The sequence below is a fragment of the Hypanus sabinus genome, chromosome 5 (assembly GCF_030144855.1).
Source record: "Hypanus sabinus isolate sHypSab1 chromosome 5, sHypSab1.hap1, whole genome shotgun sequence".
NCBI classification, from domain to species: domain Eukaryota; kingdom Metazoa; phylum Chordata; class Chondrichthyes; order Myliobatiformes; family Dasyatidae; genus Hypanus; species Hypanus sabinus.
The window spans coordinates 180,200,988-180,273,076 of record NC_082710.1 but is presented as its reverse complement, the minus strand read 5'-3'; the positions used below and the strand labels follow the sequence as shown (position 1 = coordinate 180,273,076).

Sequence of the window (72,089 nt, the reverse complement as noted above, 5' to 3'; positions counted from 1 at the left end):
TTTTTTCTGACACTCAAAATACTTGCAGGTTAGGGTTAGTCAACTGCAGGCATGCTACGTTGGCACTGGAAGCATGGCAGCACCTGCAGGCTATCCACAAGTATGTTAATCCTTGATTCAACTGACAGGTTTTGACATACTTTTGACAAATAGAGCCAATAATTGTTATCAGAAAACAAGCGCCAATTCTAGACTAGCATTTCCAAACCAAACACTGGAACCTCTCAAACAGTACTAGAGAGAAGCAGAAAGGGAAGAGGGATGCATACCAGACCAGTTCATTGTCGTGTTGAGCAGTAAGCAGTGAAATTCCTTACTCAGAGCATTGAGTGTAAAGAGTCTACAACAAAATTGGCTCAAGAACTTCCTTTTAGAGGTGCAAGAACTGATGAACTTGCTGGGTCCTGGTGCGTGCTGCACTGATATCAAATCAAACTATAGTAACATTTGATCTCTTCACCCATTCCTGTCCCAAGTGGACAACCCATTTCCACATCCCACTCCAACACTCACTCACTCATTCTCTCTCTCAGGCACAGCGTCTACACCAAGGGGCTAATTTACCAGAGTGGAGAATAGAAGCAGAAGTAAGGGGAAGGAGAAAAAAATACCGGAAGGAGAAATTAATATTCACGCCATCAGGTTGGAGGCTAGCCAGCTGGAATATGTGTAGCTCCTCCACCCTGAGAGTGGCCTCATCATGGCAAAAAAAGGCAGTCGTGGACTGACATGCTGAAATGGGAATAGTGATAGGAATTTAAATAGTTGGCCGCTGGGAAGTCCAGATGAAGCAGAGGTCTCAACAAAGCAGTCTCCCAATTAATGCTGGATCTCATCAACGCAAAGGAGACCACATTGGGAGCACCAGGTATAATAGGCAACCCAGCAGAGCAGGTGAAGTGTTGCCCCGCCTGCTCGGAGCCTCGAATAGAGGCTGGGGAGGAGGTGCAAGGCAGGTGTAGCATTTGTTGCTTGCGGGGAGGTGCTACAGGAACAAGAGAAGCCCAGGAATATCAACACACAAATACCACAGGGAGAACATGCAAACACAGACAGTAACATAGGTCACAATCAAACAGTGATCAATGGAGCTAGGGCTGAAAGGCGGTAACATGCACTACTGTACCTTGAGCTCAATGAAGATCCTACACTGGTGTTGGATCTGGAGAATGCTGTCCAGAAGGTTAGAATCATGGAGCATTACAGCTCAGAAGCAGGTCTGTTGGCCCATCGAGACATGTTGAACTGTTACTCTGCCCAGTCTCATTGATGCACACCAAGGTACTAAAACCTCCATATCCCTTCTGTCCTTGCACTTAGCCAAACTACTCTCGTGTGTTGCAACCAAACCCACTCCCACTGGCAGCTCATCCCACACTCTCACTGCCCTCTGAGTAAAGAAGCTCCCCCTTCGGTTCCCCTCATATATTTCAACTTCCACCCTTAACCTATGCACTCGTCTCACCTTCCTCAGTGAAAAATGCCCACTTGCATCTACCCCCTCTGTACCATTCAATTTTATATACCGCTGTTAAATCTCCAGTTCCATAATATTGTTATAGCTGGGGGTGCATCAGTGGTGGGGATAAGCTCCCACTACCTATTAAATGTTCTCAGTGGTGTACATCGCAAATAGCCTCTGACAAACAAGTCCAGGTCTTGGCCTTCACGTGTAGCTTAGCTACTAAAGGGCACAGAAAGTATTTCTACTGCCAGAAGGGGCAAAGGAGAGTTACTGACACCATAAAACCAGTCTCTTCGGGCAGATGGCACTTACCAGCCAGGGTTGACAAGTCATCCGGAAGGAAAACTCTGATCCCAAGTCTTGCCAGTCTTGTGGCTATATCCGCTAGTGGGGAGGCTTCCGGAGTAAACTCAAGTAAAATCCAGAGCTGGAGCTCTTGAGTTTAACACTGCCTGGCAACTCCTGTGATGCCGCTAGTGCCATAATGTGATTCATCAGTTAGAGGGGAGAGGGCAACAACTTGCTCTCCATATCGCACTGCCCCGGCCTGCGGACCACAGACACCTAGGATGCAACATTCATGGATTGCCCTCAACATCAAATCTCCCCTCATTTTCCTACGCTCCAAGGAAGACGAGGAGGCCTCCGTCAGTCAGGGTTGACCATGGACGTTGCGTCCTAGCTGTCTGAATAGACAATTAAGGCACTACAATCCAGAAAGCAAGCTGTAGCTCCATGCATCTGATTAACCCAAAGGATCGGCAAAGACTGATACAGTTTGGCAGCCGCAATGTCATAGGTGTTCCCAGTCTGTGTTGAACTCAACATTGGACTGCCTTAGGGGCTTCAGCTTATCCCCATTTCCACCCCCAGCTACAACATCCAAAGGAACCAAGGAACTACCCTTGAATTAGTCAGGGTATCAAAGGCTATGGGGAAAAAGCCAGAAATTGGTACTAGATGGGAGAATAGTTTAGCTCAGGGTGGAGTGAAGGAGCAGACTTGAAGGGCCAAATGGCCTGCTTCTGCTCCTTTGTCTTGTCTTGTCTTTACCTATTCAACCTTTCCCTGTAACTTAGCTCCTCCAGCACCAACAACATCCTTGTAAACTTCCCCATTTTGCTTTCACTTCTCAAGACACATTTCCTGAAGCTAAGTGACCTGAACAGCACACAATAGGCTCTTTGGAAATCAAGGAGACATAAACCTTATGGCTACAGCCATTTTATTAGAATGGGATAACACAGACCTAATAGAAACCAATTGGCAAGAACCACGGAAATAAAAATAAAGACAAAGATGGATAACATAGCTGTCTATATAGTGACAACTAGCTCGTGGGAGGAAATGGTCAGATTGACCTCAGTAGGTTAAAGGATAGCCTCAACATCATGGGCCGCTGGCCTTGACTGTGCTGCAAAACTGTAAACCAGACAGATAAGGGTATCCATTTGATAAGAACAGCCTAGTAGACAATTCAATCTATGGCAGAAGCTACAAATAAAGAAACAACAAAAACAGAACCAAATGTACCATAAATTACAAAAATCCAATGAAGAGTCACAGACAAACATAAGCTTAGAAGCAAGTTAAACTGCAAGATAAACAACCATTCAGACCCTGAGCCAACTGGATTTGGAGGAAGCGGCTTCAGCCAACGTGAAATATCTAATGAGACCCCGAGGGGGATCCTCTTCACTCAGAGGGTGGTGTAAGTGCAGAATAAGCTTCCAGCAGAATCGGTGGTTGTGGGTTCAATGGCAGAATTTAAGGGAAGCAAGGGTAGGTATATGGAATGGAGAAGCATGGAGGGCTGTGGTCCAGGTGTAGGTCAATGAATCAGCACAGACTAGATGTGCCAAATGGCTAGTTTCTGAGTTGTAATACACTCTGAGTAGTTACTGTGAGCTTGCTGCGTCCATTACCACCTACATTCATAGTACAACAATAGGGACCACACTTCAGAAGAACCTTCGGTTTGGAGTATGCAGTTAAAGGCGGGAGGGACCTGCAGTTGACTCACCTTACCAACAGCCCTTAGGCCCAGGCTCTTGCAAAGCTTCTGCAGCTGGGGCCTCGTCATCCGGGTCAGGTCATCACAGTTACCAGCCACATTAGTCATAAGAGCAGCTGCCATCATCACACCCAACCACTGCCCACCTGCCTCTGGCTTGAATCAATCAATCTGACTCTCAAGCCACAGCAACACTGCAGAATCACCTACTTAAGTAGCTTCTTGTCAGTTTATTGACCCCTAATGATAAGTGAATGTGATTGGCCAAGTGCAATAGACCAACTACTATCAATAACACCTGCTGAATGGATTGGGTCATTTGCTGGGCATGGGTGAGAGCACAGGTTAAGGTATTTTTAGCTTTCTTAAGGGGTACAGGGTTTTTTTTATAGGATGTGATGGATAAACAGGAATAGGATACTAGGATGGCTAAAGATGGGAGGATAAAGTGTAGGTAGGGTATGTGTGTGATTGGGTGAAGGGATTTTGAATGTGAGTCTATCGCACACTCTGGAGCAGAAGGTGATGGTAGTGCACCGTTAAGCTGGGTGCCAACCACCCTAAAACTAGACGGAGAGAGAGAGAGAGAGAGAGAGGATTGGGTCAGTCCTAAATGGCTGACAGGCAGGGAGTTGCTGCTTGGAAAGTCTCCGCTTCACAGCTGGTGGTTCAAGTCCTGCTGCTGGAACTCTGAGTCATGAAGTTGTGTGGTACTGATTGAGTCAGTCCTGTGTATTCTCTCAGAGTGGGCATCGATTTAATCTTGTCACATGCACCAGGGTACAGTGAAAAATCCTAATCTCTGCAGGGTGCCTCTATAGCGTACAGGTTAGCATGGCGTTATTACAGTCCGGGGCATCCGAATTGGGAGTTCGATCCCTGCATCCTCTTTCAGGAGTCTCTGTATGCCCTCCTGTTGGAATGCATGAGTTAGCCCCTGGTCCTCCAAGTTTCCTCCCACAACTGAAAGATGTACTGGGTAGGTTAACTGGTCATTGTAAATTGTCCTTTGATGAGGTTAATGTTAAATGTGGGTTGCTGGGCAGTGCGTCTCAAAGAGCCGATTCCATATTTTATCACTAGATAAAATACAAGAAACATGAACATTACTGGTCACCGACCTCCAGGCAGAGTAATCTCCATTTATAATAGATCTATCACAGGTGAACCGAATCATGAATGGAGAATTGATAAATTGGTTTATTAGTGTCACATGTTCTAAGGTACAGTGGAAAAGTTTGTTCATTCATCTGTTTGTGCAGATAGTTTCATCACATCAGCACATCAAGGTAGTACAAGGGAAAAGCAATGACAGAGTGTAGAATGAAGCAATACAGTCACAGAGGAAGTGCAGGGCAGGGAGACAATATGCTGCAGATTACGTTGTGAGGTTGAGAGCCTTTCTTGTACTAGGAACCACTCTGATCATGCTCTCTTCTTGCTGCTGCCAACAGGAAGAAGGTTCAGGAGCCTCAGGACTCACACCACCAAGTTCTGGAACAGTTATTACCCTTCAACTGTCAGGCCCTTGAATCAAAGGGAATAACGTCACTCAACTTCACTTGTCCCATCTTTGAAATGTTCTCATGAGCAATTGACTCAGTTTTAAGAGCTCCTCATCTTATGTTCTGACATTTATTGTTTTTATTTATTATTATCATCATTTTTCTTCATGTATTTGCACAGTTTATATGGGACATGCTCTCTTCACTCTGCTTTCATGCAAAAGAATATACAAGAGCCTCACCACCAGGTTAAGGAGCAGTTACTAACCCTCAATCATCAGGCTCTTGAATCTACCTTCCAGCTCAAGAAATTCATCTTCACCTCTGTTCTAAATGGACATCTGTCTCTGTTCTGAGGTTCTGCCCTCTGGTCCTAGACTCCTCCACTATAGGAAACATCCTCTCCACATCCCCTCTTCATAGTCCTTTCGATCTTTGATAGGCTTCAATGAGGTCTCCTGACATTCTTCCGAACTCCAGTGAGTGCGGGCCCGGAGCTGTCAAGCGCTCCTCACACGTTGACACTTCCATTCCCAGATCACTCTCATGAGTCATTTACTTTTCCATGCAAGGCAGTAAGCAGCTGTGCAGGGTCATTTCCACATTGCTGTTTATGAGATCATATGGTGTTACAACAGTGATCAGGTTCTGAAAACCCCAGGGAAAGTTTAATGTGTAAACTTCCTCGCCACATTTAGGCCCCTCAACAAGTCCGACCTTCCATCTCTAATTCTCAGACATCACAGGATCAGAACATGTCTATTATCAATGACATACATCCTGAAATTTGTTCTGTGACAGGTGTACTTAAAAATTATTCTAAGTTCGAAGTGCATTTATTATCAAAGTGTCCATACTGTTCCCATACAACCTTGGGACTCGTCTCCTTACAGGCAGCGACAAAACAAATGGAATCCTTTTTTAAAGAACCCACACAACAAAGGCCTTCAAATATCCAATGTGGAAAAAAAATGAAATGGTGCAAACAACAAAAATAAACAAACAGTAGACAGAACATGAACCGCAGAGTCTCCAAAAGTGAGTCCTCGGACACAGAGCTGGCTCAGCACTGAGGGAGTGAAGCCAGTTCAGGAGCCCGATGGCTGCAGGCCACAGCCACGGAGCCCATTCAGAGCTGAGATCAAGGATCGAGATCAACTTAATTCACCTGTGAATTTACATATATCAGTAATTTGCTGTGTTGTGTTGGTCAGGGGGCGATCTGCAGCAAATACAACATACAACAATTGTAAAGAATAAAGAATAATGTAAAAAATAAAGTTAGTGGTTAAAGGATGGATATGGAATAAAATGTAACACAAATATATAAATAACAGTGTGTATTTACAATGTAAGCAGCATTATACAAAATGGTGGAAGTGTTTAGAGTACCGTGCAGCAATGAGGCCAATAGGTAGTGGTGGCTAACAAGAATGATTGATCAGATTAATTTCCTGGGGTTAAAACACCTTTAAATTGTGTGAAGGTTTTGTGTGAAGCCCTCTAGCACTTTGCAGAAGGGAGTTTTTGAAAAGGCAGTTGGCACCGTGGGTACTGTCTGCAGAGATTTTCCCTAAATTATTGTAAGGATGTGGCAGCGTTAGAGAGGGAGCAGTGGAGATCTGCCAGGATGCTGCCTGGATTAAAGTGTGTGATTTATGAGGATGGGTTGTGTGGACTAGCCCTCTTTCTCCTCAGAGAGGAGGAGGATCAGAAGTGACTTTATGGAGGTGTACAAGATGATAAAAGGCACAGATCGAGTGGACAGCCAGAGACTTTCCTCCCCCAGGGCCAAAATGGCTGATATGTGTGGCATAACTATAAACTGGTTGGAGGGAAGGATGAGAGTAGTTTTATTAGAGAGTGCTGGGTGATTGGAACACACGGCCCCAGGTGGTAAATCAATTCAAGCTGAATTTTCATTCCACTATACATGAATACAGCCAAACCAGACAGTATTGTTCCAGGGTCAAACTGCAAAACACAGTACCAACAGTCACACACAGCACGAAGCACACATTCCATGTGTAAGATAGAAAGGTAGAAAGATACAGCCACTCAACGAAAGAGACCAGACTCAAGCTCAATGCTGCCAACATCTGCAGACAACCAAGAGAGCTTTGTCTTCTTCCAAGTGAATGCTGAGGGTGGGGTGGCTCTGGGCCCAACGCTCCTCCCTGGCAACTGTAAACAAGTGAGACCGAGGCGTGAGGCCTAGTACTCGCACATACAAGATAGCAAGCATGTATGATATCAGTAAAATCTAATCATGCATAAAGCAGACAGCACGGTGGAAGCAGAAACATTAGGGATGTTAAAGAGAATTTCAGTTAAACACATGGATGATATAAAAATGGAGGGCTGTATGGAAGGGAAAGGTTAGATTGGTCTTGGAGCAGTTTAAAAGGCTGGCTCAACATCATGTCCCAAAGGCCCAGAACGGTTTGAAATGGCCCTTTGCTTGAGATTTCATTGCCCGAACTGGCCTCTGTCTCAGCATCCTGTATGATTCTGCTGGGCTATTGATTGGAAGCTAAAGAAGCCTGCGCTGTCACCAGAAGAGGTTTCCACTCATCTGATGGTTTTCAGGTGGGTCCGCGAGGTAGGAAAGAAGATGTGTTGCAAAAGTTCTGAAAAGTTGATTTCTAAAAATAAAGGTGAGAGTATTTCGAGGGAGTGATGGGGAGTTCCCCGTATATTTCGAGGTAGAGAGGCGTGACACCTCCACCACGTTCAGAGGTGCTGGGCTCCCTGGGGACCTGGTGCATGGGCTGATGAAAGAAGAAAGTGGATGTGGGGATTTCTGATGAGCAAAGGTCAATAGTAGTTGTTCCAGGTTGTTTATGTGACTTAAACCACAGAGCAAGTTACCTCTGCTCCCCCTGCTCTCTCTCTGTATCTCTGCCACTGACCCTGGTGGAAGCTCTCCTTCCTTCTGCTCTTCCATACTCACATTTCCTCAGTAACACCCCATATCCCTCTGAAAGATTCACTGTCCACTTCAGACTCCGGGAGCAGGAGGAGGCCATTCTGCCTCTTCACTAATCAGAGGGAGCATGATTGATCTGTTATCTGAGTTCCGTCCTGCTGTAACCCTGCATCTGATGGAAGGGGCTAGCGCATGTTCAATGGGAAGAAAGGCCTGTTTCCCATGGGTCTAGGAACGTCCTTCAAACCTACCCAGCTACTGAACATGATCATGTCTGATCTGTATTGGCTGGCCTCTGTCCTGCACCAGTTCCCCACAACACCACCTTAAGTACATCAGATAATTAGGTCGTCACGTTCTGCATCAAAGAAGAAATCTGGAGATTCATTGCCTTGTGAGAGACAAACTTTTGCCATACCTCAATTGTCCTTTCCTATGTATCCATGCCCCTGTTTGTGACTCTCTTACTTGGGGAAACCCCCCCCAGCATTTCTTATGTCTGAAAGAGTCACCCCTCATTCTTCTGAACGTAGGAACATCTGCATCAGACTGTCTAGCCTTTTTCAATCGGAGGACCCAGGGCTGAGTCCAGTGAAAACATTGGGGACATTTAAGAGACTCTTAGATAGACAGATGGATGAAAGAAAAATGGAGGCTCTGATGGAGGGAAGGATTGGATTGATCTTGGAGTGGGCCGAAGAGCCTGTACCATGCTGTACTGGTCTATGAATCTCCTTTGAACTGGCTCCAATACAGTACTCTGCATCTGTATTTTTTTAAGTAAGGCATCCAAAACTGTGCACAATAGTTGAAGCTGGCACCAGAGGTTTTCCCAGACCTGGGTGACCTCTTCGAGTTCAGCCGCAAAACAGCTTAAATCTTCTGTTCTCATGTCTTTTTTCCCTTTTCTAGCTGATGGTGTCCAGTCAGAGTCCATGATCAAACTGCACTCATCACAGGCGATGGGTTCCCGCTCTCTGGAACTCACCAAGTGGCCTGCATTTCGGTATCTCCAGGAGCAGCTTGGAAGGTGTGGCCCTGTGGTGAACTACATATACCAGTCTGGACACCCCCCCCCCCCCCCCCCACTGACTGCTCCTGTGGCTCTTCTCACAGACCCCGGTATGAAGGCAATTGGAGCCACAGACCCTTCCTGAGTCTCCAGGATGTTGTGTGATGGTCACTTGCTACTTGTGCTTTCTTCCAGCCAATAAAAGCCTACCTTAACCCACGTCTCAGAGTTATTGATGGTGCATCAGGCCCCATGGCTGACCTGATTCCTCCTTGACGTTACCCACTGAATTGTCGCGGGAGATCGAAACATTGAGACAGCGGGCTGTTTGAGGCCTCGGAAGGAGAGAGAGAGAGAGATTGCGGATTCTCAAGTCAGGAGAATTGAATTAAGCAGAAGTGATATCTCTCCCCCCCCCCCCCCCATTAGTGAGGGAGAGAGCCTTTAGAGATACCGAAGTATTGGGATGGGCAGTAGTTTTCAATGGTCTATCAATCATGATCTCTGTGCTCTTGCTATTGCTTGGTGGATGGTGGTGGGGGGGAGGGGGTTGATGCTTTTTGCTGAACAAGTTGGGGGAGGGTTGATGCTTTGCTGTTGTTTGTGCAAAGGAAGAGGGAGGGGCTCTTGGGTTCTACTGTTTCTTTGTCATTCTTTTTTGGGGTTTTGTTTTCTCTCCGTTTCATGATTGTCTGTGAAGAGTAAGACTTCCGGTTGTATACGGTATACATTCTCTGACATTAAATTGGACCAATATTCCGGCCACACTCTGTACAGCTGAGACAGGACCTCCCTATTCTTTGTGATAAAGGTCAATATGCTGCTTTCCCTTGTTGACAACTCATGAAAGAAAAATGAGCTTTATTTGTCACCTGTGCGTCAAAACACAGAATTTGCGTCAACCACCTGCACAGCAAGGAAGTGCTGGGGCATCCCACAAATTCCTCCATATTTGTGACTCCGATGTAGCGTGTCTACAGCTCACTACCCACACATGTTTGAAATGAATTTATTCATTGAGATACATGCAGAGTGACCTTGTAGCCCTACGAGCCACACCGCCAAGCGATCTGCCAATTTAATCCTAGCCTAATCACAGGACGACTTACAACGACCAATTTATCTACCAACAAGTTTCTGTTGTTGTTTTGTTTTGTTGCTGTTGGTTACGTCATTCTGCAAAACATCGTCGACCCGCTGTGTTGGTGCCAGAGTGTGTAGCGATGCTTGCCGACTGCTTCCAGCACATCCTTAGCTTGTTAACACAAAAGACACACTTTACTATGTGTTTCCATGTACATTTGATAGATAAATAAAGCTGAATAAATTAATCCTTCCATTTACTGCATATTTACAGTACGTGTTTAAACACCACTTTGTTCATGGGCATCAGGGAAGAGGCTGCATAGCATCCAGACACAAAATCGGTCACTTTCTGCCAGTGGTAAGACTGACCCACTAACTCCACCACAATTCCCAACAGTCCCTTAACATACAGCCTACCATCACCTTCTGGACATAAATCAATCTCTATATAAAGTATCTTCTGACTTTACATTTATTTATATAAATGTCTATTCTATTATTCATGTTGTGTCCTTTATCTTTTGAATTTCCTTTTTGCGCTGCATTGGCCCTGGAGTAATAATTATTTTGTACTCCTTATGCCTGTGTACAGCAAATGACATCAAACAATCTTGAGTCTCTTGGGCCAATTTTGCTCCTTCTCCGTGATGATCTTCTCCACGGCACTGAGGCTATGAAAACTGCCCCGGTTGCTGTGCTCCGTGCCTGCTGAGGTGGTGAGCTGACAAACGAGGCTTTCGGCCTACACTGGGCTGCTCGGGGGGTTCAGATCTGAGCAGCTAATTTTGGTTTGGAATGTATTTGTTTGCTTCCATTGTTGCATAATTTTGTTTTCTTTCTGATGCATATCAGATGTTGGTCTTTTATTTTTTATTATTTTTTTTAATGGGTTCTTTTGACTATCTTGCTTTGTGGCTCCTGTGAGCAAGCAAGTCTCAATGTTGCATAATTAATACATTCTTTGATAACAAATGTACTTGAATCTTGAATCATCAGTCGTGACAGCACATTCCTTGCATTTTTACTCTCCATAAAAAACGTGCCCCTCAAATCTTCTTTGAACTTTCCCCTCTCAACTGAAATGTTCATCATTTTTACCCTGGGTAAAGTTTCTGACTGCCTACCCTATCTATACCTTCTATAATTTTATAAACGTCAGTAAGTCTTCGTTTAGCCCTTGACACAGAGAAAACAATCCAGGCTTGTCATCCCAAACCCCTAAGACGTGCAAGGCGGCAGGTTAACTGGATGCTGTCATTTACCCCCCGTATAAATGTTGGGGGGGGGGTTTGTTCATGGAAATGTGGGAGGCAATAACTGACAAGGAAATGAGTGGACAGAAATCTGGCATAAAGGTGATGGGCCATAAAGCCTCATGCTATGGCATGAGTCACCTCTTCTCGTTTCCTATTCTCTACTCTGTGGAAATTTCTACGTTAGGCAATACTGGATGATAAGATCTGAAAGAAACCAGGAAACTGCAGATGCTGAAAATCTGGAATAAGAATAGAAAGCACCGGAAACACTCAGCAGGTCCGGCAACCCTGCTGGGAAAAGAAACAGGGTTCAAGCTTCAAGCCAGTGATTCTCTCCACAGATGCTGCCTGATCTGCTGAATGCTTCCAGAATTTTCTGTCTTTATTAAAGCTCTTGTGCTTCTACTTTCTTAGAAATTTTTGAATTCAGCATGTCATCTAAAACTACCCTGTGTGTCCCAGGCCGGGATATTTACTGGAACCTGACACACTCCACCCTGATCAAATTGGGTGATTACTGGGCATTGCAGCTCAAAGGACTGGAAGGGCCTATCTGGTGCTGTATCTCAATAAATAATCTTTGCCTGAAATATACCCAGTGACTTGGCCTCCATAACTGTCTGTAGCGATGAACTGTACAGAAACACCAGCCTCTGACTGAAGAAACCACACTTCATGTCAGTTCTAAAGTCACCCCAGAACAGGTTTTACCATACCAAGTGGTTTCATTTTCACCATTTTCAGGCAGGACCCTGAGGTGGGGGAACAGATACTTCGCAAAAGTTTATAAAAACTCAATTTCTAAAAATGAACATGACAGTATTTCAAGGGTTCTCCATATATTTTGAGGGGTGAGATCTCAACTCCCTTCTGGGGCACTACACTCCCTGGGGACATGACCAACCGACTGATGAAAGGAGTGAAAGAAGGTGTGGGGATTTCTGATGAGCAAATGCCAACAGTAATTGTGGTTGTCGCTGTGACTTCACCCACAGAGTGAGGTGCATGCATATCTCTCTCCCCCTCCCCCTTTGTCTCTGGGTGGAGCTCTCCCTCGATCTGTCCTTGCTCAGTAACACCCAATCACTCATCTTCCACCTCAGGAGCGGGAGGAGGGAAAAAATGGAAGAAGGAGAAGGCCGGTCAACCTTTCTGCCTTTCAGCAAGGACATGGTTGATAGGATAGTTTGGACTCCATGCCTGAGGTAAGATGTGCTGGCCCTGGAGGGTCCAGGGCAGGTTCACAAGAATGAAAGGGTTAACATATGAGGTAGGTTTGATGTCTCTGGGCCTGTACTTGATAGAGTTCAGAATGGTGAGCAGGGTTCTCATTGAAACCTACCAAATGCTGGAAAGCCTGCATAAGTGGACATGGAGAGGATCTGAGAGCAGAGACTCAGAATAAAGGGATGTCCTTTAGAAATGACATGAAGTGTGGTTTCTTCAGTCAGAGGCTGGTGTTTCTGTACAGTTCATCGCTACAGACAGTTATGGAGGCCAAGTCACTGGGTATATTTCAGGCAAAGATTATTTATTGAGATACAGCGCAGGATAGGTCCTTCCAGTCCTTTGAGCTGCAATGCCCAGTAATCACCCAATTTAATCAGGGAAAATTTACAAAGACCAATTAACCCACCAACCAGTACGTCTCTGGACAGTGGGAGGAAACTGGAGCACCCAGAAGTAATACACGTGGTCACAGGGAGAACGCACAAACTCCTTACAGACAGCAGCGGGAATTGAACCCAGGTCACCTGTACTATAAAGCATTGTGCTAACCGGTACACTACAGTTCTTGATTGGTAAGGGGGTTAAGGAGGATTGGAAGGTGGGAAAATGACGCTGAAAGAAAACCAATCATGATTGGATGGCAGAGCGGAATCGAAGAGCCAAATAGCCTAATTCTGCTCCCATATGTCATGGTCTTGTTCCTTGAGCTCTTTGACGGCCCAATCCACCAGCCTGGCATTATCTTCCTAAACCCTCTTACCATCCTCTCAGTTCACCACAGCCAGAGTTTTGAGGCAATATACCATGTCAAACTTCTTTCTCAATTCACTTCCACCGCCTTTAATCCCAGCAAAATCTCTTTGACAGAAGCTGTCAATGAGAATGATGGAAAATAACTGAATTGTTAGATTCCAAAGCTAGGAATAGCCTGTCCTCTCCTTTAATATTCCAACACCAGGAACACAAGTCACAGTAAAATTAAAAATGTATTATCCAAATACATGCTTGTTGCCATATGCACCCCTGAGATTCATTTTCTTGTGGGCATCCACATAACCAAACAGGACACTGAGAGAGAGGGACCAACTCTGGCAATGAATTCTCAGGCAATGATCTTGGCTATTTAGACTAGGCTGAGAAGTATCTCATTGTATGTTTCAATGTAGACGCAATAAGTCATAAATCTGAATCTAAGTTCTTCTCCCAAAGGTTCGTGAATCTAGGCAATTCTTTTTCAAAGAGTTTTGGGCAAATGTGAGGTATTGCAATTTGGGAGATCAAATGTAAGTGTGAAGTGGCAGGACCTTTAACAGGGTTTGTGTACAGAGGGATCTCGGGCTCCAAGTCCATAGTTCCCTGACAGTGGCTGCATAAGTAGGTAGGGTGGTAAAGAAGGTAGATGGCATAGCATTCCTTCGTTAGTCGAGGCATTGAGTTCAAAGGTCAGGAAGTTATGTTGCAGTTTGATAGGCTGCATCAGTTGTGCTGCATTCATTTTTGGTCACCCCATTACTGGGAGAATTTGGAAGGGCTGCAGAAACAGTTCACCAGGATGTGGCTTGATTTGAAGGCATGTGCTATAAGGAGTAGTTGGACAGTCATTTGCATTGAAGCAACGGAGGCAGATGGAAGATTATAAGTCTATGTGAGGTATGGTTATGTTACCTTTCTCTATAGGGTCAAAATCTCTAATACTCAAGGGCATGCATTTAAGGTGAGAAAGGGAAAGATGGAAGATTTTTACCCAGCAAGTGATTGATACCTGCAATGCACTGTCTGGGGTAGTGGTAGAGACAGGTACATTAGAGACATTTAACAGACTCTTAGATGGGCACACGAATGTGCAGAGAAATGGAGGGATATGGACTGTGTAAACAAGCAATGGGGTGTCACTAACTAATTAGATGGGCACAGCATCATGGTCTGAAGGGCCTATTCCTCTGCTGAACTCTTTTATGCTCAATGTAAATTTTACCACAGGGAGAAAATACTGGGCCTATTTCGTGTTGACCATTCTCTGCAGTTTTGTTTAAGGTTGTTGTAATTTTATTTGATGGTTTCCAGCATATATGGGGGAAAGATATCAACATTCCCCCAGCGGAATGGTGCAATGTGACTCACAGGCTCCTTCCCATAAACCTCTTTCTCGTCCCTCCTCATTTGGGACAGGCTTCTACCCAGATGTTCCCTCCTTCTACACATTTCCAGTCTCTGCTCTAAATTTTAGTAAAAAAAAACAAACATGTTTCTGTTTGAGCAACACACATGAAATGCTGGAGGAACTCAGCAGGCCAGGCAGCATCAAAAAAGTACAGGCGAACCCCTTTGGCTGGACAGGAAAGAGTGGTATGTTCCCAGGAAGGATACATGGCTGTAGTAGCCGGTCTGGGTAAGCACATGGTCGAGGAGTCAGAGGGCAGCAGAGATCACGGGGGGGGGGGGGGCAGTGAGAGCATATTTCACAGAACTGCTGTCGAAGGGAAGATGCCGTAAGACCATAAGGGTATGCCAAAGGGTATCAGCCCGAAACGTCAACTGAACTTTTCTCCCCACACATGCTGCCTGGCTTGTTGAGTTCTCCCAGCAATTTGTGTGTGTTGCTTTGGATCTCCAGCATCTGCAGGTTTTCTCTTGTTTGTGTTTCTGTCTGATCTTTTATTCGGTGATTATTACTGAAAATTGGGAGGAAGCCACTCAGAGCATTGAGCCTGCCCTTGGCTCTATGATTTAACCAGCCCGTGACTGCTCTGGGGAAAGAGATCCTTCGGCCCAGCTGGACTATAACGCTCTAGATGTTTATTCAACCCGGTCACGTTTGGTTGACTTTGCTCTGTATCACTGGCTGAGAAATTTTTTTATTTTTATTGTTTCATTATATTTATAGTTTTATTCATGATCTGAATTTGCACTTCATATACTTTTAAAATTTGCAATCATTGCTGCTTTTGAATTTTATATCTCCTCTTTCTTTAAGAGATTTGGCCCCTCGGATCTCAGCAAATGTACTCATCTCCCTTCCCCCCACCATAAATTCCCATCAACTGCATCCCAGGTTTTATCACTCACTGACTTAAGTTAGACCAGCCAGTGATGTGCTCACGTACAAACTCCACACGGACAGCACCCGAACTCGGGTCACTGGATGTGGTCCAGCTCCATAAGACATAGGAGCAGAGTTTGGCCCATTGTGTTTGCTCCACCATAACTGATTTATTGTCCCTCTCAACCCCCATTCCCGTGCTTTCGCCCCGTAACCTTTAACACTCTTACTAATCAAGAATCTATCAACCACTGGTCTGCTTTAAGTGTACTCATTGCCTGGCTTCCCCAGCTGCCTGTGGCAGTGAATTCCACAGACTGGCTGAAGAAATTCCTCTACATCTCATATCTAAAGGGACGCTGGGATCTTTCCTCGATGTGAAAGTTGGTGCAGTATGGTGAAGCAGTGGCCTCAGCTACCTCATTATCTTTCACACCATTTCACCGCTTTCTGCCAGTGAAAGGTTATGGAGGTGGGAAGGGTGCACATGTGGGGGACCCCGATGTCCTTGTAGCCCTGGCTGGACGATGCTCGTGCCCAGGTATCTCGGGGAGAAAAGGGATGTGGTGTCCACAGACACATGGGAGGGGTTCTGAGACGGTTGGTACCACAGTGGGTCATTTGGATAGAAGCAGAGGGCAAGGCATTGCAGATACAGGCCCTTATTCCCACCCAGGCAATGCCAGCCATGGGGCTCACCCAGTTTGTCTCAACTTCCTGCATTCAAAATCAGAATCAAAATCACGTTAAGTATCAGTGGCATTTAACCTGGAATTTGTTGTTTTGTGGCAACAGTTCATTGCACTGCATAATAAAAACTATAAATTACAATAAGAAACATATTGTAAAAATTAAATAAGTAGTGCAAAAGGGAGCAAAGCAACACTGAGGAAGTGTCTATTCAGAAATCTGATGGCAGAGGGGAAGAAGCTGTTCCTAAACCATTGAGTGGGTGTCTTCAGATTGCTGTATCTCCTCCTTGATGGTAGCAATGACAAGAGGGCATGTCCTGGGTGACAGGGGCTTTTAATGATGGGTGCTGCCTTTCGAGGCACAACCTTTTGAAAATGCTGGAGATGCTGGAGAGGCTAGTGCCCATAGCCCTCTGAGCCCCGACCCGCCCTGCCCCTCCACCCAAACGAGACTATTGCAGCTACCTCAACAGCATCCTCTGGTGGGTCATTCCAAATACTCGGCTGCACTTTATCGTTGACCAGCACTGCACTCTTTCAGTAGCTTTCACACTTTATTGTCACTGTTTTACCTTGTTCCAGCTCACTGTACTGTGTAGCGATCTGATCAGAATAAGCAGTATGCAAGACAGGTTTTTCCACAATAATGAACCAATACCAATAAATATTTTCCCCCCTCTCACCTGAAACCTCTGTCCCTTCATTTTGGATGCCCCTACCTGTTACCCTCCACCTTTTCTATGCCTCATAATTTAAGCCACAAGACAAAATATAGGAGCAGAATTAGGCCATTCATCCCATCGAGCCTGCTCCACCTTTTCAACATAGCTGATCCAATTTCTTCTCATCCCCAATCTCCTGCCTTCTCCTCATATCCCTTCATGCCCTGACCAACCAAGAATCTATCAACCTCTGCCTTAAATATACACAATGACTTGGCCTCCACAGCTGCCTTGGCAACAAATTCACCACTCTCTGGCTAAACACTGCTGTCTTGTTTTAAACACTTATGCAATTTTAAACAGACAGGCGCTGACTCTCCAAAGAATAAGTTCCACTCCTGACTGATAACTCAGTCCCTCTCATCCAGAATCAGGGAGGGAATGTTTTAATCTATTTGCTATTGGTTTGAGTGATTTGTTGGAGACCATAAGAGGAGGATTAAGCCATTCGGCCCATCGAGTCTCTCTATCATGTCTGATTTATTATCTCCTTCAACCCCATTCTCTTATCTTCTCCCTGCAATGTTTGACGCCCTCACTAATCAACCTCCAGCTTTAAATAACTTGACCTCCTCCGCTGCCTGTGGAAATCCATTCTACAGATTCACCACCCTCTGGCTAAAGAAATCCTCTCTCATCCGCTTTTCCTGAGACTCTGCCCTCTCGTTCTGGACTCCCCCACTACGGGGAACGTCCTCTCCACATCATTAAATTTAAGCCTTTTCAATATGTGTCATAAGCTGTAGTACTTGTAATAAACTTATTCTTGTGAAAAGAAAAGCGGGTGACCTCCCGAGCCCCCGAGACACGCGCTGACAGGGCAGAAGTAGGGGTGCGGGGGGAAAACTGCATTGTTTACAGTTAAAAGCCGCTCAAATTTCCCCTCTCGTCCCCAATCCACATTCCTAGTTTCCCAGAGGACTCTTCGATACTTACAGCTGGGCCTGCTTTATTTCCTTTTTAAAGACACAAGCAGAGAACAATAAAATTTCTCGGGGAAAGCACCGAGCGCACGGGGAGGTATAACTACGAGGGCTGGCGCCGGCGGAGAAGATCGCACGGAGCCGATGGCTGGAACACGGACCCTGGATCGAAGCCTCCTGTGGTACTCGGCACTGCTCACCGTCCTGCTGGTCTTCACCAACCTGGCGCTCGGCTTATACTTCCGCAGGCTCGGACTTCAGGTAAGGGCACGGCGCTGTTGTCTGGGGCGAGTGGGACGACGCCGAGATTGCGCTGCGCTGTAGAGGACCACACACACTCTCGCATAGGCGGTCCCTCCTCCCACTTCGGAGCCGAGAGGCCATGCAAGATATTCTGTCACACATGCCTGCCGAATTAATTAAACGCCGACTTAATCGAATCCCTTCTGCGATACGGGACTCTTATTACACCCGTCCACACGGCCGCGAGGTTTGCTGATGTTATTTGGGGGAGTTTAAACGAGTTTTGCAGGGGACTGGGAACCGGAGCCCTGGTCGGGAAGGGAAGGATCGGACCAGAAGGTAAATATCAGGGAAGGTACTGAAAGGCAAAATCGGAATAGCAGGTATGACGGATCGGAGAGTTTGAAGTGTGTCTATTTTAATGCCAGGAGTATTCTGGGTGAGGGTGATTAACTTTGAGCATGGATCAGTACATGGAACTCTGTTGTAGCCGTTACTGAAACTTGGTTGAGAGAGGGGCAAGAGTGGGTGAGTCATGAGCAGGTTTCTGAAGTTTCGGAAAAGTTGGATGAGAAGGTAGAAGAGGAGATGAGTTGCATTACTAATCAGGGACAATATCACAGCTGTACTAAGGGGAGACATAATGGGGGTGGGGGGGTCAGACATTGAGTACACTTGGGTAAATCTCAGGACTGAGTGCAATCACACTGATGAGATTGTATTACAGACCCCCTAATAGCCAATGGGACACTGAGGAACGGATGTGCAATCAGATTAAGGAAATGTGTAAAAATGTGATTGCAACTCCTTAAGGTTCAGGATGGCGATAGATTGGGGTAGGTATGGTCCTCGTGGGAGAGTTTGGAATCGGATAAGGGCAACTTACAAGGATATTAGGCAGGAATTCCGAAGAGTTAGCAAGTCCACATCAGATATGTGCAGAGTATTTAAAGATCAATTGCACAGACTACAGGAAAAGTATGTTCCTGTTAGAGGGAAGGACAGAGATAAGAGAACCTTGGATATGTAGAGAGGTGATAACTTTAGTCAAGAAGAAAAAGGAAAAGTATGTAATCCTTCGGACGTCAGGGTCAAAAGAAGTACATCAGGAGTATCAGTTACTAAGATGGTTAGAGCATTGGCTGATTGCAGAAGGCAGCGAGTGGGATTAATAAGATCCTTGTCAGTGACTAGTGGTGTTCCACGGGGGCCAGTGTTAGGACCGATTCTTTTTATGCTGTATATCAATGATTTAGATGATGAAATAGATGACTTTGTTGCCAAGTTTGCAGATGATATGAAGACTGGTGGACGGGCAGGTAGTGTTCAGGGAACAGGTAGGTCTCAGATGGACTTAGACAAATAGGGAGAACGGGCAAGAGAGTGGCAAATGAAATACGATATTGGAAAATGACGGTCATGCAAATAAATGTGTGGACTATTTTCTAAACAGGGAGAAAATCCAAAAATCTGAGATGCAAAGGGGCTTGTGAATCTTTGTGCAGAACCACCCTAAAGATTAACTTGAGTCAGTGATGAGGAAGGCAAATGCAATGTTAGCATTCATTTCAAGAAGTCTAGAATACAAGAGCAGGGATGTCATAGAAACATAGAAAATAGGTGCAGGAGTAGGCCATTCGGCCCTTCAAGCCTGCACCACCATTCAGCATGATCATGGCTGATCATCCAACTCAGAACCCTGTACCTGCTTTCTCTCCATACCCCCTGATCCCTTTAGCCACAAGGGCCATATCTAACTTCCTCTTAAATATAGCCAATGAACCAGCCTCAACTGTTTCCTGTGGCAGAGAATCCCACAGATTCACCACTCTCTGTGTGAAGAAGTTTTTCCTCATCTCTGTCCTAAAAGGCTTCCCCTTTATCCTTAAACTGTGAGCCCTCGTTCTGGACTTCCCCAACATCGGGAACAATCTTCCTGCATCTAGCCTGTCCAATCCCTTTAGAATTTTATACGTTTCAGTAAGATCCCCCCTCAATCTTCTAAATTCCAGTGAGTATAAGCCTAGTCGATCCAGTCTTTCTTCATATGAAAGTCCTGCCATCCCAGGAATCAATCTGGTGAACCTTCTCTGTACTCCCTCTATGGGAAGAATGTCTTTCCTCAGATTAGGGGACCAAAACAGCACACAATATTCTCGGTGCGGTCTCCCCAAAGCCTTGTACAACTACAGTAGAACCTCCCTGCTCCTGGACTCAAATCCTTTTGCTATGAATGCCAACATACCATTTGCCTTTTTCACCACATGCTGTACCTGCATGCCCACCTTCAATGACTGGTGTACAATGACACCCAGGTCTCGTTGCACCTCCCCTTTTCCTAATCGGCCACCATTCAGATAATAATTTGTTTTCTTGTTCTTGCAACCAAAGTGGATAACCTCACATTTATCCACATTAAATTGCATCTGCCATGAATTTGCCCACTCACATAACCTATCCAAGTCACCCTGCATCTTCTTAGCATCCTCCTCACAGCTAACACCGCCTCCCAGCTTCGTGTCATCTGCAAACTTGGAGATGCTGCATTTAATTCCCTCGTCTAAATCATTAATATATATTGTAAACAACTGGGGTTCCAGCACTGAGCCTTGCGGTACCCCACTAGTCACTGCCTGCCATTCTGAAAAGGTCCCATTTATTCCCACTCTTTGCTTCCTGTCTGCCAAACAATTCTCTATCCACGTCAATACCATACCCCCAATACCGTGTGCTTTAAGCTTGCACACTAATCTCCTGTGTGGGACCTTGTCAAAAGCGTTTTGAAAATCTAAATATACTTATGATGCTGAGGCTTCATAAGGCACTAGTGAAGCCTCACCTTGAGTATTGTGAAGAGTTTTGGGCTCCTCATCTGAGAAAAGATGTGCTGGCTTTGGAGAGGGTTCAGAGGAGGTTCACAAGGATGATTCCAGGAATGAAAGGGTTATCATACAAGGAACATTTGATGGCTCTGGGTCTGTACTTGCTGGAATTGAGAAGGCTGAGGGGGGATCTCATTGAAACCTTTCAAATGTTGAAAGGCCTAGACAGAGTAGATGTCAAAGGATATTTCCCATGGTAGGGGAGTCTAGGACAAGAGGGCACAGCCTCAGGATAGAGGGGCATGCATTCAAAACAGAGATGTGGAGAGATTTCTTTCACTAAAGGGTAGTGAATTTGTGGAATTTTTTGCCAAGTGCAGCTGTGGAGGCCCAGTCGTTGGGTGTATTTAAGGAAGAGTTTGATAGGTTCTTGATTGGACATGGCAACAAAGGTTAGAGGGAGAAGGCCAGGAACTGGAGTTGAGGAGGAAATTTTTAAAAAGGATCAGCTGTGATTCAATGGCACAGCAGACATGATGGGCCAGATGGCCAAATTCTGCTGTGTCTTATGGTCTTATTAAAGAAGCCAGGGCTGACGAAGGGAATCAGGAAAGGCAGCAGGAGTCACGAAAAGTCCTTGGCAGGTTGGGTTAAGGGGAATCCCAGGATATTCTATATCTACATCGAGTAAGAGGATAACTCAGGAGAGGGTGAAACCACTCATGAATAAAGGGGGAATATTTGTCTGGATGCAGAGAATGTGCATAAGGTACTAATGTGTACTTTGTGTACTAATGAAGTACTTGTTAATGTGTACACAACACCCCCAACCTTTGAGTCATCAGCATATTTACTAACCCATCTCTCCACTTCCCCATCCAGGTCATTTATAAAAATCACGAAAAGGAGGGGTCCCAGAACTAATCCACTGGTCACCAACCTTCATGCAGAATATGACCCGTCTACAACCATTCTTTGCCTTCTATGGGCAAGCCAATTCTGGATCTACAAAGCAAAGTCCCCTGGGATCCCATGCCTCCTTACTGTTTGAATGGCTGGCATGGGGAACCTTATCAAATGCCTTGCTGAAATCCATATACGCTACAACTACTTCTCTACCTTCATCAACGTGTTCAGTCACATCCTCAAAGAATTCAATCAGGCTCGTAAGGCACGACCATCTTTTCACAAAGCCATGCTGACTATTCCTATTCATATTATGCCTCTCTAAATGTTCATAAATCCTGCCTCTCAGGATCTTCTCCATCAACTTACCAACCATTGAAGTAAGATTCACTAGTCTATAACTTCCTGGGCAATCTCTACTCCCTTTCTTGAATAAGGGAACAACATCTGCAACCCTCCAATCCTCCATAACTTGTCCCATTCCCATTGATGATTCAAAAATCATTGCCAGAAGCTCAGCAATCTCCTCCCTCACCTCCCATGGTAGCCTTGGGTATATCTCATCTGGTCCCAGTGACTTCTCCAACTTGATGCTTTCCAAAATCTTCAGCACATCCTCTTTCTTCATGTCTATATGCTCAAGCATTTCAGTCTGCTGTAAGTCATCCTTACCATTGCCAAGGTCCTTTATCATAGTGAATACTGATGCAAAGTATTCATTAAGTACCTTCGCAACCTCCTCTGGTTCCATACACACTTTTCCATTGTCAGATTTGATTGGTCCTATTCTCTCATGTCTTATCCTCTTGCTCTTCACATATTTATAGAATGCCTTGGGGTTTTCCTTAAGCCTTCTCATGGGCCCTTCTGGCTCACCTGATTTCATTCTTAAGCTCCTTCCTGCTAGCCTTATAATCTTCTGGATCTCTATCATTACTGAGTTTTTGAACCTTTCATAACCTTTTCTTTTCTTCTTGACTAGATTTTCTCCAGACTTTGTACATTATGGTTCCTGTAGCCTGCTATCCTTCCCCTGTCTCATTGGAACATACATATGTAGAACTCCACGCTAATATCCCCTGAACATTTGCCACATTTCTGCTATACATTTCCCTGAGAACATCTCCCAATTTATGCTTCCAAGATCCGGCCTGATAGCTTCATATTTCTCCTTACTCCAATTAAATATTTTCCTGACTTGTCTCCTCCTATCCCTCTCTGATACTATGGTAAAGGAGATAGAATCTCCGAAATGTTCTCCCACTGAGAGATCTGATACTTGACCTGATTCATTTCCCAATAGCAGATGAAGTATAGCCTCTCCTCTTGTAGGACTGTCTACATATTGTGTCAAAAAACCTTCCTGAACCTAGCAAACTGCATTTCATCTAAACCCCTTACTCTAGGGAGATGCCAATCAATATTGGGGAAATTACAATCTCCTATTACAACAACCCTGTTATTAGTGCACTTTTGCAGAATCTGTTTCCCTTTCAGCTCCTCGATGTCTCTGTTACTACTGGGTGATATATAAAAAAACACCCAGTAGAGTTTTTGACCCCTTCCTGTTTTTAACTTCCACCCACAGAGACTGAGTAGACAATCCCTCAATGACTTCTTCCTTTTCTGCAGCTGTGACACCCCCCACGTCTTTTGCTTCCCTCCCTGTACCTTCTGAAACGTCTAAAGCCTGACACTCTAAGTAACTATTCCTGCCCTTGAGCCAATCAAGTCTCTGTAATGGCCACAACATCATTGCTTCAAGTACAGATCCACGCTCTAATAAGCTCATCCACTTTGTTCATGATACTCCTTGCATTAAATTAAACACATCTCCAACCATCAGCCTGCACGCATCCCTTCTCGATCACCTGCCTATCCTCCCTCTCACACTGCCTACAAGATTTCTTTATTTGTCAGCCAACCTCCGTCTCTTCAGTTCAGTTCCCACTCCCTACAGTTCTAGTTTAAACTTTCCCCAATACCCTTAGCAAATCTCCCTGCCAGGATATTGGTCCCCCTCGGATGCAACCCACCCTTATTGTACAGGTCACTCCTGCCCCAAAAGACGTCCAAATGATCCAGAAATCTGAATCCCTGCCCCTTGCTTGAATCCCTCAGCCTTATTTATCCTCCACCTCACTCTATTCCTATACTCACTGTCACTTGACACAGGCAGTAATCCTGAGATTAATACCCTTGTGGTCCTGCTTCTCAGCTTCTTTCCTAACTCCCTGTAGTCTGTTTTTAAGGATCTCCTCCCTTTTCATACCTATGTTGTTGGTACCAATATGTACCATGACCTCTGGCTGTTCACCTTCCTACTTCAAGATATCATGGATGCAATCAGAAACATCCCAGACCCCACCTGGGAGGCAAACTACCATCTGAGTTTCTTTCCTGTGTCCACAGAATCACCTGTCCCCCTAACCATAGAGTCCCCAATCACTGCTACTATCCTCTTCCTTTCCCTACCCTTCTGAGCCACAGGGCCAGACTCTGTGCCAGAGGCATGGCCACTTTTGCTTCCCTCAGGAAGGCCACACCCCCCCCAACAGTACTCATTGTTAAGGGGGACAGCCACAGGGGTACCATCTAGCATCTGTCCTGGAGCCTATTGCTCCTGTTTTTTGTGCTGCGGCACCGTTTCCCAGATGGTAGCAGCTGGAACAGTTTGTGGTTGGGGTAACTTGGGTCTCCAATGATCCTTCAGGCCCTTTTTATGCACCTGTTTTGGTAAATGTCCTGGATAGTGGGAAGTTCACATCTACAGATGTGCTGGGCTGTCCGCAGCATTCTCTGCAGAGTCCTGCGATTGAGGGAAGTGCAGTTCCCATACCAGGCAGTGATGCAGCCAGTCAGGACGCTCTCAATTGTGCCCCCGTAGAAAGTTTTTGGGATTTGGGGGCCCATACCAAACTAATGCAATGGGCTGAGGTGAAAGAGGCACCGTTGTACCTTTTTCACCGCATACCCAGTTTGTACAAACCATGTGAGATCCTCAGTGACGTTTATTCAGAGAAACTTAAAGCTGTTCACCCTCTCAACCCCAGATCCATTGATGTCAGTAGGGGTGAGCCTGTCTCCATTCCTCCTGTAGTCCACAACCAGCTCCTTTGTTCTGAGTCCTTAACCAGTATCTTTCCGTCCTCTCTGGCTATAGGTGAGGGCCCAGAGGAGTAACGAGTGGCTGATGTTGTACCTCTATTTAAGAAGGGAGCAAGGAAAAATCATGGGAATTATTGACCCGTGAATCTCCCATCAGTTGTAGGGAAATTGCTGGAGAAAATTCTTAGGGGTGGGATATATGTGCATTTGGGAATCCATGGCCGAATTAGGGAGAGCCAGCATGGCTTTGTGCATGGCAGGTCATCCCTCACCAACAGGATTGAGTTCTTTTGGCAATGTGATGAGAGAGATTGATGAGGGTAGGGCAGTGCATGTTGTCTTCATGGATTTTAGTAAGGCATTTGATGGATTTGGGGAGGCTAATCCAGAAGATTAAGATGCATGGTATCCACGGTGAATCGGCTGTTTGGTTTCAGAAATGGCTTGTGCACTGAAGACAGAGGGTAGTGGTTGAAGGGTCTTAATTGAGCTGGAGGTCTGTAATTAATGGTATTCTGCAGGGATCTGTGCTGGGACATCTGCTGTTTGTGCTGTGTCTAAATGACCTGAATGAGTGGGTCAGTAAATTTGCAGGTGATGCCACGATTGGTGGAGTTGTGGATAGTGCAGAAGACTGGAAAATAATACAGTGCGATATGGGCTGAGAAATGGCAGATGGGGTAACTCGAGTAAAAGTGAGGTGTTGCACCTTGGTAGGGCAAATGCAAGGAGACGGTACACTGTTAACAGCAAGATCCTTAACAGTGTTGCTGAGCAGAGAGATCTTTGGATCCAAGTTCATCGCTTCTTGAAAGTGGCCACACAGGTCGAAGGCTTATGGAATGCTTGTTTTTATTAGTTGAGGCATTGAGTTCAAGAGTCAAGAGGATAAGTTGCAACTTTAAAAGCTCCCTAATAAGATCTGGGTTATTACACAACACCAAATCTAAGATGGCCTTTCCCTTATAGGCTCAGGCTCTTAAAAAGCCATCTCTTAGGCATTCAACAAATTTCCTTCCTTGTGATCTGACACCAACCTGATTTTCCCAGTCCCCTTGCCTATTGAAGTCCCTATTGTAATTGTGTCATTACCCTTATTACATGCCTTTTCCAGCTCCCTTTGCAACTTCAACCCATTTTGGCTACTATTTGGAGGCCTATATATAATTCCCATAATGGTTGGATAAACTTGTGTTGTTTTCTCCACTATTGCAGACGAAGGAGAGATCTGATAGCGGTCTACAAGATTATGAGAGGCATAGATAGAGTGGATAGAGAGTGTCTGCTTCCCAGGGTTGAACTCTCTAATACCAATGGGCATGAGTTAAAAGTGAGAGGGGGTAGGTTCAAAGGGGATGTGAGAGAGAGTCATTGATGCTTGGAATTTGCGGCCTGGTGTGGGGGTAGAGGCAAATAGAGGTTTTTAGGAGATGCTTGGCTATGTAAGGAAGATGGAAGGATAAGGACATGGAGTAGGAAGGAGGGATTAGTGTTTGTGTGTTTTTGTTTTGCTTTTAGCTGTTTTGGCACAGCATTTGCCTGTTCCTCTGCTGTACTCCTCTGTGTTCTATGTTCAATGAAAAGCAGTGCATTCCGGGGACCCACGACCTTCTGTAAAATCAGAGATTGCCCTGCACAGCTCCAGACCCCTCTGACATCAGATCTGAAGTGGTCAAGGAATCTCTGTTCTGTTTCACTAACCGAAGCCATCTGTTCCACTCCACTGCTCAGAGAATGTGCGATTTCTCCGCCCCTGATTTTAATTAAACTGTAAGGAATACTGCTCAAATTGAGCCGAGTGGAAATATCCTCAGAGATGTTGAGCAAGCATAGAGCAGATGTGGAAGATGAGAATTACTGCCTTTTCGTAGGGTTCTCTGCGACAGCGTGCTGAGTTGGCGTAGTGGGTAGACGTTGCCTAGCCCATACTGATCTCCACTGCTGTCTGTCTGGAGTTTGCACGCTCTCCTTTTGACTATGTGATTTTTCTTTCCCTCTGCCTCAAAAATCTGCAGGTTGCTAGATAAGATAAAGATTAGTTTTAATTATCACACGTAGAAATTTATATATCATGGGTAAAATGAAATGAAATGCTTTGTTTGCTTCAAACGAAATCGCACAGCTCACTAACCCATACGTCTTTGGAGTGCTGAGGAAACCCATGCAATCACAAACTCCTTAAAGACAGCAACGGCAGTCGGTCATCGCAGTTTTTTTGCTGTAAAGCGACGCACAAACCGACATGCACCAGTGCTGCTAAGGAGCGCCTCGTGTGCGAAGGAGTAGATGACTGGGATAATCTTGCAGGGTAGGAAGGGGCTGGGGAGTCCTGATCAAGGGACATGTCATAAAACATCCACTCTATGTTCCCCTTCGTATGTGCTGTCTGATCTGTGTTTTTGCCACCCCCTCCTTCCTCCCCTTCACTATTTTTCCAGTCCTCACTCTTGACCTTTTACCTCTTCTCCTCACCTGCCTATTACCTCCCTCTGGTCACTTCCCCCTTCCCTTTCTCCCATGGTCCACTCTGCTCTCCTATCAGATTCCTCCTTCTCCAGCCCTTTACCTGGCTTCACCCATCGGCTTCTAACTGCCCTCCTTCCCCTCTCCCCACCTTTTTCTTCTGGGGTCTTCTCCTTCCGTTCCAGTCCTGAAGAAAGGTCTCAGGCCCAAACATGGACTGTGTATTCCCCTCTATAGATGTTTCCTGTCCTGCTGAGATCCTCCAGTGTTTTGTATCTGTTGCCCTGAATTTCCAGCAGCTGCAGAATATCTTCTTTTGATCAACTGTTTGTTCCTCTCTTTCAGCATGTGTTATTTGTGTTGTTTAAATTTTCCAGCATTTACAGAACCTCTTGTGTTTGAACTAAAATGGGTTAGTCTGGAGTCTATGCTGAATGGCCTGTGTACCTGTGATAACTCAAGTCAAATTTATTGTCTTGTGCACAAGTCTGGGGTAAAGGTAGAATGAAAAACTCACAGCAGAGGCACAGACAGAAACAGGCAGGATATCAGTTATACAGGCATATGATTATAGAGTGAAGAGAGGTGATATCCAGAACTCAGCAAGGCTCCCCAATTCTCACTTCACCCCCTACTTCCCCATGCACCCACCTTCGCCCACACCTGGTCTCACCTATCACCTACCACCTACTCCTCCTTCTTCCCCATCCTCTTTCTCTGGCTTCCCTGTCCTGATGGCAGGTCTTGGTCCCGAATATCGACTATTTATTCCCCTCCGATGGTGCCGCCCGACCTGCTGAGCTCCTCCAGCATTTTGTGTGTGTTACTCCGGATTTGCAGCAGCTGCAGGATCTCCTGTCTACACAAGGATGTTGCTGGGAATTGCAGGTTTGATTTGGAAGAAGAGATCAGATAGGTTAGGGTGTATACGATTGGTGGCAAAGATGGAATCCGACAGGAGAGGAAGGTGAAGTATGGAGTCAAATGCAGAAGGGAGATGGGAACAGTGGGGGAGGGGAAATGGGAGTCTGAAATTGGAATGGGTTTATTATCGTCACAAGTACTGAGATTTAGAGTAAAGCTTGTCTTATAGACTGTTCATACAGAACCCTATCGGGTGACATCTAACACTTAATGTATCCCGTGACCAATGCCCTCACTCTTCACCTTGTTATTTCATCTCATTATTTATTGCTATTTATTTATACTTGCATTTGTGCAGTTTGTCCATTGGTTCTGTTTACAGTTACTATTCCACAGGTTTGCTAAGAATGCCCGCAGAAAAAAACTCTCTGTGTTGTATGTAGTGATATATATGTACTCTGATAATGAATTTTACTTTGAAATTTGAACTTTTTCATTAGAGTGCCAGCAACCCAGATTCAATTCTGCCGCAGTCTGTAAGGAATTAGTATGTTCTACTCCAGGTGCCCTGGTTTCCTCCCATATTGCAAAGATGTGAGGGTTAGTAGGTTAATTGGTGGCATAGGTCCAATTGGGTGGTATGGGCTCGTAGGTCTGGAAGGGCCTGTATCTCTAAATAAAAATAAAATGGATCAATTCATTACAGAATGCAAAGGAATAAATGATAAGAATGCAGAATAAAGTGTAACAGCAACAGAGCAAATTCAGTGTTGGTAAACATTAATAACTGGGCCTCCTATAAGGTCAAGAGTACAACTTAGTGTACAAGTGAAGTGTTGGCTGATGCGGTGAAGGAGGGGAAAGCAACAGGGAGATTGGGGAGAGCTGAGTACCTGGTGGGTGTTGGACGAACTGGGTAGATCAGGAGAAGAGTCAAGATGACAGGGGGTGGGGCAGGTTTCCATAAACTGGATAATTTAGGGTTATTCCGTCACAGAGTTTTACATTTTAAGATCAGATTCCATCATCTGTGTCCTTTTGTCACCTCAGCCTATCACCTCCCAGCCTCTCCTGCAGCTTCTACTTCCCCTTCCTCCATCTGCTTATGTCCTCTCCCACTGACTGCCAGCTCTCGATCCGTTCCTTCCCCTTTACCTTTCAATACCAGCTATCTCCATTCGATCAAGGGTCTCAACCCAAAACATCAACTCACCATTTTCATCCACGGACATCCACTGATCTCCAGTCTCCCTCCCGCCTCTAGCTGATCTCACTTCGAATCAGTCCCTGTGTCCTCAGTGCTACATAAACGCACCAAGGAAGTGTTAAGGAGAAGGAGCATTTTGGCATCAATGTTCTTTTAATATATTAAAACAAACAATGGCATAGTAACATAGGAGATAGTGTAACACATTAGTGTCAGCTGTAGGATCAAGGTTCGATTTGCCCCGCCGTCTCAAAGGAGTCACCAGGTTGATTCCAGGGACTGGGAGGGTTAGACTATGAGGAGAGATTGAGTCACTTGGGACTGTACTCACTGGAATTCAGAAGAATGACAGGAGATCTTACTGAGACATAAGATTATGAAAGAGATAGACAAGATAGAGTCAGGAATGTTGTTTCCACTAGTAGGCGAGACTAGAACTAGGGGACATAGCCTCAGGGTTCAGGGGAGTAGATTTAGGTGAAGATGAGCAGGAACTGTTTTGCCCAAAGAGTGGTGAATCGGAGGAATTCTCTGCTCAATGAAGCAGTGGAGGCCACCTCAGTAAATATATTTAAGAGGAGATTGGATAGATTTTTGCATAGTAGGGGAATTAAGGGTTGTGGGGAGAAGGCAGGTAGGTGGAGATGAGTCCATGGTCAGATCAGCCATGATCTTATTGAATGGCGGAGCAGGTTCAATGGGCCAGATGGCCGACTCCTGCCCCTAATTCTATGTGATCGCTGTGACTGTATGGGCTTCCTCTGGCTGCTCCATTTCACTCCCACAGTCCAAAGAGGTTTGTTCAGTTACTAAGTTGTGGGATTGCTATCGGAAGCACAGCGACACTTGCAGTTAGCTCACAGCACATCCACGGACTGTGGGTGTTGACGCAGATGACGCACTTCGCTGTCTTTTTTGATTTGTCAATGTACATACATGTGACAAATAAAGCTATATTTTCCATATCTGATCTTGAAAGAAAAAGATTGCCTCTCCAGAGTTAGATGACACTGTTTACTGGGTCATTAATTGCAAAGTTTCCGGTTTAAAAATGAAACGTCGTTGCTCAGGGCCGGGTTATGGGCAGAGAGGTGGGCTGCAGTTCGTTTCATTGCTGATGAAGGTTTTGAATCAGTGTTTCTCTCCCTCTCTCGCAGTGCTTCCACTTCCCACCACTGAGGCCGGCAAACTGCAGTCATGGTAAGCTCGTGTTTGTCGCAGGCAGGGTTAACACAAGGTCACCAACGGCAGACAGAAACCAGGGCAGGGATCTGTGGTGCCGAGCACATTTATCACCCGCACTGCTGATAACACAGGGCTCCCTGTGGTGAGAACAGTCCCTGGCAGTGACCCACAATCTCACTGTCCAACCTGATAAGATGTTGGGGTGGAACAAAACACATTGTTTTCGGTGTTTGAACCTTGCCTGTAGAACTCAGAATGTAAAAGCACAGTACAGGTTCTTTGGCCTACAATACTGTTAGTCTGATCCAAAATCACTAACCCTGTCCTCCCAAATAGCACTCCATTTTCTATCGTCTATGTGCCTGTCTAAGTTTCTCAGAAGCCCCTAATGAATCTGCCTCTACAACCCCACTCCATGAACTCACAACTCTGAGTTAAAAAAAACACTACCTTTAACACCCTCCCTATACTTTCCTCCAATCACTGTTAACCTGTCTCAAAGTTTGAAGTTAAAAATAAGTTTATTATCAAAGTATATGTAAGGCACCATATACAACGCTGAGATTCATTTTCTTGCAGGCATTCACAGTAAACACATGAAGCACAATAAAACCAATGAAAGACCTCAGTCAACAGGACCAACATGTAAAGGACAACAAACTGTGCAAATACAAAAGAAGACTAAAATGAATCATAATAATACACAGTACATAAGAAATAAATATTGAGAACATGAGATGCAGGGTCCTTGAAAGTGAGTCCGTAGGTTGTGGCAACAGATCAGTGATGAGGCGAGTGAAGTTGCCTCCTCTGCTTCGCGGTTGGGGTTTAATAAGCGCTCCTGAACCTCGTGGTGTGAGTCCTGAGGCTTCCCAATGGCAGCAGCGAGAAGAGACCTTGGCCTGGGTGGTAGCTACAGATGTGCTCAATGGTGGGGAGGACTTTACCCATGGTGGGCTGGGCCATATCCACTCCTTTTTGTAGGCTTTTCCATTCAAGGGGATTGGTGGTTTCCATTCCAGGCAGCATACATCTATTGAAGTTTGTCAAAGTTTTAGGTATTATGACAAATCTTTGCTGATGTCTAAGGACGTAGAGGCACAGCCAAGCTTCCTTTGTAATTGCACTTGCGTACTGCTCTTTATTTTTTCCAGCCCTGGGGCGAAGACTGTGCATTCACTTATCTAAGACACTCAAAGTTTTATACTCCTCTGAAAGATCACCCTTTGTTTTCCTATGGTCTCATGAATAAAGTCCCAATCTGTTCCATGTCTTTCCACAACACGGTTCCCACAAATCTGACAACGCCCTGGTAAATCTCTGCATGCTTGGCAGCTTAATGCCATCTTTCCGAGAACTGACCACATACGCGGCCTTGTATGGTTACATAGGGTTTTGTGTAACACAATTATAGTGCCAGCGACCGGGGTTCAATGCACACCGCTGTCTGTAAGGAGTTTCTACATTCACCCCATGACCATGCAGGTTTCCTCCAAGTGCTCTTGGTTCCTCCCACATTCCACGTTAGTAGGTTAATTGGTCACATAGGTGTTTGTTGGGCCAGAAGGACTTGCTACCATTCTGTATCTCTAAATAGAACTGACAAATAAGTAAAAATAACATCCTAACTTTCATAAGGCTATAAGACATAGAAGCAGAATTGGACTATTTGGTCCATCGAGACTGCTCTGCTATTCCCTTAGCTGATTTATTATCCCTCTCAACTCCATTTTCCTGCCTTCTCCCTGTGACATTTTGCACGAATAATCAAAAACCTAATAATCTCTGCCTTAAATATAGCCAATGATTTAGCCTGCACGGCCACCTGTGACAATTAATTCCACAGATTCACCACCCTCTGGCTAGAGAAAATTTTCCTCGTCTGTGTACTAAATTACATAAGAACATGAGAAATAGGAGCAGGGGTCGGTCATTTGGCCCGTCAAGCCTGCTGCGCCATTCAATAAGATCATGGCTGATCTGACCATGGACTCATCTCCACCTACCTGCCTTTCCCCCATAACCTTAATTCCCATACTATACAAAAATCTATCCAACTTTCTCTTAAATATATTTACTGAGGTAGCCTCATCAATACCTACCTTCTATTCTGAGGGTGCACCCTCCGATCCTAGACTCCCCCATGATAGGAAACATCGTTTCCACATCCACTCTATCGAGACCTTTCAATATTCGCTAGGTTTCATTGAGATCCGCTGTCATTTGCCTAAACTCCAACGAATACAGGCGCAAGCTCCTCATACATTAACTCGTTCATTCCTTGAATCATTCTTGTGAGCCTCCTTTGGACCCTCTCCATTGTCAGCACATCGTTTCTGAGATAAGGGGCCCAAAACTGCTCACAACATTCCAGGTGTGGTCTAATGCCTTATAAAGCCTCAGCATCACATCCTTACTTTTCTATTCTAGCTGTAGTCAATTCCCTGATTGATGAAGCATGCCAAACTGCTCCTTCTCCATTCTGGCTCTTGGAAAAGGTTCTCCCATTGTCCTACACAATACCAAGCAACAAGATTTCTTTGTTCATTTGCTTCAGTAATTTATTTATTACAGTGATAGCACAAATCTAGAGGGGATGCAGCAAGGATTCACAAGGATTTTGCCGAGAATGGGGAGACTGAGTTCTAAGGAGGGAATGGATAGAATAGGGTTTTTTTTCCTGGAGGGAAGGAGGCTGAGAGGTGACCTTAAAGAGGTCTTGAAGAGGTCTTGATAATGATGAGGGCCTGAGGTAAAATGGATGGCAACTGTCTTTTTCCCAGGGTAGAGAAGTCCAAAAGTACCGGGCTCGATTTTAAAGTGGGGAAGATGAAAGGCACGAGTTTTTCACAATGGTGATTGGAGCAGGCTTGCAAAAGAAGAGGTGGCCATAGTGAGGGAGAAGGGGAGAGAATGTGCTTCTGTATATCACAGTATTAATATAATTGTGTCAGGGTGTAAGAGCATATGTGTATCTGAGTGTGAGAAATAAGGTAGTGTGAAACTGCACGTGTGCAATATATCTATTCTTGTGTGTGTATCTGAATGTGAGAAATGTGCGCGTGTGCATAAGGTAGTGTGAAACTGCACGTGTGCAATATATCTGTTCTTGTGTGTGTATCTGAGTGTGAGAAATGTGTGCTTATGCATAAGGTAGTGTGAAACTGCACGTGTGCAATATGTCTGTGCTTGTGTGTGTGTCTGTGTATCTGAGTGTGAGAAATGTGTGTGTGTGCATTAGGTGGTGTGAAACTGCACGTGTGCAATATGTCTGTGCTTGTGTGTGTGTCTGTGTATCTGAGTGTGAGAAATGTGTGTGTGTGCATTAGGTGGTGTGAAACTGCACGTGTGCAATATGTCTGTGCTTGTGTGTGTGTCTGTGTATCTGAGTGTGAGAAATGTGTGTGTGTGCATTAGGTGGTGTGAAACTGCACGTGTGCAATATGTCTGTGCTTGTGTGTGTGTCTGTGTATCTGAGTGTGAGAAATGTGTGTGTGTGCATTAGGTGGTGTGAAACTGCACGTGTGCAATATGTCTGTGCTTGTGTGTGTGTCTGTGTATCTGAGTGTGAGAAATGTGTGTGTGTGCATTAGGTGGTGTGAAACTGCACGTGTGCAATATGTCTGTGCTTGTGTGTGTGAATGTACATCCGTGTGCATGAGATTGTGTGTTCCTTTGTATGTGTATACGTGAGTGAGAGTGAGTGTGAGTGGGTGTGAGTGTGAGTGAGAGTGAGTGTGAGTGGGTGAGAGTGAGTGTGAGTGGGTGTAGGGTGTGAGTGAGAGTGAGTGTGAGTGGGTGTGAGTGGGTGTGAGTGGGTGTAGGGTGTGGATCCAGTCATGCACAGTTCACCGTCGGCTGTAAGTTTGTTGAGTGTGACATGCTTGTTTTACCCTCTGAGTGAAGAACCTCTCCCCCAGATTCCCCTTGAGTACCTCATTGTGCCCAGTATCCTTGAATGAACCTTGGACTTCCTCTGCAGAGTTCCCCCGAAGCCCGATCCGGATCACAGACACACAAGAAGGAGATCTCATTGGAAAGCCGGCAGCTCATCTCACAGGTTTGTCCCCTCCTTCTGCTTGCAGCCCAGCAGAACACCTCCCACCCTCACCCTCACCCTCTCACCCTCTCCCCATCCCAGCTCACTCTTGCTCAGGTCTATGGAGACCAAATCTGTAATGAAATTTTTAAAAAAGCAAGGGAGTCTGCAGCTGCTGGAAATCCTGAGTAACACACACAGCCTGGGTATCGAGAACACTCAGTAGATCAGTCAGTGCCTGTAAGGCAAAGGAAGTTGGGGTGCCTGTAGGAAAAGGATGGTCACAGAGGGGGAGGGGTTCTGATATTTCTATCAATCATTCTTTGGGGTTCAGTATTCTGTGGAGAGTAAGAATTTCAGGTTGTATGCTCTGATGTTAACTTGAACCATTTGAACAAGTGTGAGAATGCATGGGCATGTAATGAATATCTTGCTTGCCGCAGCATCGCAGGTATAGCAATCAGAGATGCAATATTCACAAGAAACAGCAACAACTAAACAAAAACTATATTTAACTTTTACAAGAAAGATCACAATTAGAATAAAGGAAGTCCACCTTAGTGCAATTTCAAAGCTGAAGAGAAGTTTGGATAGGTACATGGACGGGAGGGGTGAGGAGGGCTATGGTCTGGCTGCAGATCGATGGGATGAAGGATTTTAAATGGCTTAATATGGTCTAGATGGGCTGAAGGGCCAGATTCTGTGTTGTACTTTTCCGTGACTCTGGAGTCAAGGATTGACTCTATCTGCCATGTGTTAGGAACTTGCTATGGTGCACTGGTGTGACTTGCAAGAAAAAAAGACAATATCCAACAATTATAAAGCATTGTATAAAAAATAAACTTAGAAATTAAAGTACGGATATGGAATAAATATACATAAATACCAGAGTGTATTTAAAATGCTGAAGAGTATTGTGAAGTGGTTTACAGTGCAGTGATGGGAAACACATAGATAATTATTGTTGTTATACTGAGATAGTAATTTGGAGGTTGTGCCAGCTGGTTCAAGAGTCAAATGGATGAAGGGAGGTACTGTCGCTGTTCCTGAACAGGTCATTGCAAGAAAGTAGGATGGCCCAGAAGTTGGGGATGTTGTATTCTCGAGGCCTCCTGTAGACACGACCAAGGGTGGGGAGGGAGGTGCTGTGAAGTTCCAAATAACACTAAATTACATTCTAAGGCACACTAAATTTCACCTCTCCTAGAGAGGGTTAATATTGACAGAATTGAACCACGGTATGCTTGGTGCAGGAATTAGGTAATGATTGGGCTGGCCCTCAAGGAGATGGGATGGTGGGAGTTTAGTGCTGTTTGATGGGTGGGGTATTGGGTATCTCCCTTTGCCTTAGGGATGGTCAAAGACTCTGCTTCCAACCGACTTTGATCACTAGGGTAAAGATGATTTACTGGCATTAAAGTCATGTCACAAAAGTTTATTCTCGAACAAAAACCTTTGTGCACAGATGAAATGTAAAACGTCCTTGTAACAGCATCGGAGACACAACATCCACGAGGGGAAAAAAGATGGCGCGGCATGGATGTTGGGCATCTTTGATAAGTATTGCCTTCCTGGGGCAGTGGTGATTGGTAGATATGTGCCATTAGGAGGGTGGCGTCCCAGGAGAGAGTGAGGGTTCAAAGACCAGAATGGGCACTGTGTCAAGTAAAGAAGGAAGATGAGACAAGAACTTCGGATTGAAAACTCAACAGGTGCGGGGGTAAAGCGGAGGTAGTTAACCATTGGCAAGGTTAGAAGGTCTGAGTGCGCTGTGGGGACGCGAGAGACGGCAAGCACTGGAATATGAGGTGGCTTTGCTCTGCCCCCTGGTGGCGGGAATTAGAAGGACTTCCCAGTGCCAGCGCCAGTTGTCAGCCAGGGCCGGAGATGGACATTCTGCAATGCAACCACTCCCCGAGGCCCGGGCTACTTCTCTGCGCAAAACTCTACCTAGAGCAGCGTCCGTCCCAGAAAACCCTGCGGAGAGCCACCTCCCGCGGGGTAGAAATGTGGAATGCCGGAAGATAAGCATTTAAGCTGAGAGGGCTGAAAATTTAAAGGATTCAGTTTCACATTTAGTTCACGTACATCGAAATGCGCCGTCGGGGTAAGTTCTTGTGGGCGTGTGGAGCGGCTGCTAGGAGGGGTGATGCCGGCAGATACAATAGTGGAGGTGGAGGGTTACGGCTCACGTTACGCCGCATCTAGAGAATCGCATTCAGTTCTGGTCAGCGCATTGCAGAAAGGATGCCGAGGTCTTCGGCGCAACGGGAGGCCACTTGGATGCTGCCTGGATTAGAGCGTATGTGCTGGAAGGAGAGTTTGGACAAAGTTGGCTAGATTTTGTGGCTACGTCCCCTTGCTCTCCAGGCAAGTTCCTGCAGCCCATCACGGGCGCACACCACTCTGTAAGAAAAAAGACACACACACACTCAGCTTATCCCACACATACCCATTGAACTTTCTATCCCCCTCTCACGTTAAATGCACGACCTCTAGTATTAGACATTTCGACCCTGTGTGGAAAGATGCTTGCTGCCCATTGAGTCTGCATCTCTCATGATCCTTCCCTCTTCCCACCCTGCAAACTGCCTTTTCCAAAAAGCCCATCTGGAGAGCGCTGCAGGCTTTTAAAACCAAGCAACTCTGTAAAAGTTTCTTCCCCCAAGCAGTTAATCTGATCAACCATTCTAGTTAGCCCCCCTCAACCTCCTTTATCTGTGCTCTGTCCCAGTTACTGCACTGTAGCACTTAAAATCACTCTTTGTAAAGCTGTTTCCCTTTGTGCTCAGTTTACTCTGTATCTGTTCTTTAACCTCTAACTTTACTGTATAAAATACTTTATTGTTTTTTTGTTGTTGCATATCACTCCCTGACTAACACTCCACAGTGTATTTCTAATACATGTGAATGTATATGACGGATATAGTTGATCACCAGACTATCACCTCTGTCTGTTGTCCCTCCTCCTTCCCTTTCTTCCATGATCAGAATCAGATTTAATATCACTGGCATATGTGTTGTTTAAAATGTGTGGTTTCGTGGCAGCAGTACATAGTAATAAAAACTGTAAATTATAAGTGTATATACACCAGAGGTGATTGATAAATTCATGGCCCAAGGTAGAAGGAGATGAGTTGTTAACTTCAAACTTTCTGCATCGTCACTCAGAGTTCAACTGCACATGCAACGAGAGCTGTACCTCCTCCTTCCTTAGGCCACGATTTTATCAATCACCCCTCGCTGTGGACCACTTCTGGAGGTCCAGGGTGCAGATTTCTACAAAGAAGGGATCCGTATGCTCCACGACTGCTGGACTAAGTGTGTACGTGTAGGAGGGGACTATGTTGAAAAATAAATGAGCTAGGTTTTCTAATGTTGACTCCTTCTGCCTTAAGCCATGAACTTATCAATCATCCCTCATATACCGTACAGTACTGTGCAAAAGTCTTATTTATGCACATGTATACAGCTAGGGTGCCAATGGCATATGTGAGTGATGATATAACCACATAACAATTGCAGCATGAAAACAGGCCACCTTGGCCCTTCTTGTCTGTGCTGAAAGCTTACTCTCACCTAGTCCCACCGACCTGCACTCAGCCCATAATCCTCCATTCGTTTCCTGTCCATATACCTATCCAATTTTTTTTTTAAATGACAGAATCGAACCTGCCTCTACCACTTCTACTGGAAGCTCGTTCCACACAGCTACCACTCTCTGAGTAAAGAAATTCCCCCTTGTGTTACCCACTAATTCTCAAATCATGTCCTCTTGTTTGAATCTCCCCTACTCTCAATGGAAAAACCCTAACCATGTCAACTCTATCTATCCCCCTCATAATTTTAAATTCCTCTATCAAGTCTCCCCTCAACCTTCTACGCTCAAAAAGAATAAAGACCTAACTTGTTCAACCTTTCTCTGTGTTAGGTGCTGAAACCCAGGTAATATTCTAGTAAATCTCCTCTGTACACTCTCTATTTTCTTGACATCTTTCCTATAATTTGGTGACCAGAACTGTACACAGTACTCCAAATTTGGCCTCACCAGAATGATAAACTGAATTCTGATATGGTTCTCTGTTGTGGACAGAGTGGGAAGGGGACAGGGAGAGAGTTGGGAAAAGGAGGGAGAGAGGGAGAAGCACCAGAGAAACATTCTCTCATGATCAATAAGCCAATTGTCTGTAATCAAATGACTTTGCCTGGTATCTCAGGGCTGGGAGAGTCTGCACCCACCCCTGGTGCTCCTTCTCTGCCACTTGTCCCACACCCCTCCTGCGACACTCCACCCTAATCATTCCCAATATCCTCTGCTGCCGCCAGATTTACGAAGTCGCTCTCCATTCCACGTTGACGAATACGGTGCTGTGTAAAGTTTTAGGCACCCTAGCTACATAGAAAGAAATACTGAGGAAGTGTTCCGTGTCCATTCAGAACTCTGATGGCAGAGGGGAAGAAGTTGTTGCTGAAATGCTGAGTGTGTGTCTTCAGGCTCCTGTACCTCCTCCCTGATGTTAGCAATGAGAAGAGGCACAAGGTGATGAGAATCCTGACCTGCTGAGTTCCTCCAGCATTTTGTGTGTGATGCTCTGGATTTCCAGCATCTCTTGTGCGTACGATCGTTAATCCTCAGCCTCCCATGCTTCTGGGAGAACAAGCCCCTGTCGCAGCTCACAGTCTCCTTGACCCCAGAGTCGGAACTCACCACCGGCTCTCATTACAGGTTGTTCAGGCGTAGGGGACCCGAGTGAGGAGGACACGCCTGGCCTGCAGGCTCTGCGCTGGGACTTCAGCAAGGGGACGGCATACACGAACATGGTCTACGCTAACGGCCAGCTACACATCCCCCGCCAGGGGCTCTACTACGTCTACTCGCAGGTGGCCTTCTATCTGGTGTGTGAGGAGAGGGGCACTCGGGGGGCAGGTGACGGAGGGGGCACCGTGCTGGTCCACAACATCTACAGGTGGAGTGACACGTACCCGGAGCCCATCCCACTGCTCACCGCCACCAAGTCTGCCTGCGGCGGCCATGGGGACTGGCACGCCACCATCAGCCAGGGCGGCCTCTTCTTCCTCCGCCACACGGACAGGCTGTTCGTAGCCGTCAACCAACCAGACATGGTGCAGCGGCAGGAACAGAGGACCTTCTTTGGGGCCTTCATGGTGTGAAAAGACGGTTCCCAGCGGCGGGGCCTCCCTCCTTGCATCATTGATCCTGCAGGAGGACTGGAGGCGGGGGGAGGCCGCTCCCAGGGAAGAGATTGTGTGCTGGGCGTGCAAACAGGCCCTTCAGCCCAGCAAGTCAGTACAAGCCCTATAGGAGTGGAATGAGGACACTTGGCCCATCCTATGTATTCTCTACCATTCTCTGGTTTTCTTCTTTCAACACATCCATTGTTAAACCTTAGATACATCCACAACCCTCTCACAAATCCTATGCACATTAAACCCATTTCATTCCCCATCATGTTCTCAACAGAACCCCCTCAGAATTCTCCCACCCACCTACACATCCCCCTTCACCTCCTTTCACACCCCTTCCCCCTACCCCCTTAACCCCTTCTCACCTTTACCCCCCTTTCCCCCACTTCAGAAAACAAGTTTTCTGACTTTTAAATCCAGTGAGGGCTGAAGTACAGACCACAGGGTGAGGGTGGGTGCATAACGGGGGGGTCCCTGCTGGACACTGGGTGGAGCACACTGATGTTTACGGCCTAGTGCTGTTATCTGCTCGATCCCGAATCGCACAAGGCCCAGCACGTTAAAGAGATGCATTAATTTCTAACCAACGAGAAAATGGTTGGTAGGACTTATCAGGTCGAGCTGTAGCTGTGGGATTGTCATTTCTGATCAAACTCCTGCGTCTGACTGGGAGCGTAGAGGGGAACGGCCAATATGGGAGCAAAATTAGGCCATTAGACCCATCGAGACTGCTCTACCATTTCATCATGGCTGATCCATTTTCCCTCTCAGCCCCGGTCTCTGGCTTTCTTCCCTTAGTCCTTCATGCCCTGGCCAATCAAGAACCTATCAACACAATAACTTGGACTCCACAGCCAACTGTAGCAACAAATTCCACAGATCTGGCTAAAGAAATTGTTCCTCATCTCCGTTCTAGAACAACGCCCCTCTGTATCTGTGTCCCATGGTCTTAGACCAGAAGAAACATCCTCTCCACATCCCTTCTATCAAGGCCTTTTACTATTTGATAAGTTTCAATCAGTTCACTGCTCACTCTTCTAAATTCTAGTGATTTAGAGGCCCAGAGCTGTCAAACGCTCTTCAGATGACAAGCTTTTCAATCCTGGATTCATTTTTGTCGGAATCGGAATCAGGTTTATTATCACTGTGTGACGTGAAATGTGTTAACTTAGCAGCAGCAGTTCAATCCGATAGATAATCTAACAGAGAAAAAATAATAACTATAATAAATAAACAAGTATATCAATGACATATATTGAATAGATTTTAAACAACATGCAAAAACAAAAATACTGTATACTTATTTAAAAAGTGAGGTAGTGTCCAAAGATTCAATGTTCATTTAGGAATCTGATGGCAGAGGGGAAGAAGCTGTTCCTGAATTGCAGAGTATGTGCCTTCAGGCTTCTGTACCTCCTACCTGATGGTAACAGTGAGAAAAGGGCATGCCCTGGGTGCTGGAGGTCCTTAATAATGGACATTGTCTTTCTGAGACACCGCTCCCTGAAGGTGTCCTGGGTACTTTGTACGTTAGTACCCAAGATACTGGATTTACAACCTTCTGCAGCTTCTTTCGGTCCTCCATACCAGACAGTGCTGCAGCCTGACAGAATACTCTCCACAGTACAACTATAGAAGTTTGAGTGCATTTGTTGATGTGCCAAATCTCTTCAAGCCCCTAATAAACTATAGCCGCTGTCTTGCCTTCTTTATGACTACATCAATATGCTGGGACCAGGTTAGATCCTCAGAGATCTTGACACCCAGGAACCTGAAGTTGCTCACGCTCTCCTCTTCTGATCCCTCTGTGAGGATTGGTATGTGTTCCTTTATCTTACCCTTCCTGGTCCACAATCAGCTCTTTTGTCTTACTGACATTGTCTTTTCTGTATTTGCAGTTGTTGTCTTTTGCACATTGGTTATTTGTCCATCTTATTGTGGGTAGTCTTTTCATTAATTCTAGTGTTTCTTTGTATTTGCCCACAAGAAAATGAATCTCAGGGTTGTTGTTGATGTTGATAGTTGATGATGTACATATCAACTTTGAACTTTGAAACCTTATCGTGGAGTCTTACTGTTGACATTTTATTTGGACTCTTAGCCTGATAAAATTTTGTGGCTCCTAACACAAACTGTATTAATATTCATTTCCTGACATCACTCCTGAACACCCTGCTCTCGCTTTTGCCTTGGTCTTCCCCAGTTTGTTCCCATCTACCACCAGATCCTATTGCCCTGCTAACCCGACCTTTACTGTCGGAGGAATACAAATTATTATTGGCACATCCATTATATCTCTGACGTAAGTGCTATCAGTAATTTGCGAAATCAGCCGAGCACTAAAACAGTGAATTTCACTGCCTGACTGTAATGGGGAACAGCAGGTCGCCGAAACAATCCGATGCGTGCTAGGACCAGGAGGAATCCTGGTCTTTCTGCACCATCTGGTACCTACCTGATCCGGAGGAGGAGAAGGGATTCAGAGAGAAAAAAATAAAATGGCTCACTAAAGATGTCCTGAGTACTTTGTAGGCCAGTGCCCAAGATGGAGCTGGATTTACAACCTTCTGCAGCTTCTTTCCGTCCTGTGCAGTAGCCCCTCCGTACCAGACAGTGATGCAGCCTGTCAGAATTCAGTAACCCCTCCGTACCAGACAGTGATGCAGCCTGACAGAATACTCTCCACAGTACAACTATAGAAGTTTGAGTGCATTTGTTGACGTGCCAAATCTCTTCAAGCCCCTAATAAACTATAGCCGCTGTCTTGCCTTCTTTATGACTACATCAATATGTTGGGACCAGGTTAGATCCTCAGAGATCTTGACACCCAGGAACTTGAAGCTGCTCACTCTCTCCACTTCTGATCCCTATATGAGGATTGGTATGTTTTCCTTTGTCTTACCCTCCCTGAAGTCTCCAATCAGCTCTTTCGTCTTACTGACGTTGAGTGCCAGGTTGTTGCTGCGGCACCATTCTACTAGTTGGCATATCTCACTCCTGTACGCCATCTCATCACCACCTGAGATTCTACCAACAATGGTTGTATCATCAGCAAATTTATAGATGGTATTTGAGCTAAGCCTAGCCACACAATCATGTGTATACAAAGTAGAGCAGTGGGCTAAGCACTCACCCCTGAGGTGCGCCAGTGTTGATCATCAACGAGGAGGATATGTTATCACCAGTCTGCACAGATTGTGGTCTTCCGGTTAGGAAGTCCAGGATACAATTGCGGAGGGAAGTACAGAGGCCTGGGTTCTGCAACTTCTCAATCAGGATTGTGGGAATGATGGTATTAAATGCTGAGCTATCGATGAACAGCATCCTGACCTAGGTGTTTGTGTTGTCCAGGTGGTCTAAAGCCATGTGGAGGGCCATTGAGATTGTGTCTGCCATTGACCCATTGTGGTGACAGGCAAATTGCCTATCCAGGGTCCAGGTCCTTGCTGAGGCAGGAGTTCAGTCTAGTCATATGAGTGCAGCCCACATTTTTCTTCTTAGGCACTGGTATAATTGTTACCTTTTGAAGCAAGTGTGAACTTCTGCCCATGGCAGTGAGAGGTTGAAAGTGTCCTTGAATACTCCCGCTATTTGGTTAGCACAGGTTTTCAGAGCCTTACCAGGTACTCCATCAGGACCTTCCGCCTTACAAGAGTTCATTCTCTTGAAAGACAGCCTAACGTTGGCCTCTGAGACAGAGATCACAGGGTCATCAGGTGCAGCAGGGATCTTCACAGCTGTAGTTGTGTTCTCCCTTTCAAAGCAGGCATAGAAGTCATTGAGTTCATCTGCCAGTGAAGCATTACTGCCATTCATGCTATTGGGTTTCGCTTTATAGGAAGTAACGTCTTGCAGACCCTGCCAGAGTTACCGTGCATCCAATGTCACTTCCAAATTGTCTCTTCACCCTTGAAATAGCCCTCCACAAAACATACCTGGTTTTCTGGTACAGGCCTAGGTCACCAGACTTGAATGCCACAGATCGAGCCTTCAGCAGACGACGTACCTCCTGGTTCATCCATGGCTTTTGGTCTGGGAATGTACAGTCAGTCTTTGTGGGCACACATCCACACAGGTTTTAATGAAGTCGGTAACAACAGCAGCATACTCATCCAGGTTCGAAGATGAATCTCTGAATACAGTCCAGTTCACCGATTCAAAGCAGTCCTGTAGGCGCTCCTGTGCTTCCCTTGTCCATACCTTCTTGGTCCTCACTGCTGGTGCTGCAGTCTTCAGTCTCTGCCTATACTCAGGGAGTAGAAGTACAGCCGGGTGATCAGACTTCCTGAAGTGAGGGCGTGGAATAGCTCAGTAGGTATTCTTGATGGTGGTGTAGCAATGGTCCAGTGTGCTGTTTACAACATAGAAACATGGAAAACCTACAGCACAATACAGGCCCTTCGGCCCACAAAGCTGTGCCGAACATGTCCCTACCTTAGAAATTACCTAGGTTACCCATAGCCCTCTATTTTTCTGAGCTTCATATACCTGTCCAGGAGTCTCTTAAAAGACCATTGTATCTGCCTCCACCACCATTGCCAGAAGCCCATTTCACGCACTCACCACTCTCTGTGTTTAAAAAAAACTTACCCCGACATCTCTTCTGTACCTACTTCCAGGCACCTGAAAAACTGTGCCCTCCCGTGCTACCCATTTCAGCCCTGGGAAAAAGCCTCTGATAATCCACAGGATCAATGCCTCTCATTATCTTGTACACCTCTAGATAGATAGATAGATAGATACTTTATTCATCCCCAAGGGGAAATTCAACATTTTTCCAGTGTCCCATACACTTATTGTAGCAAAACTAATTACATACAGTATTTAACTCAGTATAAATATGATATGCATCTAAAATCACCCTCCCAAAAAGCATTAATAAATAGCTTATAAAAAGTTCTTAAATAGATTACTAAAGTGCATTGAGTGGTAACTTAAGCTCAGTCCTAACCCCGGCTCTTTAACATGTCTTGCCCCTGGTGGTTGAATTGTAGAGCCGAATGGCGCTGGGGAGTAATGATCTCTTCATCCTGTCTGAGGAGCATTGCATTGACAGCAACCTGCCGCTGAAGCTGCTTCTCTGTCTCTGGATGGTGCTGTGCAGAGGATGTTCAGGGTTTTCCATGATTGACCGTAGCCTACTCAGCGCCCTCCGCTCTGCCACCGATGTCATACTCTCCAGTTCTGTGCCCACGACAGAGCCCGCCTTCCTTACCAGCTTATTAAGACGTGAGGCGTCCCTCTTCCTAATGCTGCCTCCCCAGCACGCCACCGCAAAGAAGAGGGCGCTCTCCACAACTGACCGATAGAACATCTTCAGCATCTCACTACAAACATTGAATGACGCCAGCCTTCTGAGGAAGTAGAGTCGACTCTGTGCTTTCCTGCACAGGGCATCTGTGTTGGAGTCTAGCTTCTCATTTAACTGCACTCCCAGATACTTGTAGGTCTTAACCTGCTCCACACATTCTCCATTAATGATCACTGGCTCCATATGAGGCCTAGGTCTCCTAAAGTCCACCACCATCTCCTTGGTCTTGGTGATATTGAGACACAGATGGTTTGAGTTGCACCATATCACAAAGTCCTGTATCAGTTTCCTCTATCAGGTCACCTCTCATCCTCTGTTTCTCCAAGGAGAAAAGGCCGAGTTCACTCAACCCATTCTCATAAGAAATGCTCCCCAATCCAGGCAACATCCTTGTAAATCTCCTCTGCACCCTTTCTATGGTTTCCACATCCTTCTTACAGTGATGTGACCAGAACTGAGCACAGTACTCCAAGTGGGGTCTGACCAGGGTCCTATATAGCTGCAACATTACCTCTCAGCTCTTAAACTCAGTCCCACAATTGATGAAGGCCAATGCACTGTTTGCTTTCTAAACCACAGAGTCAACCAGCGCAGCAGCTTTGAGTGTCCTATGGACTCGGACCCCAAGATCCCTCTGATCCTCCACACTGCAAAGAATCTTAACATTACAAGTAACACTATTTTCTGTCATCATACTTGACCTACCAAAATGAACCACCTCACATTTACCTGGGTTGAACTCCATCTGCCACTTCTCAGTCCAGTTTTGCAACCAATCAGTGTCCCGCTATTACCTCTGACAGCCCTCCACACTATCCACAACACCTCCAAACTTTGTGTCATCAGCAAACTTACTAACCCATCCCTCCACTTCCTCATCCAGGTCATTTATAAAAATCACGAAGAGCAGGGTTCCGAAAAAAAGATCCCTGAGGCACGCCACTGGTCACTGACCTTCATGCAGAATATGACCCATCTACAACCACTCTTTGCCTTCTGTGGGCAAGCCAATTCTGGATCCACAATGCAATGTCCCCTTGGTTCCCATGCCTCCTTACTTACCTTGTCAAATGCCTTGCTGAAATCCATATACACTACATCAACTGCTCTACCTTCATCAATGTGTTTAGTCACATCTTCAAAAAATTCAATCAGGCTCATAAGGCACGACCTGCCTTTCACAAAGCCATGCTGACTACTCCTAATCACATTATACCTCTCCAAATGTTCATAAATCCTGCCACTCGGGATCTTCTCCATCAATTTACTGACAACAGGAGTAAGACTCGCTGGTCTATAATTTACTGGGCTATCTTGAATAAGGGAACAATATCCGCAACCCTCCAATCCTCTGGAACCTCTCCTGTCCCCATTGATGATGCAAAGATCATTGCTAGAGGCTCAGCAATCTCCTCCCTCACCTCCCACAGTAGCCTGGGGTGCAGATTGTCCAGTCCTGGTGACTCACCCAACTTGATGCTTTCCAAAAGCTCCAGTACATCCTCTTTCATAATATCTGTATGCTTAAGTCTTTCAGTCCACTGTAAGTCATCCCTACAATTGACAAGATCCTTTTCCGTATTAAATACTGAAGCAAAGTATTCATTAAGTACCTCTGCTATTTTCTCCAGTTCCACACACACTTTTCCACTGTCACACTTGGTCCTATTCTCTCACATCTTATCCTGTTGTTCTTCACATTCTTGTAGAATGCTTTGGGGTTTTCCTTAATTCTGCTTGCCAAGGCCTTCTCATGGCCCCTTTTGGCTCTCCTAATTCCTTTCTTAAACTCCTTCCTGCTAGCCTTATAATCTTACAGATCTCTGTCATTACCTAGGTTTTTGAACCTTTCGTAAGCTCTTCTTTTCTTCTTGACGAGATTTACAAAAGTCTTTGTACACCACGGCTCCTGTACCCTACCATCCTTTCCCTGTCTTATTGGAACGTACCTATGCAGAACTCCACACAAATATCCCCTGATCATTTGCCACAGATCTTCCATACATTTCCCTGAGAACGTTTCCAATTTATGATCCCAAGTTCCTGCCTGATAGCCTCATATTTCCCCTTACTCCAATTAAATGCTTTCCTAACTTATCTATTCCTATCCCTCTCCAATGTTATTGTAAAGGAGATAGAATTGTGACACTATCTCCAAAATGTTCTCCCACTGAGAGATCTGACACCTGACCGGGTTCATTTCCCAATACCAGATCAATTACAGCCTCTCCTCTTGTAGGCTTATCTACATATTTTGTCAAGAAACCTTCTTGAACACACCTAACAAACTCCACCCTCTCTAAACCCCTTGATCCAGGGCCATGCCAATTGATATTTAGGAAATTAAAATCTCCCACTAGGACAACCCTGTTATTATTAGACCTTTCCAGGATCTGTTTCCCTATCTGTTCCTCGATGTTACTGGTCTGTAAAACTCATCCTGTAGAGTTATTGACCCCTTCCTATTCCTAACGTCCACCCACAGAGACTCCATAGACAACCCCTCCATAACTTCCTCCTTTTCTGCAGTCTTGACACTATCTCTGATCCACAGTGCCACGCCCCCACCTCTCTTGCCTCCCTCCCTGTCCTTTCTCAAACATCTGGCACTCAAAGTAACCATTCCTGCCCCTGAGCTATCCAAGTATCTGTGATGGCCACAACATCATAGTCCAAGTATTGATCCATGCTCTAAGCTCATCCACTTTGTTTACAATACTCCTTGCATTAAAATAGACACATCTCAAACCTTAGCAAACCTCCCCGCCAGGATATTGGTCCCCCTGGGATTCAACTGCAACCCGTCATTTTTGTACAGGTCACTACTGCTCCAAAAGAGGTCCGAATGATCCAGAAATCTGAATCCCTGCCCCCTGCTCCAATCCCTTAGCCGTGCATTTATCCTCCACATCACTCTATTCCTATATTCTCTGCCGTGTGGTATAGGCAGTGATCCCGAGATTACTACCTTTGTGGTCCTGCTTATCACCTTCTTTCCTAACTCCCTGTAGTCTGTTTTTAAGGATCTCCTCCCTTTTCCTACCTATGTCGTTGGTACCAATATGTACCACGACCTCTGGCTGTTCTCCTTCCCACTTCAAGATATGGTGGATGCGATGAGAAAGATCCCGGACCCTGGCACCTGGGAGGCAAACTACTATTTGAGTTTCTTTCCTGTGTCCACGGAATTGCCTGTCTGACCCCCTAACTATAGAGTCCCCATCACTGCTGCCTTCCTCTTCCTTTCCCTGCCCTTCTGAGCCACAGGGCCAGACTCTGAGGCAGAGGTGCGACTGCAGTTGCTTCCCCTCCAGGTAGGCCGTCTCCCCCAACAATACTCAAACAGGAATACTTATTATCAAGGGATACAGCCACTGGGGTTTTCTCTAGCCTCTGACTCCTGCCCTTCCCTCTCTTGACTGTTACCCACTTATCTATCTCCCCAGTCCCCGGGGTGACCCTGGAGCTTCCTTTAGCTCCTCTCAATCACCTCCTCATTCTCCCTGACCAGACGAAAGCCATCGCACTGTATCTCCGGTTCCCTAACGCGGTCCCTAAGGAGCTGCAGCTCAACGCACCTGGTGCAAGTGTGGCCATCCGGGAGGCTGGGAGACTCCAGGACTTCCTACATCTGACATCAAGCATGGAAAATCGGCTTCACACGCATACTGCCTGTCTGTATTCTGCACAGGCAACCTACCTCGCCTCGACCCGCTATTGCCAAAGCTCCGTTGAGCCAAAGCCTTCCTACTCTGTCTCCCTCTACTCCGTCGCCCGCTCTATCGATCTGTCTCCCTTTAAACTCTTCTTGCTTTTAAACTCTTCTGGCTGTTCTCGCTGGCTGATGTCCATGTACTTGTGCAGTCATTCCCCACTCAGATCACTGAAGAAATTACCTCTAATATTGCAAGTGATCTGTTGATGGTAGTTGCTTAGTGATTTTTTTTCAGACTGGCCTGGTTAAAATCTCCCAAGATGAAGAAGTCGTTAGGGTGTGCTGCTTCGTGCATGGTGATCCCATTGCTCAGATTATCTAAACCCTGCTTGACATTGGCCTGAGGTGGAATGTAAACTGCTATCAAAATGACCTCCTTTCAACCCCCAGCCTTGCCGGCACATCCTTTGTTTGAAAAGGGCCCCAAAACTGTCACAACACTCCAAGTGAGGCTTTATTAAACTCGCAACTTTACATCCTTGCTTTTAAAATCTAGTCCTCTTGCAATGAATGCTAACATTGCGTTTGTCTTCCTCACCACTGACCCAGCCTGCAAATTAACCCTTAGGGAATCCTGCACAAAGGGAACCTTTGCACCTCAGATTATTCCATTTTCTCTCCATTCAGAAAATAGTCTGCTCTTTTAGTCTGTGCTGGACAATCTGCACCAGGGGTGCGAGAAAAGGGCTAGTTTTTAATCAAGATGGCGATCAAGATTTTGAAGACAGAGTTTTGCGGCAATTTCTTATTTGAGGAGCAATCAATCAGCAAGAGGGATTCATTAGAAAGGGGCAATAAGTATAATTCGAGTGCAAGTGGAGTGTGCCAGTCTTTAGAGGGGCTTTGGCTCATCAGGCTTAGGTTGTCTTGTAAGTTACTCTCTCCGTCATTTATTCATTTCTCGTCTGTTAGGGCATAAGTGGGAATGGCTACAGGGCAGAGTTCGGGATGTGTGTGGGACGTAGGAAGTCAGGGAGACCTCCATTAACACCTCTGTACCATGTGCACCGACCTGCAACTCCTGAGAGAACAGATTAACGAACTGGAGCTGCAGCTCGATGACCTTCAGCTCAGCCGGGAGAATGAGGAAGGGATAGACAGGAGCTACAGGGAGGTTGTCTCCCCAAGGTTGCAGGAGACAGGTGACTGTCAGGAGAAGGATGGGAAATGCACAGTCTGTGCAAAGATCTCCTGTGGCAATTACCCTAAATAAATAACTTTAGACACTATTGAGCGGGACGACCTACCGGGGAGATTCTATCTCACCAAGTTGAGGGGGATCCCATTCCAGGAGCTCAGCCACAAAATAGCTGGAGAGGGGATTTTCCTAAACCACTGGAGTCTCCCCTTCCACATCCAAACGTTTACTGTGATTGGAAAAGGAGATTCCATTTATAATCACAGTTTATAAACACACCCGTGGGGTAGAGAAACCCCTCTTCAAAACTGCCTGGCAAGCCTTCCTGATTATTAGAGAAAGGGAATTGTGCCAATTCCAGGGATGGAATGAGGTTCTTTAGCCCATTGTGTTGTACTAGATGTTGCCCTACTATGCCATTGAATCTGTGCCTCCATCCACTGCACCGGTCTTCCAGTGCCTAATCGATGGCATACTGGTTAGCATCACGCAGTGATCAGGGTTCAATGCTCACCACTGTCTGTAAGGAGTTGGTAAATTCTCGCCGTGACCACGTGGCTCCGGTTTCTTCCCAATGAGTTCGAGTTAATAAATAGTGAGCATGCTCTGTTGGCAGCGAAAGTGTAGCAACACTTGCTGGCAGCCCCCTGCACCATGCTCAGACTTTGCTGATCGATAATGTGAATGACATTCCACTTCCACTGTATCGTTCAATGTTGACATGCAAAGCTTTCAACCACGTCCTCTTGTCCTCGACTCCACAGCCCCAGGAGAAAGAAGTTTGCTCTCTCTGTGGCCATCATGGTTTTATCGCCCTCTATAAAACAACTGTCAATGTGCACTTTTTGTCAACAACACCAAGGAGCAGATTATTGAATTCAGGAGGAGGAAACCGGAGGTCCATGAGCCAGTCCTCATCGGAGTGGAGAGGGTCAGAAAGTTTGCAAAGATTCAGCATGACATCTAAACTTTTTATAGACTTCGATAGGTGTCTGATGGAGAGCATATTGACTGGCTGCATCACACCCTGGTATGGAGACACCAATGCCCTTGAGTGGAAAATCCTACAGAAATGATAGTGGATATGGCCCAGTTCATCACACGTAAAGCCCTCCTCACCATTAGGCACATTTACATGGAGCATTGTCACAGGAAAGCAGCATCCATCTTCAGGGACCCCCACCACCCTGGCCATGCTCTCTCCTCACTGGGAAGAAAGTACAGGAACCTAAGGACTTTCCCTCCTCCCAGGTTCAGGAACAATTATTACCCCTCAACTATCAGGCTCCTGAACCAAAGGGGGTAACTTTACTCATCTTCTCTTGCCCCATCGCTGAACTGTTCCCACAACCTATGGACTCACTTTCAAGGACTCTTCATCTCTTTTTCTCGATATTTATTGACTACTTATTTATTAATCAACTTTTTGTGTTTGTATAGTTTGTTGCTTTTTGCACACTGATTGAGCTTCTGATTTGGAGCTGCCTTTCATTGATTCTATTACCGTATCACGGATTCATTGAGCATGCCTGCAAGAAAATGAATCTCAGGGTTGTATATTGCATACAAACTTTGATAATAAACTTACTTTATACTGGAATAGTTTATCTTTCTCCAGGGAAGATACAGGTCCATAACTCACTGGTAGATTGGTCTTACAGAGAGCGATTGTCACATTGGAACACACAAAATGCTGGAGGGACTCAGCACATTGGCCTTCATTAATCAAAATATTAATTAAGTACTTAATGTTATATTGAAGTTCTGTAAAACGTTGTGAGGCCTAATTGGGAGTATTGTGTGCTGCTCTGGTCACCTATCTACAGGAAAGATATCAATAAAATTGAAAGAGTGCAGAGAAAATTTACAAGGATGATTCTGGGACTTGAGAGCCTGCACCTTAGGGAAAGGTTGAACAGATTAGGACTTTATTCTCTGGAACAAAGGAGAATGAGGGGAGGTATTACAGAATTTTGAGGGGCAAAAATGCAAGCAGGTTTTTCCTTTAGGGTTAGGTGAGACTGGAAATCGAGGTCATAGATTTTGAGTGAAAAGTTAAATATTTAAGGAGAATGGTGTGGTGGCGGTGGGAGAATCTAGCTCACCCAAAGGGTGGTGAGAGTGTGGAATGAGCTGCCAGCAGAAGTTTTATCACAACATTTAAGGGAAATTTGGATCGGTACGTGGATGGAGGGTCATGGTTCACTGTGGGTCGACGGTACTAGATAGAATAACAATTCAGCATGGCCTGGATGGGCCGAAAGGCCTGTGGTTCTCTGTGACTCTCTTTGTGGGAATGGGTGGGCGGATTGTTTGGGAAGCAAATACCATAGCGTGCAAGAGTGGCGAAATCCGGGGTGGAATACTAAATCCTTGTAACACACACAAAATGCTGGAGGAGTTCAGCAGGTCAGGCAGCTGACTTTCCCGGCTGAGATCCTTCTTGAGGATTTCCAGACCAGAGAAGTCTGCAGATGCTAGAAATCCAGTCCTGCCGAAGGGTTTCGACCCGAAACGTCGACTGTACTTTTTTTTTTCCATAGATGCTGCCTGGCCTGCTGCGTTCCTCCAGTATTGTGTGTGCGTTGTCGGGATTTCCAGCATCTGCAGATTTTCTCGGCTTTGTGCTACAACCTTGTAATTCCTGCTTGTGGCCATAAGGGGGCAGCCACGGTCACCAAATGCTTACCTTCCAAATTAACAACAGCGTCGAGTAAGCACAAAGTGCACTGCAGATGCTGTGGTCAAATCAACACGTACAAACAAGCCGATGAACTCAGCAGGTTGGGCAGCATCCGTTGAAACGAGTAGTCAACGTTTCGGGTCAAGACCCTGCTCCAGGACTGGCTACAGAGAAAATAGCTGAGGCAGGTATATTAAAAGGATCGGATGGATAGGAAAGTTTTAAATGGACATGTGCGAAGTGTAGGCAAATCGGATGAGCTTGCCACTGCAGTTTAACTCTATACAGGAGTTATCATATGAGAAGCGTTTGATGGCTCAGGGCCTGAGTTTAAGAAAACGGGAGGAGGATGGTGATCTCATTGAAATCTATAGAATAGTGAAAGGCCTAGACAGAATGGAGAGGATGTTTCCTATAGTGGGAGAGTCTAGGACCTGTGGGCAGAACCTCAGAACAGAGGGACATCTCTTTAGGACAGATGAAGAGGAATTTCTTTACCCAGACGGTGGTAAATTTGTGGAGTTCATTGCCACGTGTAGCTGTGTAGGCCACGTTATTACCTGTATTTAAAGAGGAGGTTTGTAGGTCCCACTGTCGGCCTGTGAATACTTTTATCCGGGTTGTGAGAGAGCGGGAGAGAGAAAGATGGCAGAGATTAAGTAATAGAATGACATTGAGAGCTGAGTTAGGGGGAGACAAAATGAGAGACAGGCAGAGGGGAGGGAGTGAGAGAGGAGCAGCCTCCTCTCTTAACTTTTAAGGAGCACCAGTGCTCTGACGGACAGTACAGTTTCTGATGCAGCCTGCAGATGGCGCTGCTGACCAAGTCACTGCAGGACTCCATCTCTCGCTGGAACACAGGGTTTAACATGTCAGCAGGGGCACAGGCCACTCATTCATTGCCATCTGCCCATCAAATTACCCCAATCTTTCCGGCCGCGTGTCTCACACACGCCACCTTCTCCTCCCTCTGCTCTTTGGCACTCATTTCCACCCCCCATGCTATTTCACCCCTTTTCCATTTCTGGTGAGGGTTATGGTTAGGAGAATGGCGGCAACATCTGCCTCCCAGAGCGTCAAGTTGGTGCTGGTTCAAAGCAGACTAACACTCCTCAACCCCACCTTACTTCACTTCTGCTCAAGGACGCACCCAGCCAGGGTTAAAATGTGATACAAGTTCAGGCCCTCCCACACTCTCAAGGCAATGAGTTCCCAAGCCCCCCCCCCCCCCCACTTTGTTTATTTATTAATTGTGTTGATAGAGTGTGGAATAGGCCCTTCTGGCCCTTTGAGCTGTGCCACCCAGCAACCCAAGAGTCCGATTAACTCAAACATAATACAAGACAATTTACAGTAACTAATTAAGCTGCCCAGTACACCTTTGGACTGTGGGAGGGAACCGGAGCACACGGGGGAAACCCATGGGGAGGACGTAAAGAGACTCCTTACCGAACGACGTCAGAATTGAACTCTGAAGTTCCGAACGCCCTGAGCTGCAATAGCGTCACACGAACCTCCCAAATTCTGCACACTAAATGTCTGGCCTGGTTTAAATCCCCGGCACTATGGGGTACAGGTCTTTCCTAGTCAGACCTCTCGTTTGATACACCCCAGTGAAGCCCCCTCTCAGTCTCCTGCAGCAAAGAAAAATAACTTCAGCTTTTCCTCATGGCTACAACCTTCCAATCATAGGCATGGAGTCAGACAGCACAGAAAGATGTCCCTCAGCCCAGTCATTATGTACACTTGCACGGAGCACTGCCTCGAGAAAACAACATCCTTTTTCAAATGGCCTGTGCCCTCTTCTCATTTTTACTATTGGGCAGGAGGTACTGAAGCCTTAGGACCCTCGTCACCCTCATCCTTTTCTCCCCCATGGTCCACTCTCCTCAACTTCTCGATCAACTCTTTACATTTTCCACCTCTCACCTCACTGTGCTTTACTTCATCCCCCACTCCTCCCGCTCACCTGGTCTTGCCTACCTCCTGCCAGCCTGCACTCCTCCCTTCCGCATTCTGGCTTCTCCCTTCCTTTCCAGTCCTGACGAAGGGTGTTGGGCCAAAACGGTCAACAAATCTGTTCACATTTCCACTCTGACCCCTCATTGAGGACTGGTGTGAGTTCCTTTGACTTCCCCTTCCTGAAATCCACAAGCAATTCTACACCAACTTCAACTTGTGTTGGAGTACTGTGTATAATTTATGGTTGATTTATGTTTTGAGAATCAGAATCAGGTTTACCAACAAGTGGTATGAGATTTGTTGATTTGAAGGAGCAAAGGGCTGGGAAGGCCTTTTCTGCGCTATATGTTGATAAGTAAATTTATAGATTTGCGCAGGTAATGCATGGACTTGAGGGATGCTATTATGGAGAGAGGTTAAGCAGGCTGGAACTCTATCCACTGGAGTTTTTTTAAATTTAATCAAAATATACTTTATTCAAAAATAAAATTAGGTACAATAAACCATTCCATGACTCTCAGTCCTTTACAAATGTTTCCATCACAGTCTGTACATTCCCACACTTTTACCACCCAGGTGGCACTCTGTTATTCCATATTTACATACAGTGGTTTAGGGGTATACACCCCGCCACCCACCCCTCAACTCCCACGGGAGACGGACCCTAGAATGTGGTCCTTCCCCACCGGGCCCTTGCAGTGGCTGCACCGAGTTTGAGTGCGTCCCTCAGCACGGACTCCTGCACTATCCACTGGGGTTAGGAGACTGAAAAGTGGTCTGAAAGATGTATAAAAACATGAAGGGCACACCGGGTTAGGGAATCAAGAACCTGAGGGAATAGCTTTAAGGTGAGGGTGTAAAGATTCAGTATCAACCGGAGGGGCAGGCAGTTTTACTACCCAGAGGATGGTGAGGATGTGGAAGGAGCTGCCCAAGGAAGGGGCTGAAGAATGTCGACTAATAACATTTAGAAGGTACTTGAACCCACAAAACAGCAAATTTCATGTCATCAAACACAGAACACTGGAGGAACTCAGGCAGTGTCTGTGGAGGGGAATAAACAGTCAATGTTTCAGGCCAACATCAATGGACAGTGTCAGTCAGTGATAAAGGACCTGAGTCTGGCGTGGATAGGAGAGGTTTCGAAGGGTATGGGTCAAACACGAGCACTGCTTAATGGGAAACTGGGCTGGCCAAAAGGCCTCATTCCATGCTGTATGACTGCAATCACAAGACACTGTTGGACAGTGGTCACCTAGAATACTGGATCATTGGCCAGGCTGGCAGCAGAGGAGCTGTGTTGCCTCAGTTATTGCGCGGACCAGGCCCTCATGTCGCGGGGTCACCAGTGAAGCTACCCGGAGAGGGAAGAGGCGGGTGTGCTGGAATCCGGGCTGGCCCTTCTTGTTGATGCTGCTCAACAGAACACAAGCTGGATGGATTCCCTCTTCGGCTGACTCAGCATGAGATGAAAAACTGCTGCATGCTTGTTCTTGCAGAAATGTGGCTCCAAGACAACATCCCATGCACCTTCAGCTTTAAGGCCATGCCACTCAGGAGCTTGTACTGATATTATTTTAATGACTCTGTTTTTTCTGCTGTCGTAACTATGGGTGCTGTTTGGGGCTGAGAGGGAAAAATGGATCAGCCATGATGAAATGGTGAAGCAGTTTCAATGGGCCAAATGGCCTAATTATGCTCCTGTATCTTAAGGTCTTGTACTGTATGTGTTGTTTGTAACTGTTGGTACTGTGTCCTGCTCCTTGATGCCAGAGGAATGCTGTTTCATTTGGCTGTATTCATGTGATGGGTGAATGAAAATTTAACCTTCTCTCACACATCCACTTGTTTGGAGGAAAGTGTGCTGACTGCATTGATGAACTCTCTCCAACAGATAACATTTTCAAAAGTTTATGGTATTGCTTGGAGTGTCCACATCCTTCAGTTTTGCTTTCATTTAAGGACTTTCTTGATGGTTTTCTGGAGTTGTGTGAGAGTGGGTATTAGGAAACGAAACCAGAGAGATCTGTATTTAGGTACTTTGGCAGTTAAAGGCAGTTTAGTTGATAGTTCCGTAAAGAAACTGTACCAGAGTAACATTTTCTAAATGTTCTTTATCGACACAGAGTCATGGGGCAGCAGAGTAACTTAGCGGCTAGCAAAACACTTTTCTGCACCAGCGATCAGAGCTCAATACCTACCACGGTCTGTAGTGAGATTGTATGTGATTATAAGATTCCTCCCACAGTCCAAAGATGTACGTCTGATAGTTAGTGAGTTGTGGGCATGCTGTGTAGGTGCCAGAGCTGGTGGTGACGTTCACAGACTGGCCCAGCACATTTTCAGCCTGCGTTGGTCGGTGATGCAAGCAGCAACACACTTCACTGTGTGTTTCGATGTCCATGTGACAATAAACCATTTAAACATCTTTAGAGCACCGAAGCTGACCTACAGAATCTGCGCACTGACCTGGCTGCAGGCCGCGTCTTCCAGACTCGCACAGGCCTCGGAACCTACCTGAGCCGCTGACTGTCTCCACTGTGGCCTGGGAACTACACGATTGAAAGGTTGTGGCTTGTTTCCTGACCTGCACTGACGCTCGGCCGACACAAACCAGGAAACCACACGCCCGGCTCCGCCCCCTCACAGGTGACCCAGGACTCCTTGGAAAGTGCTGAGGCTGCAGGGTTCTGAACCATGTGGAAACTTCCTGACTGGTTTCAGCAGGGGAAATGCCCTCTGGTTTCCCACTCTCCTCTCCCTGTTTCAGGGCTGTGAAATGTCAAACCATGGTGGTGAGGAGGTGGTAAGGAGGCTGGGCAAGTCCACTACCAGATTGAGCTCTCCTGCGACCTCGCTGCTCTCCCCCTCTCCCACTCACTGCGTGCACATCAGGGCTGGAGGGAGATTAACCTCATCACAAACAAGAGAGAAAATCTGCAGATGCTGGAGGAACTCAGCGGGCCAGGCAGCATCTGTAGAAAAAAGTACCCTCCGGCAGGACTGGAGAAGCTTCATAGAGCCTAGTACAGATGTCACCCCCACCCCTTTACAAAGGTAGAGCATTCCTATCAAACCTTTCTTAAGCCAAAATAGCGTAAAGTGAAGAACCATTAATTTATATGGGAAAAATGTTCTTAAAAGCAAAAATTCTCTTTGTAAAGCAAAAACAGGTTACTAATGTAGGTCCTTTGTAAAAGCGCAGTGGCGTAAAGAGAACATTCGTAAAGCGGGGACACCTGTACAAAACAGACACATTGGGTCACAATGTTAGAGTAGATTAAAGCTCCAGCCTTTTAACCTGCTCTAAGATCAATTTAACCCTTCCCTTCCACATAGCCCTCCATTTTTCTTTCATCCAAGTCTAAGAGTCTCTTAAATATCCCTAACGTATCTGCCTCTACGAGCGCCTCTGGCAGTGGGTCAAAATGGCATTTCTTTGTTCAAACTTCAGGACAGTTCGGTATCCAACGACCACAGGAAACCTGTGTGGGAGAGTCTTTGAAGTGGAAAAGCTGTGGCACTGAGGCAGTCCCACTCTCTCAGTCTCAGAACTCGGGGTCCAGTGGTACGAGTAGTCGTCACAGACTGGAGTTGCAGTGGACGGCCGTGGCCTCTTCTGTGCCTCGTCGTGTACTTCGCTCTCCGCGGAACCGCCTTCCTGGCTGACGGATCTCACTGTTCATCACGTCTGCCTCGCTGCTGGAGCTGACTTCACTTTGCTAGGACAGGCACTGGGGTATGAGACCCGCCGGCTACCCTGTTGAGAGCTGAGTATCTGCTGGGGACCAAAGGTGGGTGAGCTGCCCTAGAATGGACACGACAAGCTCAGACACCAGAGGTGTCACCCCTCCCTGGACACACCACACCCACCGTTCCCTGTAAGCTGTGCAGGTGCACGGCCGTACGGTAGCTGAAGTGCACATACCTTTGCTACTGCACAGCTATTCATCCGAAATGAACACAGAACAGGACCGAAACAAGCTGCAGAATGGTAAAATTAGTTAGGTACTAGCCTCAGTGGTATCAAGGACTGGTGCCTCAGAGTAGCAATGTCCATTATTAAGGACCCCCATCAACCAGAACATGTTCTCTTCTCATTGTTGCCATCGAGAAGGAAGTATGCACACACACAGCGATTCTGGAACAGCTTCTTCCCCTCTGCCATCTGACTCCTAAATGCACATTCATTGTTATCCACTGCAACCAATTTTACACATTATATTGGAGTGATAGGAAGGTAGACAGGGGGTGGTGTGGCTCTACTGGTAAAGAATGGCATCGAATCAGTGGAAGAATGTGACATAAGATCGGAAGATGTTGAATCCTTGTGGGTTGAGTTAAGAAACTGCAAGGGTAAAAGGACGTTGATGGCAGTTATATGCAGGCCTCCCAACAGTGAATGGGAGGTGGACCACAGGTTACAGCAGGAAATAGAACAGGCGTGTCAAAAGGGCGATGCTATGGTAGTCATAAGAGATTTTACCATATAGGTTGATGGGGAAATTGGGTTAGTAATTGATCTCAAGAGAGTGAGTTTGCTGAATGCCTAAGAGATGGCTTTTTAGAGCAGTTTGTCATTGAGCCTTCTAGGGGATCAGCTGTACTGGATTGGCTGTTACCTAATCAACAAGAGGTGATTAGGGAGCTTAAGGTAAAGGGACCCTCAGGAAACAGAGATCAACTTGAAATTTGATGGGGAGAAAGTAAAGTTTGACATAGCAGTAGTAAAGGAAATTACAGTGGTATGGGACTGGAGTTGGCCGAAGTAAATTGGAAGGAGACACAGAAGCATAATTAGGCAGATAATCGGCCCATTGAGTCCGTTCTGGCATTTCAGTATTGCTAAACCTGGCATCGAATTCAACCCCATACACCTGTGCTCTCACCATATCCCTTGATGTCCCAACCAATCAGGAATCTAACTTCCACTTTGCATATACCCCATGGAATTTGGCGTCCACCATAGAGCGTGGCAGAGTATTCCTCAGATACACCACTCCTTGCCTAAAAAAATTTTCTTACTTCTGTTCTAAAACGTTGCCCCTCAATTTTGAAGCTGTGCCCTCTAGTTCACGATACCCCACCCCCCACCAGAAGAAGCATCCTCTCCACATCCACTTTATCTAGTCCTTTCAACATTCAGTAGGTTTCATTGAGATCCCCATGCATTCTTCTGAATTCCAGTGAGTACAGGCCCAAAACTGCCAAACGTTCCTCATATGTTAACCTCTTCATTCCCAGAATCATCCTCATGAACCTCCTCTGGACTCTCTCCAATGACAACCCATTCTTTCTGAGATAAGGGGCCCAAAACTGTTGGCAATACTAGTATCCTATGGAGGCTGAACATTATCTCCTTGTCTTTTATATTTTATTTGCATTGAAATGAATGCCAACATTGCATTTGCTTTCTTTACCTGTGAAGTAACTTTCTGAGACTTGCACGAAGACTCCTAAGTCCCTCTGCACCTCTGATTTTTGAATTTTCTCCCCATTTAGATAACAGTCTGCACCATTGTTCCTTTTACCAAAATGCATTACCATACATTTTCCAAAACCGTATTCCATCTGCCACTATTTAGCACATTCGTCTAACTTGTCTAAATCCTGCTGCAGTCGCGTTGCTTCCTCAGCACTACCTATCCCTCTGCCCATCTTCATATCATCCGCAAACTTTGCCACAAAGCTATCAACTCCATGATATAAATCATTGACAAACAATGTGAAAGGTAGTGGTCCCAATGCTGACCCCTGAGGAACTCCACTGGTCACTGGCAGCCAATTGGAAAAGGTCCCCTATATTCCCACTCGCTGCCTCCTACCTGTCAGCCATTCTGCTAGGAATGCCAGTATATTTCATTGAACACCATAGCATTTTATCTTGTTAAGCAGCTTCATGTGAGGCACCTATCAAATGCCTTCTAAAAATCCAAGCAAATGGTATCCACTGCCTCTCCTTTGTCCACCCTGCTTGTTAGTTCCTTGAAGAATTCTAACAGATTGGTCCAGCAAGATCTCCCTTTACAGAAACCATGCTGACTTAGACTTATTTTATCACTAGTCTCCAAGTACCCCGAAACCTCATCCTTAATAAAAGACTCTAACACTTTTCAAACCACTGAGGTTAGGCTAACTGGCTTATAATTTCCTTTCTTTTGACTTCCTCCATTCTTAAAGAGTTTAGTGACATTTGCAATCTTCCAGTTGTCTGGAACCATGCCAGAATTCTTGAAAGATCCTGACCAATGCTTGTGTTATCTCTTCAGCGACCTCTTTCAGAACTCAGGAATGTAGTGCATCTGGTCCAGTTGACTTATCCACCTTAAGGCCTTTGAGTTTGCCTGGAAATTTTTCCTTTTTCATAGCAATGGCACTCACTCCTGCTCCCTGACACTCATGGATCTCTAGCTCACTGTTAGTATCTTCCACAGTGAAGACTGAAGCAAGGTACTCATTAAGTTCATCTCCATTTCTTTGTCTCCCCCATTACTACCCCACCAGCATCATTTTCCAGTGGTTCAATATCAACTCTCACTTCCCTTTTATTCTTTATTGAACAGTAAAAGCATTTAGAATCCTACTTTACATTATCGGTTAGCTTACTCTCATATTTCATATTTTTTCTTTATAGCTTTTTAGTTACCTTTTGTTGGATTTTAAAAGTTTCCTAATCATTCAACTTCCCACTCACTTTTGCTACCCGATATGCCCTTTGCTTGGCTTTTATGCAGTCCTTAACTTCCCTTGTTAGCCACGGTTGCCTACCCCTTCCATTTGAGAGCAACTTCCTCTGTGGGACATATCTATCCTGCGCCTTGTGAACTATTCCCAGAAACTTCAGCCACCTCTGCTCTTCCATCATCTCCATCAGTGTCCTTTTCCAATTCTCTGTAATTCTCTTTATTCCATTGTGATACTGATACATGTGAGTTATGCTTCTCCCTCTCAAATTGCAGTATGAATTTAATCATATTATGACCACTGCCATTTCGGGATTCCTTTACATTGATAAAATCCCTAATAAAATCTAAGATATATTTTCCCTGAGTAGGGTCAAACACAAGCTGCTCTAAAAAGCTATCTTGCAGGCATTCAACAAGTTCCCTCTCTTGCGATCCACCACCAACCTGCTTTTCCCGATCCCCTTGCACATTGAAGTCCCCCATTACAATTATGGCATTACCCTTATGATATTCCTTTTCCAGCTCCCTTTGCAACCTCAGCCCCACATCTTGGCTATTATTTGGAAGCCTATATGATTCACATAATGGTTTTTTTTTATTCATGCAGTTTCTGAACTCAACAAAGATTCAACATTCTCTGACCCTATGTCATCTCTTTCTAAAGATGTACAGACAGACAGACTGACATACTTTATTGATCCCGAGGGAAAATGGGTTTCGTTACAGTCGCACCAACCAAGAATAGTGTAGAAATATAGCAATATAAAACTCTAAATAATTAAATAATAATAAGTAAATCATGCCAAGTGGAAATAAGTCCATGACCAGCCTATTGGCTCAGGGTGTCTGAAACTCCGAGGGAAGAGTTGTAAAGTTTGATGGCCACAGGCAGGAATGACTTCCTATGATGCTCAGTGTTACATCTCTGTGGAATGAGTCTCTGGCTGAACGTATTCCTGAGGTTCTATCTCTTAGCAATGAAGTCACACCTTCCTGGCTGTTCTTTTGATACAAAATAGACCCAACTGTGAACTTTCAGCAACGACTCATTGATGTTTGCAACATCATACTGACCAATCTCAAACTGCGCCATGAAATTGTCCACATTATTCCGAATGCTAAATGCATTTAAATACAACACCTTCAGAACTGCATTCTTCAACCTTATGAATTTTGCCTCTGTGGTACAACTTAACTCTTTGCTCTGTCTGCAGTTGTAGCCAATCATTGGCTTTTTCTTCTGTATGTTCATATTACATATTACATCATCTACTTGTAAACCTGCTGGCTCATCCTCAGCTCTATCATACTGGTTCCCATTCCCCTGACATATTAATTTAAACCACTCCCAAAAGCTCTAGCAAACTCACCCAGAAGGATATCGTTCCCCCTCGGATTCAAGTCCATCTGTCCCTTCTGTACAGGTCACACCTTCCCCAGAAGTGGTCCCAATGATCCATAAATTGGAATCTCTGCCCCCTGCTCCAATTCTTCAGCCATGCATTTATCCGCCACCTTATTCTATCTTTATCCTCACTGTCACGTGGCACAGGGAGCAATCCCTGAGATTACTAGCCTTGAGGTCCTGCTCTCTGTGTTCTGTTTTCAGGACCTCCTGCATTTTTCTACCTATGTCATTGGCATCAATATGTAAACAGATTCTAACTGCTCTCCCTCCTTTTTCAGGATATTCGTGGACGAGTTCAGAAACATCCCCGGACCCTTGCACCTGGGAGGCAAACTACCATCCATGTTTCCTATTTGCATCCACAGAATCACCTGTCTGTCCCCCAAACTATACACTCCCCTATTACTGCTGCTGTTCTCTTCTGTTTCTTGGCCGTCTGAGCCCTTCAAAGGAGATGCTGGCAGGGATGGCAGAAGAGTAGTGATGGCTTGAGTTTCTGGGGAGAATGAGGAAGGTGCAAGGTGAGGAAGGTGCAGGGTGAGGAAGGTGCAAGGTGAGGAAGGTGCAAGGTGAGGAAGGTGCAAGGTGAGGAAGGTGCAGGGTGAGGAAGGTGCAGGGCGAGGAAGGTGCAGGGCGAGGAAGGTGCAAGGTGAGGAAGGTGCAGGGTGAGGAAGGTGCAGGGTGAGGAAGGTGCAGGGTGAGGAAGGTGCAAGGTGAGGAAGGTGTAGGGTGAGGAAGGTGCAAGGTGAGGAAGGTGCAAGATGAGGAAGGTGCAAGATGAGGAAGGTGCAGGGTGAGGAAGGTGCAGGGTGAGGAAGGTGCAGGGTGAGGAAGGTGCAGGGTGAGGAAGGTGCAGGGTGAGGAAGGTGCAAGGTGAGGAAGGTGCAAGATGAGGAAGGTTTTTCTGGGGAGAATGAGGAAGGTGCAAGGTGAGGAAGGCTTTTTCGAGCAGCTTATGCTTTAGCCTACTGAGGGAAAATATATCTTAGATTTTATTAGGGATTTTGTTAATGTAAGAAAATGAAGAAGTAATCAAATTGCAAAATAGTACAACCGTGGCTGACAAGGAAAGTCTAAGCTAATGAAAAAGCAAGAGAGAGGGTGTACAGCAAAGTAAAAATCAGTGGGAAGATACAGGATTGGGAAGCTTTTGAAAACCTACAGAAAGCAAGTAAAAGAATTGTTAGGAGATGAAATTAGAAAGCAAGCTAGAAAAAAATATCAAGGTGGATAGAAAAGTCTTTTTCAAGTATACAACAAAAAGAGAGATGAGAGGGGATGTAAGACCGCTAGAAAATGAGGCTGGAGAAGTAACGGGGTTAAGAAAATGGTAGATGAACTAAGTGAGTATTTTGTATCAGTCTTCATTGTGAAAGACACGAGCAGTGTGCCAGATTATGAAGGGTGTGAGGTAAGAGAAGTGGGTGCAGTTACTATTACTATTCAATTACTATTGAAGGTGATCAAAAAAGCTGAAAAACCTAAAGGTAAATAAACTACCTGGACCAGGTGGACTGCACTCTAGGGTTCTGAAAGAGGTCGCAGTAAAGTTGTGGAGGCATTAGTAATGATCTTTCAAGAGTCATGGGATTTTGCATGGTTCCAGAGGCCTGGAAAATTGCAAATGTCACTCCACTCTTTAAGAAAGGAGGAAGGCAGCAGAGAGGAAATGACAGACCAGTTAGCCTGACCTCAGTGGTTGGGAAGACGTTGGAGTCAGTTGTTATGGATGAAGTTATGGAGTACTCGGTGATACAAGACAAGACCGGATAAAGTCAGCATGGTTTCCTTAAGGGAAAATCTTGCCTGACAAATTTGTTGGAATTTTTTGAGGAGAATACAAGTAGGGCAGATAAAAGGGATGTGGTGGATGTTGTATATTTAGATTTTCAGAAGGCCTTTGACAAGGTGCCGCATATGAGGCTGCTTCCCAAGTTAAGAACCCATGTTATTACAGGAAATTTACTAGCTGATTAGTAGGAGACAGTGAGTGGGAATAAAAGGATCCTTTTCAGCGACTCGTGGTGTTCTACAGGGGTCGGTGCTGGGGCCACTTCTTTTTATGCTGTATATCAATGATTTAGATGATGGAATAGATGGCTTTCTTCCCAAGTATGCAGATGATACGAAGATTGGTGGAGGGGCAGTTAGTGTTGAAGGAACATGTAGGCTGTAGAAGGACTTAGATTAGGAAAATGGGCAAGAAAGTGGCAAATGAAATATTGTGTTGAAAAATACATGATGATGCAGTTTGGTAGTCAAATTAAATGTGCAGCTAGTTTTTAAATGGTGGGGGGGGAATCCAAAAATCTGAGATGCAAAGGTATCCATGCAGAATGCCTTAAAAGTTAACTTGCAAATAGAATCGGTGGTGAGGAAGGCAAATGCAATGTTGGCATTCATTTCAAGAGGTGAAGAATACAAGAGCAGGGATGTGATGCTGAGGCTTTATAAGACACTGGTGAGGCCTCACCTTGAGTATTGTGAACAGTTTTGGGCTCCTTATTTATGAAAGGATGTGCTGGTGCTGAAGAGGGTTCAGAGGAGGTTCACAAGGATGATTCCAGAAGTTAAAGGGTTATCATATGAGGAACGTTTGATGGCTCTGGGCCTGTACTCACTGGAATGTAGAAGGATGAGGGGTGGTGGTATCTCATTGAAACCTTTGGAATATTGTAAGGCCTAGATGTGAGAAGAATGTTTCCCATGGTATGGAGAGACTAGGCCAAGAAGACTCAGCCTCAGGTTAGAGGGGTGTACATTTAAAACAGAGATGCAGAGAAATTTCTTCAGCCAGAGAGTGGTGAATTACTACAGGCAGCTCTGGAGCCCTGGTCAGTTGGTATATTTAAGGTGGAGATTGATAGGTTCTTCTTGATTGGGCAAGACATCAAAGGTCACAGGGGGAAGACTGGAAGTCCCACAGCACCAGCTTCAAGAACAGTCCTTTACCTGTCCAGTGTCCTACACCACCAGGTTCAGGGACAGTCCTTTACCTGTCCAGTGTCCTACACCACCAGGTTCAGGGACAGTCCTTTACCTGTCCAGTGTCCTACACCACCAGGTTCAGGAACAGTCCTTTACCTGTCCAGTGTCCTACACCACCAGGTTCAGGGACAGTCCTTTACCTGTCCAGTGTCCTACACCACCAGGTTCAGGGACAGTCCTTTACCTGTCCAGTGTCCCACAGCACCAGCTTCAGGAACAGTCCTTTACCTGTCCAGTGTCCCACAGCACCAGGTTCAGGAACAGTCCTTTACCTGTCCAGTGTCCCACACCACCAGGTTCAGGAACAGTCCTTTACCTGTCCAGTGTCCCACACCACCAGGTTCAGGAACAGTCCTTTACCTGTCCAGTGTCCCACACCACCAGGTTCAGGAACAGTCCTTTACCTGTCCAGTGTCCCACACCACCAGGTTCAGGAACAGTTGCTTCCCTTCAGCCATTTGCTTCAGGAAATAACAGCAATCAGATCTGTATTCAGATTCTGATTCTGTTAGTTATTGCATGTCCATTCAAACCTGCAGTGAACTGCATCCTGACGATGCATTTAGATGCTGCCTGGCCTGCTGCGTTCCACCAGCATCTTGAGTTTGTCGGTGAAATGCATCATTTGCTTTAGCAACCACCACAACAGAAGGAGGCTGCTGGGAGCCGCCTTTGAGTTTTGCCAACACCGCACGCCTGCCGTGTCTGCAGAACAACGCAAGCATCAACAAACAACAGCAAAGCAAGCTCTTTACCTCTCGACTCACAGATATTCTTCTGCTCCACCTCCAGGCCTCCAGCCTGCGGTCGACTCAGGATGCAGACATTAGGCCTTCAGGTTTCCTAGTGGACTTGCAGTCCTACAGACCCCGGGCTTCGGGCCTCGACTTCCAGACATCTGATTGACCTTCAAGCTCAAGTTTACTCTTCATTCAATCATACACACATATACAGCTAAACAAAACAGCATTCCTTGGAGCCAAGATGCAAAACACAGTACATGTCGTCATACAGTTACGATAGCACGTGCAGTCGAATAATACTATCAGCAGAAATCCCTGAGTGGCATGGCCTGAAGGCTGATGGTGCATGGAATGTTGCCCTGGAGCCATGTTTCTGCAAGAACACGCAGGCAGCAGCTCCTCATCTCGTACTGGGTCAGCTGCAGACAGAAACAATCCAGCTTAGGAAGTGCACACCAGAGAGCAATGCCGGAGTCAGCCCTCAACCCAGCACAGATTCTAGCGCACCTCCCACGCCACCCCGGCACCTCCTCCCCGAGTGGCTATAGCACGCAATGTCGCGGCATGAAGGCCTGTTCTGTGCAACAACCGAGGTTACGCAGCTCCCCTGCCAGCAGTGTCACCAATGAACTGGACTTGCAGTATTTTACATTACCAATGGACTTTGGGCTTTGATCTGAAATATCAACCACACTGTGACCATTTTCATCACTTTGCAAATGGGACTTTTTAAAATTCTAATTGTGTTCTTTCTTGTAAATCTTGTGTCTAATTTCTGTGATAATAATATCAATAACTTTATTTATAGAGCACTTTTCATACAGATGATGTCATACAGTGATTTACAATGGAGAAAAGGACATACTGATGATAATTAAAAAGAAGGTTAAGTAACTAGATTTTGAGCCAGTGTTTAAAAGTATCAACTGATTCAGCATCCCTTAGAGTTTTAGGTGTTGAATTCCACAGTTTAGGAGTGTAGTTCAGAAAGCTGCCCTGTCAATTACCTTTTGAGAGAGATTGAGAGACCAGCAGAAGACAGAACAGACTTATAGGACAAAAGCGAATCGGTGATGTACTCCAGTTCCAGGTCATGATGATATTTAAAAACCAGTGGGAGAAGTTTAAAATCAATTCTAAAAGACAGGGAAAGCCAGTGCCGAGCAGCTAGTGGAAGACGAGTATGTTCCATCCTGTTGAGGTTCGAGCAGCTGCTTTCTGAATGAGTTGGAGGTTGTCAATAGATTGCTTTGGAAGGCCGGTAGAGATTGTGTTACAGTGATCTAGTCTATTGGATTTAGATACATGGATTTGATTCTCTGGATCATTATGTACCTTTGCAGTTTTTTCTAAGTGTAGAAATGCTGCCCTGGTCACTTTCATTACGTGGGATTCATGTTTTTCTTGTGAATGTTGCATTGTGCCCGTGATACTCCTGTAAGTGCGTTTTTCTTAGCAAAAAACTGGACTGTATTTAGTAACCAGTTAGAATCACAATCAGAATCAGAAATACGTCATGAAATGTTTTGTTTTGCAGTAGCCAGATATAAAATTTCTAAGAAATATAAACATTAAAAAAGTGGTGCAAAAAGAGAGAAAATCAGTGCTTCGGATCCATTCAGAAAGTGTGCAGAGGCATATTCTGCCCTGTAATATAGAGAATTGTGGTGGGATTATTTTTGACATCAGGGTGAACACCTGCTGGAAACAGAGGCTGCGGGATCTTTCCTAACAAGCTAAGGTACTCTACGTTGGAGTGGAACTGAGAAAAGGTGAACTGGGGGTGGTGACAGTAGAGCATCTTGTTTTATTTACTCACAGGATGTGCGCAGCGTCACAGGTTTGACATTTACTGACGAGGCTCTTATGGGTTTTCACAGGTCACCACAGGCCATTCCCTTTCCAACTATCCACCAGCTTCATTAGCACAATCCCACTCCTGGCTTCCCCTAGCAACCACTCTTCCCCCCCCCCCATTTATTTGTTTGTTTGTTTATTTGGGTACAGTGTGGAATAGGCCCTTACAGCCCCTCGAGCTGCAATCACTGTACAGTGGGAGTTCAAGGTTTGATTCTCACTGCCGTCTGTAAGGAGTTTGTGTGTTCTCCCTGTGTCCGTGTGGGTTTCCTCCGGGTGCTCCGGTTTCCTCCCACAGTCCAAAGGTTAGGGTTAGTGAGGTGTGTGTGCACGTTCTCCACACAGAGAGTGGAAAAGCTGGCAGAAGAAATGGTAGAACTGGGTACAGTTAAGCTTAAAAGATATTTGGGTCAACGCATAAGCAGGAAAGGTCTGGAGAGGTAATGGCTGAATGCAGGCAAGTGCGATTGGTGAAGGTAGGCGCCTTTGTCAGCATGAATGAATTGGGCTGAAGGGCCTGTTCCATGCTGTTTGACTCTCTCTGACTCCAGGGGCTGAGCTTCTCACTCCCAAACTCTCAGCCATCTGTGACAGCACCCCTCACTTTCTGACCGGCTGCATTCCCATCTCCAATGCCCAAACCCTGACAATTCTCTTTCCTCAATTCAGCCTCACTCCCTCACCCTGGGGATTTCAAAGAACTGGAAAATGCCAGGCAGGGTCTGGACCCTCACCATCTGGGACGTGCCTTCTTTTCATTTCTACCATTGGGAAGGAAGTACACACTCAGCATTTTGGGAACAGTTTCTACCCGTCTGGCATCAAATTCCTAAATGTTCCGTGAAAGCGTGAACTCTACTTTGCTATTCCTCTGTCTGGGGACAGTTAGGTGGCCGGGTCGAATAGACTGCTCATCATCAGCCTTTGAGGAAGGCAAGGGAAAGAAGGGGTGGGTGGATGGTGGTGCTGGCATTCTGATAGGCCCCTCAGTAAGCCACAGGCTGACACATTCAGAATGAAACTGGTCTCTGCGGAGAGAACAGGCTGCAGCAAGCCCTGTCGCACTGTGTGCAGGTCTCACTGCCTTTCCCCTCCAAGCTGCTGACCCAGAGAAGAGGAACAGCACTAGCCAAAGAAATTCTGTTCTTTCCTCTTATGCTGACAAGAGTACGGATGGCAGAAAGAATTCCCCACCCACGGGCTCCCTCAGCCTGGAGTCACAAGATTACTCAGCTCTGGGGCTGCTGTCAAGTCGAAGCTGCAGAGATGAGGTGTGTGGGGAGAACTTCCTTCCTGCTAAAGGCCACCAAAGATCAGGTCAGTGTGTAAATGTCAGCAAACGAGGAGTCACTTGCCTTTAATTCATCCTTTCCCTCCAACTTTCTCAGGCCTCAAAGCTATGCCGGGCCCTGATATAATGAATCAATCTCAAAACTTCAAAAGCACAGAAAGCGGAAGTAGGCAGAAGGTTGGGGTTTTTGCTTTCCTGTTTGTTTGTTTGTTTAAACATTTAGAGTCACAGATCACTACAGCACAGAGGTAGGCCCTTAAATCCATCTAGTCCATGCTGAACTGTTAATCTGCCTAGTCCCATCAATGTGTACCCGGACCATAGGCCCCCAACCCATCCAGGTACCTATCCAAATTCCCCTTAAACGTTGAAATCCAATCGGCTGCCACCATTTGCGACGGCAGCTCATTCTACGCTTGCATCACCCTCTGAATGAAGTAATTTCCCATGTTCCCCCTAAACATTTCACCTTTCACCCTCAGCCCATGACCTCTAGACTCACTGAAGCTCAGTGGAAGAAGCCTGCTTGCATTTACCCTATCTACACCCCTCAACATTTTGTATACCTCTATCAAATCTCTCTTCATTCTCCTCCACTCGAGGGAATAAATTCCTAACCTCTTCAACATTTTCCTACAATGCAGGTCTTTCAATTCCCGGCAACATCCTTGTAAGTTTTCTCTGCACTCTTTCAATCTTATAGCTAGCTTTCTGGTAGGTAGGTGATGCACACAATACTCCAAATTAGGCCTCACTAACATCTTATACAACTTCAACATAACATCCCAACTCTTGGACTCGATACTCTTGATCTATGATGGGCTCCCTTTTTCTCTCACTGTAGGAATACTCAGTAAAATGGGCCTGCACAAACTTTAAACTTCAGCCCTCACCAAATGCCTAAGCAAGCACCGGGATTGGTGAAACAGTTTGCCAGTCCCGTGGGCCAAGGTGGGATTAATACAAGTATGTGCCAGTGGGTCAGGGTGGAGGTTGTGGGCCATATTCCCTGTTTCCGTGCTAAATGACTCTAAGATTGAACCACAGTTACCTTAAAAGTATGCCCTCTCATATTAGCCATTGCTGCCCTGGGAAAAGGGCACTGACTGTCCTCTCTGACTCTGCCTCTTACTATCTTATACACTCTGTTCATACTCCTTTGCTCCAAAGAGAAAAAGCCCCTCATGATGAAGATTGAGCAAGGTTTGAAACATACAAACATCGTGCGAAGGTCCTCCTGCAAACCCTGGCTTTGTAATATATTAGTACCGGTAGGATCAGGCCATTCAGTCCATCGAATCTACACCTCCCGTTCTATCATGGCTGTTTCTCTTCTGGACTGTGTTCCCTGTAATCCTTAACCCCCTCATTGGTCAAGTACCCATCAATTTCTGCCTTATTCTTGCCCCATGTAACACGGTGTAATTCTACAAATATCACTGCTCCTATGCATTTCAAATTGCTCTCTGTGCAAGAAAAACTACCTCTGACATCCCCCTATACTTTCCTCCATTCAACTTAAAAGTACATCCTTTCGCGTTAATCATCGCCGCGGTAGTGCAGCGGTTAGCACGATGCTGTTACAGCTTAGTTCAGAGTTCAGTCCCAGTGTCCTCTGTTAAGGAGTTTGTACCTCCTTCCTGTTGAATGTGTAGGTTTCCTCCCACTGATGACCTTGCTTAACCAGTCACTGTAAATTATCCCATGAATCTGGGGCTGCGGGCGGTACGGCTCAAGGGGCTGATAGGGCCTTTTCCACACTGTATCTCTAAATAAACAAATAAATGTAAGGCACTAGCTGTCCACCCCGCCTATGGATTGAATTGAATGATCTTTATTGTCATTATACATCGATACAATGAAACTCTGTTTAGCTTCCTCTCAGGCAATTAAACAAAGCTGTAGATAAATTCAAGACTGTAATAAAAAAAAGTATTAAATGATAACTAGCAGAAAATAAGTTGCAGCAGCACCAGAATATCACAGTAATGCACAAAGTGCCGTTAGTGCGATATTTGAGTCCTTGTGTGTGCTCACAGTTTCAGTCATTGCTCTGTAGGAGTGGTGTGATGGAGACCACTGCTCTGGGGGAGAAGCTGTTCCTCAGTCTATCATACACCTCTGTCATTTCCCTTCTCATTCTCCTTCACTGCAAAGAGTACATTTCTAGTTAGAAGAGCTTTCAGACCCAGCCCAGCAGAGTGATTGATTTGTGATTACCCAAGATCCAGTGTACACATAGACAAATGCCAATGCTGCCCACGTGCCCTCACCAAAAATATACAAAATAATCATGTGCCAAAACCATTGAGCAAAGAGTGCATTCAGTATTTAACTAACACTTAGTGATGCCCCATGTGTAGGTGCTGAGGCCTGGACCTGTACTCACTT

At 45.7% G+C, this 72,089-nt stretch overlaps 1 protein-coding gene across 2 annotated transcripts; it reads left to right on the top strand.

Moving 5' to 3' along the window:
- The first annotated feature begins 17,893 nt into the window (after positions 1–17,893).
- LOC132394686 (lymphotoxin-alpha-like) lies at positions 17,894–68,124 on the top strand. 2 transcript variants are annotated; one of them, XM_059971056.1, is made up of 4 exons: positions 17,894–18,135; positions 30,645–30,687; positions 34,655–34,732; positions 39,438–42,009. In XM_059971056.1, the coding sequence occupies exons 1-4, from the start codon at positions 18,019–18,021 to the stop codon at positions 39,881–39,883; spliced, it is 684 nt and encodes a 227-aa protein (XP_059827039.1). In that variant the 5' UTR covers positions 17,894–18,018; the 3' UTR covers positions 39,884–42,009. The 2 variants fall into 2 exon arrangements, 1 of the variants encoding a protein (XP_059827039.1); XR_009512399.1 differs by lacking the exon at positions 39,438–42,009 and adding an exon at positions 63,098–68,124 and having other exon boundaries at positions 18,008–18,456.
- Positions 68,125–72,089: the final 3,965 nt, after the last annotated feature.

What these genes read in the sequence shown, in the direction of transcription:
- LOC132394686 (XM_059971056.1), top strand. Translation starts at nt 18,019, where the DNA reads ATGGCTGGAACACGGACCCTGGATCGAAGCCTCCTGTGGTACTCGGCA. An exon ending in GCCGGCAAACTGCAGTCATG is followed by an intron (nt 30,688 to 34,654) that starts GTAAGCTCGTGT and finishes CTTCCTCTGCAG; the next exon opens with AGTTCCCCCGAAGCCCGATC. An exon ending in GCCGGCAGCTCATCTCACAG is followed by an intron (nt 34,733 to 39,437) that starts GTTTGTCCCCTC and finishes CTCTCATTACAG; the next exon opens with GTTGTTCAGGCGTAGGGGAC.